Source organism: Gymnoscopelus microlampas, assembly GCF_963454915.1.
Source record: "Gymnoscopelus microlampas genome assembly, chromosome: 14".
NCBI lineage: Eukaryota > Metazoa > Chordata > Actinopteri > Myctophiformes > Myctophidae > Gymnoscopelus > Gymnoscopelus microlampas.
In genome coordinates, this window is record NC_139951.1 from 31,575,516 (window position 1) to 31,646,883 (window position 71,368).

General features: G+C 41.7%; 4 protein-coding genes and 1 pseudogene across 7 annotated transcripts in view; 4 read left to right on the forward strand and 1 right to left on the reverse strand.

Moving 5' to 3' along the window:
- The first annotated feature begins 1,378 nt into the window (after positions 1–1,378).
- Positions 1,379–29,035, forward strand: LOC311060537 (transmembrane protein 150A-like). Of its 2 annotated transcripts, none has more exons than XM_084078773.1 (9): positions 1,379–1,617; positions 2,006–2,106; positions 2,944–3,062; positions 7,850–7,897; positions 10,074–10,160; positions 13,300–13,367; positions 16,384–16,511; positions 25,609–25,786; positions 26,894–29,035. In XM_084078773.1, exons 3-9 carry the CDS (start codon positions 2,992–2,994, stop codon positions 27,139–27,141), a joined length of 828 nt encoding a protein of 275 aa, XP_083934899.1. In that variant the 5' UTR covers positions 1,379–1,617; positions 2,006–2,106; positions 2,944–2,991; the 3' UTR covers positions 27,142–29,035. The 2 variants fall into 2 exon arrangements, with proteins under 2 accessions (XP_083934899.1, XP_083934900.1); XM_084078774.1 differs by having other exon boundaries at positions 26,914–27,027.
- Positions 29,036–30,170: 1,135 nt separating this feature from the next.
- On the reverse strand, positions 30,171–38,848 carry LOC311060383 (S-adenosylmethionine synthase-like; the record flags this gene model as incomplete). 2 transcript variants are annotated; one of them, XM_084078554.1, is made up of 9 exons in its annotated part: positions 38,778–38,848; positions 37,415–37,492; positions 36,379–36,501; positions 34,958–35,070; positions 34,514–34,657; positions 32,638–32,856; positions 31,040–31,222; positions 30,671–30,804; positions 30,171–30,334 (listed from the first exon to the last, which is right to left on the reverse strand). In XM_084078554.1, the coding sequence occupies exons 1-9, from the start codon at positions 38,845–38,847 to the stop codon at positions 30,232–30,234; spliced, it is 1,167 nt and encodes a 388-aa protein (XP_083934680.1). In that variant the 5' UTR covers position 38,848. The 2 variants fall into 2 exon arrangements, with proteins under 2 accessions (XP_083934680.1, XP_083934681.1); XM_084078555.1 differs by lacking the exon at positions 30,171–30,334 and having other exon boundaries at positions 30,667–30,804.
- A 14,037-nt stretch (positions 38,849–52,885) lies between these two features.
- LOC311059982 (peroxiredoxin-like 2A) lies at positions 52,886–55,445 on the forward strand (annotated as a pseudogene). The gene is made up of 5 exons (XR_014602919.1): positions 52,886–53,045; positions 53,546–53,637; positions 53,783–53,923; positions 54,549–54,713; positions 54,908–55,445. The product of XR_014602919.1 is annotated as a peroxiredoxin-like 2A (transcript).
- Positions 55,446–57,086: 1,641 nt separating this feature from the next.
- Positions 57,087–60,368, forward strand: LOC311059772 (peroxiredoxin-like 2A). The gene is made up of 4 exons (XM_084077822.1): positions 57,087–57,171; positions 59,575–59,704; positions 59,896–60,063; positions 60,225–60,368. The coding sequence occupies exons 2-4, from the start codon at positions 59,627–59,629 to the stop codon at positions 60,312–60,314; spliced, it is 336 nt and encodes a 111-aa protein (XP_083933948.1). The 5' UTR covers positions 57,087–57,171; positions 59,575–59,626; the 3' UTR covers positions 60,315–60,368.
- Positions 60,369–62,106: 1,738 nt separating this feature from the next.
- The window catches only part of LOC311060382 (PDZ domain-containing protein 7-like), a 14,214-nt gene continuing 4,952 nt past the window's right edge, over positions 62,107–71,368 (forward strand). The window contains exons 1-13 of the mRNA XM_084078553.1: positions 62,107–62,203; positions 62,349–62,577; positions 62,961–63,098; positions 63,434–63,608; positions 63,860–64,036; positions 64,902–65,049; positions 66,234–66,294; positions 66,789–66,966; positions 67,313–67,485; positions 67,696–67,848; positions 68,604–68,686; positions 69,412–69,503; positions 69,892–69,983. Of these exons, the coding sequence (XP_083934679.1) occupies positions 62,412–62,577; positions 62,961–63,098; positions 63,434–63,608; positions 63,860–64,036; positions 64,902–65,049; positions 66,234–66,294; positions 66,789–66,966; positions 67,313–67,485; positions 67,696–67,848; positions 68,604–68,686; positions 69,412–69,503; positions 69,892–69,983 (1,636 nt within the window). The 5' untranslated portion in view covers positions 62,107–62,203; positions 62,349–62,411. The remainder of the gene's footprint in view (positions 62,204–62,348; positions 62,578–62,960; positions 63,099–63,433; positions 63,609–63,859; positions 64,037–64,901; positions 65,050–66,233; positions 66,295–66,788; positions 66,967–67,312; positions 67,486–67,695; positions 67,849–68,603; positions 68,687–69,411; positions 69,504–69,891; positions 69,984–71,368) is intronic.

Consider the following 71,368-nt stretch of genomic DNA (forward strand, 5'->3'; position numbering starts at 1 on the left):
CCACGTGACGTATGGTGAACTCAGCTCTTTTCTTTTCAGAACAACACTATTGAGAAAGACATGAAACTCGATACCCCTGAGTCCAGAGTAGACTAAACGTTTAGTCACTTTTTTACGATGGAACATCGTTCCTAGAAGTAGCCTACGTTAGTTCCTAGAAGAAGCCCGGCACAGCTGCCCAGCCAGGGAACAAATCGTACCAGAAAACCTAGACAGTTAAGTCTCGTCGTGACAGTTTTTAAGCGGTGCCAATGGTGAATCAGTTGAACACACGCACGCACGCACGCACACACACACACACACACACACACACACACACACACACACACACACACACACACACACACACACACACACACACACACACACACACACACACACACATTTGAAAATAATAATTTGTTTGTGCCAGGGTTGCCAACAGTTATAAAATAGAAGATCTACAATCTTCACAACGCCATAGAGTTATGGCTTGTACAGATCGCTCAAGGTGCCCTTGCTGGGGGTCCCCGGACCCCCACTTTAGAACCACACAAGTTGTTTGAAGCACTGAGCTTGGGAGGAGGGGCTGTAGGTACAAAACTACAGCTGGCTCTCTTTAGGTAGCCTCCATCCCAGATCCCATAGGCCGAATGGCCAGTGGGCCGCGCTGTGATTGGTTATTTGGTTATTTGGGAAGTGGTTAGTTGTTTATTAGGCAACAGCTGGCTTCAAAAAGTCAATTCACTGACCTGTAGTCAGATATGTAAAGTAACTAAGTACATATACTCAAGTACTGTACTTAAGTACAATTTTGAGGTATTGTTTTTTTTACTTTACTGGAGTATTTCCAATTTCCAGTACTTTTACCTCTACTCCACTCCACTACTATGCGTTTTCATATCTCAGAGGCAAATATTGTATATCTACTCTACTACAATTATTTGACAACTTTAGTTAATAGTTACTTTGTTACATATATTAACCACTCAGCCCTTTATACATTTCGGCCATTTGAAAATAGCCGATCTACAAGCTTGTAGAGCTTGTAGATTTTTATATATTTGAAAGTTGTGAAATGGGACATTCTTCTTTCTACTTTTGGTACTTTAAATACATTTTGGAATACGTTTGTACTCTTACTCAAGTCAATTTTGAATTCCGGAGTTTTAACTTGTTATAGAGTATTTCTTCTTTTGCTTAAGTAAAAAATGTGAGTAATTTTTCCACCACTGCTGACCTGTAGTATAGTTTGTTGTTCCTTTTTATAGTTGCTTGACAACGAACTGGCCAATCACAGAGTGAGCGCCCTCCGGGCCATGGGATCTAAGACGCTATCTTTTTTTTTTTTAAGTAAAGAAGACGTCTCCACGTAGGGCCATAACAAACAGGTCTGAGAGGTAGAAAGTGGAAGGGATGAATGAAAAACGGGAATACAATCTCAATGTCGCAATTCAAGAAACGAGAATCGGCGTGAATTTGCTCATGGACGTAAATTACAATGAAAATAACACTTTCCTGATCACCACTGGTCAAAGATCTTGGACTTAAAGGCACTTTTTCAGGAAAACTTTTTCTCGGGGTTGGTTGGGGGAACCTGAGATGAAGAGCGGAGCTGCAGACTTTCACCAGTAAGAGGTATTGTGAAAACACTGACTTATTTACCTTGATAGGACCAAGTCCAACCGAATTAAATAATTTTGATTTCCTCTGTAAAGACATGTCTAGTCTCACACAAATACCGCTATGTTGCGGAAAATAATAATTTTCAATAATCTAAAAGAATAACGCGTTTTATAAAGGATGTAATATAGGGTGTTTAAGTTTATCCCTTATCAATGACATAAACGTCATTATCTTATTGGAATGTTGAATGCAGATGTAGACAGATTATTGTATGCATAATTGTCCGTATGTATGTATACGGTATGGCCTGTTGTTCCAGATGTTTCACGTGTGTTAATGTGTGTCACTCTGTACTACTGTAGGGGAGCACCGGGGCTCTGACTTGTTATGTCTCCAACAGACTCCCAGGGGGCGCTATATCTCAAACAGCTAACATGCGCAACTGGCTGTTCTCCCGAAGTCCATCTACTGTTGCCATGATGCGGACTATGACTTTCTGAGGTGAACCATTATTTTCATATTTTCAAGTTTAAAAATAAACAAACTAAACTGCACGTCTAAAGCAATACAATCTTGATAAGTAATGGTTAAATTAGCCTTTGTTATTTATGCACAGAGAAGATACACGGATTGAGAAGACATGAGAAATGTGTCTTTACATAATTACATTACAGTCCTACAAAGCAAGCTCTGATTGATTGAATACTTTATTAACAGTTTGCAAAAACTGCACAGTGGTACAGATTTATATAAAAGGAAAAAAATGTGTATTTCCATTGAGATCCTGTGTATACAATTCATCGAGACATTTAAAGACAAACAATAATATGCAAAACATCATATGATATATCCGAGCAGTAATAAAAAAGAAAATACGGGGGGGGGGGCGTTTCCGGTCATAAGCTTTGACTTCTTACAGGGGCCAGTTACAATTGTAATAGGCCTACTCGAGTCCATTGATCACATGTGTCAAATTGCCCCAGTATAAATCAAAGCAACTATATGAAAATTAAATAAATAAAACCAGCATTACTTGCTGCAGACACAACTGAGATTAGTAATTCCTGCCATTTTTCTACAATATTTCCTCGTATTTATTATGATTATTTTCCAAATTAATAGTACATGTTGCAGCAACAAAATGTGGGAACTAGCTTGTGCATAATAATCTAGTATTTCATTTGATATGAAAAAGTTACTGAGAAATATTAGTGAGAGCAACAAGTGTGGTGAGATGCCCTGCTCTCCTATGTGAAACATCGGTACGGCTGTGCTTATTGATTGTTCATTATTCTGTGAACAGTATGAATGACTTTTGTTTCTTTAATATTTGTGAAGGTGGAGAAAACATCTGGAGTTGTTTGTAGTGTCCTGGAGAAACAGGTCATGAATATGTCACTGTGGATGATCCTTCCTGCCAGTCTACCTATCGTCACCATTACTGGAATATGGGTTGTGTAAGTATGATAATTGTTGCCCATTTCCATGTGCATGCATTTTTGCTCTTTTTTTGACTAAACAATAATCAGCATTCCATAATGATTTAAGTAAAATAAAAATAAATATGTGTCCATTCATTGAGATGAAACACACTTCAAGTTCAGACTAGCATCAAATGAAGAAAATGCAACATTATATATATGTTTATATTTACCACAGAAAGAAAGTGCAAAAGACAACCACAGCACATTATGGCTTAGTGGCTAACACAGCAACAAGGCACTGGGTTCAAACCTGTTTGGAGCCTTCTATGTAGAGTTTGCATGTTTTGACTCCCAGTGTTCACATGTTAGTTTCCTTTCACACCAAAAGACATGCATGCTAGGGACATAATCCAGCCTTAGAGCTGGAGTTGGTATCCAGGGCTGCCCACTGCTCCTAAATCCTGAGTTATATTTGATTGTGCATCGTGAAAATAGACGATCTACAAGCTCAAAGCGCAATCACAGCGCAACACATTGTGACCTTTGGTGCGTAACAGTGGCACGCAAATAAGTACAATTAGGCATTATACTACTATAACTAAACTAACCATGGCTATAATTCAATAATTTAGACAGATGGTCTCATTGACATAGCCTATAAACCTATAACAGTGAAGATGATGTGCACATTGATACTTTTTAAGGAGAAACAAGTAATGTATTGCTATTCTGTAAAGTTGTGCAGGAGTACAGTCACACAAATTCCTTTTCTTCTTGACTAGCGGTGGCTATGAATGTTTTTTCACACAGCTATTTCCAAGCACTAAGCAACTTTAGCTCGTTAGCATTACAACAACTTGAAATAGAGGGAGCTTTTATTGTGGAAATGAGCAAGAGTGATCACCATACAGCATCTGTTGGTCAGCAGGTGGTGGGTTGTCTCATAGGGGGGATATTTTAACACTGTTTGAAGGCCCCCCACCCCAGTCTTACATGAAATATCTCTGACAGCAGGTAAAGCTGTATGTGAACACCCCACACACAAAATAGGAAAGGGAAAACAAGACTCAGAATATTTATTAACTATGAAGGGGAGGCAATAAGATAGATCGCGGATGTTAAGACAGAGGAAGAGGCACAGAGAGGGCAAGAGACAAGAAGAGATATGTACATGACTGAGTCAAGTTGATGGTTTACTCTCCCACCAGCTGTGAGTTGCTGGTGTTGGACCAAAGGACAATGCCTGCCTGCCTGCCTATGATCAGGTGGAATGCACAGCCTGAAGCTCAAAGACAGACACCTGCACCTTTTAAGTTGACGTTTACCTGACTTCAACTCGCAGAAAAAAAGTCATTTTAAGTCGCTATTTCCACAGTTACTCAGCTATTTTAGTTTTTTTCAGCAAAGGAAGTTTTCCTTTTCCCTAGTGAAACTATTTTGGATAAAAAAAAACAACAACAAAAAACAGGGAGATTTATTTATGCTGCTGCAGTGTCAGTGTCATAAGGTATTATGGATTGTAGATCCATATTATTTCGCTGTTGTACGACATAATGTACATTACACAGCCAGTATTTAAAGCTCAGAGCAGCTGAGGATTACAGTGCGTTGTGTTGGTTCAAAGATTGTTTTCTCCCTCATCTTGGAGGGGATAATGCATGTTTGAACTGCTTTCCTCTCATCTGGTTGTCTCACTGGAGATAGGAGTGTCATCTGCTCACCTGGAAACGTGCTGAGTGAGAGACTGTTTACATAAACCCCCTCTTCCCCATCAAGCTGAGAAAACAGAGGCCTTGTTGGAATGTATTGGGATGTCGAGTCCATTGACCATATTCACACAATGGCCATTTTGCTTTTACGTCTTATTCAGGCTGGGGTGGGGAAGGGTTAGGGTACATTTTTCATTGACCAGTGTCCCCCAGGGGTCTACTTGGTCCCCTCCTTACACCAAATCTCTTAGCCAAAAATAGCCAATTTACAAGCTCACAATGCAACGTGTTGTGTAGATCTGCTATTTTTGCAGAATGTTCAGCCCAGAATAGGGACGCTAGAGTTCATGTTGTTAAGAATATGACATTATTGACATATTATGACAGCTTCAGCCTCAGCCTCAACTACGTACATTTTTGGGGGCATTTCTGCAATGAGCTGGGAGCTTCCAGCTTACTTTGCAGGGACAGTTCTTTCCACTTTGAGACATTGTTTTCCTCCATTCCTTTCACCTGGTTCTTGGTATGCTTGGCTGCATCTCTCTTTCTCTTTTACCCTGATTAGATTTTTTAGGTTTTCAGATGCATGGTATATCTGTGAACTGTTCCCAACAAGTGAAAACACTACCTTTTTTCGTCCATGTGAGGGCAAATCAATAGACTTGACCTGAATGGTTCTGCATTATCATCACCGTGATCAATAGCTATGTTACACTGTCACATGTACTGTATATCTGTGTACTGTTCCCAACTGTTCCAAGTGAAAACACTACCTATTTTCGTCCATGTGAGGGCAAATCAATAGACTTGACCTGAATGGTTCTGCATTATCATCACCGTGATCAATAGCTATGTTACACTGTCACATGTTTGAAGGTCTAGCTTTTGTACATCAGCACATTGTTTGTCCTTATCAATCTGTCTTTGGGTCTTGTGAGGATAGATTGTGTTACAAACCAAACATCAAATATGAGGTAATCCCTGCTTGGCCTGCAGAGATATTGGGCTTATGAGCATAGTACACAGTCTACTTTCAGTCAACACCAGGGATTACATTTCTCAATGGAAGATTGTGGTGGTCACCTCCAACCACTGTAGATGTGCTAGTTATATTTTATTAACATACTCTACCATACAGATTGGTTAAAATAACATTTATTTATTAAAGGACGACTTCACCCATCTTCATAATTGGTCCTCACTAATGTTCATGATAATATGGAACAATTCTTTTAATTGACTTATTCCTGTAGGCTCCTAGGTGGAGCATACGGCTGCAATCACACGCCAACATTTTTGGGCAGTTTTCTTCAGCTGGGCCCATGTTAGTTCAGTCCCCACTTCTATCTTACCCCGTGGATTCCAATCCATTGCTTGCTTCGTGATGTTGTCAACTGGTTTGTATGGTTGTGCTGCAACATATGAGGCTAAAATGTGGGGAGCATTAATAAACGGAGCAGGAGTGCCCACACGTTCACCCTCATCCACAAAACGTGCAAGATTTCATCTTAGAGTCTAGGCTGCTTAGGTTTCAGTCAGGCAAGATGCTGAACTGGCTTACTCATGACTTGCTGTGACTCATTCTGGATGTGAGAATCAGATACATCACTAAGATGTAATTACACATTTCTGGTATAATGAACTATCTTGGGATATTGTCCAGGCTGTGCGTGTGTGCGTGCCTGCGCGCGTGCCTGCGTGGAGGTGATTAGTTTGCGAATGACAGATTTAGCCGTGAGGGAAAGAGGAAGAGGCAGCTCCGTTGGCAGAGTACAGGCTAAAATACAGCCTGTGTGTTTTTCAGAATATTTATGAGATAGACAAGGTAACCGTAACCGTATACTAATCCTTGTGACTCGTATGTGGGATGTGAAAGACTGCGACACAGAGCCTGGCCTGGGATCAATCACATTAACTGCCCTCGTGAAAACCTTAAGTGACAATGCTTTCAAACAGCCCCTTTCAGTGACTGAAACAGCACTACTCTCTCTACCTGCCTGGCTTAGTATATTATAACAATGTTTTGTTGAGCAATGAGCATACAACACTCAGTAAATAAATAGTGTTAGTCTTATATTGGTGGGTGTAACTACAATGTGCTATACTATAGTTATACACATCAAATTGTCACCCCAGTTCTTCTATCTTGCACGTGAGACAACTGTTCAGCTCTTGAATTAATGATTCTATCTCAGTGATGTTGCTAGGTTTTCAATGCAATGGGTCCTGGGATGCAAGGGTGGTCTTTTAGATGGGTCCCAGGGACATTTTATGGGTCCCACAAAAATGCACAGCGTTTAACTCGTGTTTCATCTTATATGGTTATATTCATGTAGAACATGTATCTGAAAGAAAAGTACACAATTCCAAATCCGACAACTAGTACTTGTAGTACTTGTAGTACTTGATTTTTTTTTTACATTAACCACTTGAATCCTAGTATCCCTTTTCTGAGGAGAACTTTAGCCAAAAATAGCAGATCTACAAGCTCACACTTGTGAGCTTGTAGATCGGCTATTTTTGGAGTTATAGGTGTGTAAAGGGAAAAAAGAGCAGCAAAAATGTATCTGAAACACAATTTTATACAATATAGAGGGGGTCCCTGCTTCATCTCTCTCTCAACTAGGGGGTCCTTGGCCTGAAAACACTGAAGACCCCTGCTCTACAGGGAATTATTTGATATCTGGCTGCACGGAAAGACACAAGAATCACAGCTGCCATTAATTAGTGCTGTTCAGAGTTGATTGCCTAGTGGTCAAATTGGGGTCAACGAGCCATCGTTAACTTGCTTTGAAGTTGGGCTGTAAGTTGCGCAGCACTTTCACTCTCTCCCTCTAGCAGCAGCTCGCAATGCCCTGAGACAGAGAGAGAATACTGCTCCATACGGCGGTGTTTTACCGAGATTTTTCTTGTTTTCTGCACTATGCCTTGTAATCCGCGGACGGCTTTGAAATCCACGGATGGCCTTCAAATCCGCGCTAATTTCCGCTAAATTGTAGTGCGTCCCATGGACGCAACGAGGGTGCCATGAATGCGTCCTTTTTCAATATGGTGCGTCAGAGACGCAGGACGCAGGCCTATGAGCATCTCTGCTATCTGTTATCTTGTCAGATACGCCATGGCCCTATACAACCAACATGTCTGCCCTGTGAATAACTGGTATGTATCCTATGCTTTCTGTCAGTAATATTGTTTATTTTGAATCTATAAGTGTTTGTAATTGTTAAATAATGTTTACCATGTTTGTTAGATTCCACTTATTTTTTAGAATGTTTTATGCTGTGTGACGGTCTTCTGACCCAAGGCCACTTCAGTTTTCACTGTACTGACAATATAAACCCCCAGGGCCAAGACTAATCATTGCTGCCATTTAGACAATGTGCAATAATGGAGTACCGTCAATGAATAGGAGGCTGAATGGATGTATGCATATTTAAGTTTTACACCAAAACTTTATTTTCTAGCAGTGAACCAAACTTAATAGTAACATTCCATCCGTAGTCCTGATTTCCCAAGAAGTCTGTTTTCCATATTTGCAGTGCCTTCTGCCTTCTGATTCTAAGGGACCTTAACTTTATTAATGAATACAAATTGAACTGGGAATATGAGAAACATAATCAGTGAATGAAAGTTAAACATAGCAATCACGTTTTACATTTTCATACACTCACTTAATTTCAGAATTGGGAGAGTCATTCATGAAACTTAAAACTGATCAATTACATTGAGAGATAAATCAGGTACATTAAATCTGCTCAGTTTGATGGGGCGAGTGTCAGCCAGATGGATCAAACTCATCAAAAGAATTTAGGATTCTCTCCTGCAGACATGCAACATTTAAATGTAAAACCCACTAACTGATTACGATGAATTATTCATCTATTCACAGCAAAGGGTTGAAAAAAGGCAGAAAAACAACTTTTTCCCATTCGGTATGTTTGTCCAGCACTGATCCAGGGAGAGGGGCAAACTGTGGCAGGGGTATAGTCCATCTTTTCTCAGCCTACAACAACACGGCCCCTCGCTAGACTTCCTGGGTAGCTCCCCAGTCAACACAGTGAGGCACCCGTGAGAGGGAAAGGAGAGGGGGGATGACTGGAGGCAGAGGTTGAAGATTGGGAGTAGGCATTATGAAAATAAAGTGGCATGGACGGAGACATTTTATACTGACATAAAGAGAGAAACGAGCTGACAGAGAAAGAGAGAGCGAGGGAGGGAGGGATGGAGGGAGAGATTTGGAATACTGTAAATTGAGATATTTTAGTGAAGGTAAGGAATGCAAACTGAGTGCGGTTTAAATGAGAGGGGAATGGTAACGTGGCATGCAAGCGCAGCATCTACATTCTGTAAGGGAATGAATTATGTGGTATGTGAAAAGTAAACATGGATTAAAATCACCTGCTAGTCTCATCAATCCAAGTCTCCTCCTATCCACAGACCCACCTCAATAGAGCGCTCAAGTAAGCAGAAGCCAAAACAAATTTATACAAATGTTTTGGCTGTGTCATTGGAAAGGAGGCTCCCTATACGCAGTGTGTCAGAGCTATCAGTTGGGTGCTTATCAGGAGCTTATCAGGAGCTGTCTCCAACACTCAGACACCTGCGCCGAGTTTGACGTCTGTTTTCTGATTTTGACCTCCCTCACATCACATCACTGTTCCATTTCAGCAGCCACAGTCAGGATGTTATAATGTATACTACTTCAAAACAATGGTTATTTATCCATCTGTACTGAAGAATGTGTCTTTCTCATCTTCATAAAAGAAAATCTAAAAAAGCATAGGTGTGCGTCCATACAGTACTAACATAGCTTTAAAAAAAAACTGAAAAGGGATGGGAGAGTTTAATTACATCATTAGACATACAAAAGTGTCTGAGTTGTTGTCCTCATTGGACCTTTCACCCAGGTAAATGTTCTACTGTCCTTTAAGTCAAATAAGAGCCATGATGTGTTAGGTGCAGGATTCTAATGCTGACACATTAACAGAGTTTTACCAAGTGTGTTTGCTTTGGCTGCACTCTGCATGCTGCGATACAGAGGAGGCATTTAGTGCGTAGGGAGTAAAATGTAGCCTCAAATGAGGATAAACATGAGAGTTTTGTAGCACTTTCTAGTACATGGAGAGGTCACAAAATGTGCCAGATGGTCTGTGTAGAGCTCAAAGCAACCAATTTGTCCCCGTAAACCTCATTCCAAAACTGTGTGCGTGTGCGTGTGCGTGTGTGTGTGTGTGTGTGTGTGTGTGTGTGTGTGTGTGTGTGTGTGTGTGTGTGTGTGTGTGTGTGTGTGTGTGTGTGTGTGTGTGTGTGTGTGTGTGTTTGTGTGTCCTTACAGGCATTATAATGAGTCATGTGAGGAGCAGCTTCCATTACAGAGGGGCCCTGTATTGTGCTGTACACTGGACAATGTACCACTCATCAGGTTTGTGTCAAAGTTAAGACTTCATAGTGTGCCATTGCAGTGCTAGACAGTGATTCCTCAGGGTTTTAATGGAGTGTAAAAGTAGGACCCGTAGGGGCTTTTACACTCTCAGAGGTAAATTAACATTGATGTTTTTATTTTTACTTTTATTTATGTTTACTCTGTTGTTACTATTCTGTACAATAGTCACAATGGTTTTACTTGAAGCAATGGGAACAATAGAGTTAGAGTTTCTCTAGAATATCTTTTTGATCTAGAATAATGATGTTTAAAATGTTAGGAAACATAATTCTTTGTACACGCATAATGTGGCCATGCTTAACCCAATCAATGTGGTTTCTGTCATTCATTTTAATCTGTTACACTATTCTTTTGGTTAGGTATAGGCTCTCAGATGCCTGTTTGATTCCCAAACAGGCCCACCTGAGTACCCGACCCGTATTACTTAATATTGCATACCACTAAATGCATCTACAGTAGGTATGCATGTTGGGAAGCTGTTCACAGCTGTGCATGCCGTTCCCCCATGGCTTTCACATTTTTCTGCATCCACCTTGATTGCGGACATCCCATGAAATGATGGATTTCATTTGGACCAAACTGTCGTTTTCAAAGTTTTTAAACATAAAGCATTTTGGGAGCATACACACACACAGACAAAAGGTAATTTTGCCTGCAGTAAGTATTTCATGGTCTATTTCCTATTTCTCTTGAAATTGACAACAGACCTGACTAAGCCTGGAATTTCCTCAATTTAGGGGCAAGGCTACTTGGCCTTTGGTGTTGTCAGTTCTTTTTAGGGCACAAAACCCAAATGCCAGGGCAGCAAGGCAATCAAATAAAACAATGATTTTAAGTCCACCAAAAGAATGAGTGGAACTCGAGGGTAAGGAATGATTACATTTTGACCATGTGGCTGTGCAGGAGTCTATCCATCTAGAAGAGGCTCTGACTGTCTGTTTCTGTGTGTCTTTCTGTATTCGTGACTGACACAGACACATGATGTCCGAGATCCCAGGATCCACATGATTTGTTTTTGAACACATAGTATGAAAATAAATAGATAAAATAAATAGATAAAAAGAGCTGTTTATTTCACAAAACAGGCCACACTGTGGGGGCACAGTGGCTATCGATTTCCTACCCTGGTACATGCTATCTAAATTTTTCACATTATTGAAACAATCTACACAAACCTGTCAGCACAAACCTCATGGTAGTTTGTGTTCTTTTCCCACAATGCCATATTAGTGCTTGTAAAAATAAAAGGCTGTCTAGTTCAGCTTTCTTTTATTTTTTCCGTCATTTTGTAATCATTTATACAACATTTAGCTACAATAGCTTGGCTATTGCTCAGTCTACCTTCTCTTCTGAGAAGTTCACCCAGTCACATATTTGTGGCACTGGCACATCAGGTTTGATTGAAGGGTAAATGGCTGCTGCTGTGCAGACTTATTCTTTTAAACTGTCATTTTGTGTCCAGCACCAGCAACGAACTGGATGTGTGCAACCCACTTGTTTTGAACTAATGTGAGATATGCCCACACTTGACTAGTCCTGACTACTAGACCACTCAGCTGAGGGAGGATATGACCTATCACCCCAACAGGAAGAGGGGCCTTTGTTTTGTTTTTCGAGGATCCTTGAAATGTCTTTGACATGTCACCACCCTGAGGGGCTGTTATGTAAACAACAAATGCCTTCTTCAGTGTGGAAAAATGTCTGCAAAAAAGTGCACGGCAGTTTATCTGAAATGCCATACTTGAGCACGTCGGTGCCATGTAATTATTCCGACAGCCCATTATTCTGACGTCCCGTCAGTCGGACTGGCCCCATTATAACTAAGCCTAACCCTAACCTCACGCTTCTGATGTGACGGAATAATGGTCCGTCGGACTATTGGACAGCCCCGAGCACGTCTACATGATTGTTTGTGTACTGTTAGCTCTATTAAGAACCTCTCACTCCGCTATACAGCTCCGAGATGAGGTTCTATGCCGAGGTCTCCCAGAACCGGTTCAACGGCCGCAAAGGCCCCGCTGTTTACCCTTTTCGGCACATCGTATCCAAAAACTAATGGTAGATTCCAAAGCCCACAGATGTTTAAGGTTTGGTCGGGCACAAAATATTTTAGGTCGGTGACGAAACTACCCACTTAAATCGCTTATTTAGTCAGCCTGTGGCCATGTTTCCCAATGTAGCCAAACCGGGGAGCAGTACTTGCACCGAACGTAGGGGGGTTTTCCGGGTTGAATGGGAAACATGGCCACAGGCTGACTAAATAAGCGATTTAAACGGGTAGTTTTGACTCCGACCAAAAATATGTTGTGCCCGACCAAACCTTAAACATCCGTGCGCTTTGGAATCTACCATTAGTTTTTGGATACGATGTGCCGAAAAGGGTAAACAGCGGAGCCTTTGCGGCCGATCAACCGATTCTGGGAGACGTCGACATAGAACCTCATCTCGGAGCTGTAGCGGAGTGAGAGGTTCTTAATGGGGCTACTGTACTGTATGTGTTAACTAATATGCATGGGGGAATCATTGTATCGTACACTAAATGGGTTCAAATTGCCCATGTTTTGGTTTTCTCAATAGTTTGCATTTGGGATCCAGCTGAGTGGTAAAGTTTTCCTTGGCCTTTCTCAAGAGAAGCTTCCCAGCACTCATCTGTTTAAGGTGGCGTCCCTGCCAAACTCCTCCCCAGGGAAACATTTCCAGGACTTTATTTAGTGCCACAAGAACAACTTACTGTTATTTCCATGAAACATATTTTAAGGCATTTCGGCTGTCTTACATTGTTTACAGTGGAGAGATTTTTCAGGTTTTTTTCTGTTGAGCAACAAGACTTCATGACAAAGTAAATATTAGCCACAACAGTAGCGGGAACTGGGGGGCACACCTATCTCTTCTTCTGGCTGATTATATTATTTCTATATCCACCTATCAGGCTCTTTTCCACTGACGGGAATAGGATAGTACAAGCGCAAATATGCCCACATCCTCAGCTACAGTACCACTGGAAGACATCATGATCACATAAAATAGCGTATTCCCCTAAGTCCATTGAGCTATCAAGATGTTCCACATTAGCTGATTTTCTGATTTTCTGTTCCCTTCTTTCTTGTTTCCATTGCAGTAAGTGTGGAACACTGCCCCCTGAGAGTTGCTTTTTCAGCCTCATATGCAGCACTGGATCCTTTATAGGTAGGTATAAATGCCAGAAATGGCTACATTCTTATTAACCCAACTTAATGCTGCACAGGTTGCAATATGCTTCTTCATGTTATTGTGGAAGTCTCTTAACTCTGTGTATATGTCGAGCAATAGTACAAGACTGCTGTGTTAAAGATAACATGGAATCTTCGAGCTCCAACTTATGAAAAAGGAATTGAACCGCCATCGAACTTGGAATTCTAGTTTGGAAATTCTGGTATAATTTCAGAGCTCCAATTTCCCCAGCCCTGAGCACGACTACCATCACAGAAAGTCTGACATCTTTCGTGATCAGTGGCTGGATCATTATAAAAGTCTTTGTTTACATTTCAACACATGGATGCATCTTTAATCATGCATGTGTTTCTATCATTTGTATTGATTCCTGCAGGCATCCATGTTTTTGTTTTTCCAGATTTGAACATTCCCGGGGGTTGGAAATGTTGTTGTTGTAAAAAGGAGATCCAAGTTGTCTTGAATGCAGAATAATTGCTCTTGTGGGTGCAAAAATGCTACAGCTAGACATTGTGCTCTGTACGTACACCTAGTCCTACAGTGCCATCGTCATGTCTTACCTTATGTACTGTTCCTGGTTGAATGTGTGCATTTGAGACTTCAGCCTTGTTTTTCCAGCTGTGGCTGTGGCTCCAGCCAGGTCTCTGTGTTCCACATAAGCCACTGCCGGGCCCCCTTTCAACTTTTTTTTAATGCACCCTTATGTGTGCCTCCCATGAACTAAAAGCAACAGCCTGCTGACCGCAAGGGCAACTACTGCAGAGCATGCTTTCTCTCAGGAACGGCGCATTTGTGCCAAAGCGACAAAACTACTGTAGTTGTGTTGATCCAGGGTATGTTGGTTAGGTTTATTTATTTGAAATTCACTTTACAAAACTCTGTCAGCATTGCAGGAATTTACTATACTGCACAAATAAATACGGTATGCATTATGTATGTATGCATTAGGTATGGCCCTATGGTTAGGCTATTGAGATTTAACAATGCAATAGAGTATGTGTATGAAAGTGGGTTCTATTACCCTCACATTTTGCACATGTATAAAAAACATATTCTGCCATTTTCAATCGTATGAATTCCCAAAATGATCAGGATTGCAAATCTTTTTTCATTTAAACCTGTTCCTTACCTTGGTCAGAGACACAGAATGGTGAGGTTTCATCAAAGTGATAATTACATAACAGTATTATGGTGCAGTATTCTTAATGCCCCCTATGGATAATGTTTGTTTGAACAGTGCTTTCCGACATTGTCATGTAGCGGTTCAGGGGAATCGGGGGTTAGGGCATGAATTGAGCAGCTGGTGATCACGTAGCCCCAACAGCAACCACCCAACAAACACTGAAACAAAAGAAGCGATCATTGCGGTTTACAATTCATGCATTTAGCAGACTCTTATCCAGAGAAATGATCTGGTGGTGTTTAAAACATTTAACTGTCCACTGCAGAAGTGAGGTTAGCAGTGTGTCTGTGAAGAACAGAGTGACTTACTGTGCACACTGTATCTGTTGTTTGTCATTCATTCCATGTGAGGGCCAAGTACGGTACATCTAACCACGGTACACCTGTTTTTTATAGGTTTTCAGAGAAAGTCCATTAACCTGTCTCTGTTGAGTTGCTTTCTGTGTGCGTCATTTACCTCACAACTTGGCTGTTAACACCCAGTGTGTTCAAACAACCAAGACATTTTTCAAACAGATCCTGGTTATGTTTATAGTGTAATACATAGATATATACACGGTATTCTATTTGAAATATCTATTCATTCCATCCTTTTAAACAGGCCTATTTGTCAGGCCTTATCATGTACTCATCCTTTATCGTTGGGAAGTAATTTGGCAACTTAAAGAAAAGTATGTGAAATGTATTGTTTTGGCCCTGAGCATTTTGACCTGTCAAAATATATCATTGTTGTATGACTTAAAGCAGGATAGGCAAAAATGCAATGTGGCAAACACAGGGAGTGTTGTCATCAATTCCTGGTTAACCTGCTGTTAACTCAGGGATAAAGGTCAGATGTCAAAGCAAGTACAAGGTCACATTTACGCCACATGAATTCTAGACATGAAGCCTCCACATTTGTTTCCAATCAGTGATCTTGTGTGTTGTACTTTCTTGAAGCGTTTGGGGGGTGTGCACACATACTGTAGAAGCCTTGGAAATCTCCCCCATGACTTCAAAGGTCTCCCTCTCTTATTTCCCACCCTCACAAACAATGCTTAGTTTATACAGCACTTGTGATACAGTTTGTTTTACTGCGAGGTGTGGCGCGAGCTGAGACCAAAGGAATGATAATGGTTGGAACCCCGCAGACCACAAAGTAGACCTCTCAGTGAGTCCGAAGCGGCGAATTGCCCATCAAAACTAGGTAGCCTTAACACAATGTATGCTTGATCATAAGATATCGGCCAGTGTTCCTTTTTTGCTGTGTTGACAATGTGAACACCAGAACAGGGATTCTCACTAGATGTGAACAGCTTGTGCATCACTTAAGAGTTGTGGGAGAATGGCATGCTGCTCTTGGAAGTGTTTTGAGAAGCTGCTCCAAAGTTTGATGCGCGTGCTTGGTAAACAGTCATTAGGAATGTGCACGTGCCAGGCTTCTCAGTTCCCTTCAACATCATCCTGCCACGTTTTTGACACAGCCACCTCGTCGATCCGGGGTTTCAAACAAAGGAGTAAATGGGGATGAGGACAGCTGATCTCACTGCTTGCATGACTGATGTTGAGTATGTCCTTTTTGGTGGACTTGTTAGTGATGTCAGTGATTCATCTGTCACAGTAATTGGTCACAATGGGAATCCCTGAATATTTTAGACACATGGCAAAACTGTGAGGAGTACCACTCCATAAACAATTCACTTAAAGCCAGTGGCCAATGTGCTTGACGATGTACCAAACGATTGACAGAATATTGCATTCTCTCTCTCCCTCTCTTTCCCCTCCACCCCCTTCCTTTCTCATTTTCTCCTCCTGTCATCTGTCTATCCAGTGATGTTGATTGGCTTGCTGCGTTATGCCCACGTCATAGAGAAGCACCAGAACTGTGTCCTGAACACGGCAGGCCTCTCCACAGGCTGGATCTGTGCTGCAGGACTCCTCATGGTGGGAAACTTTCAGGTAAGACAGGGAGGCTTTCATTTAATGCTGCATTTGTGGCTATTATGTAGCCTCACCCTGAAGGTGAATTTATATAATCACCCTGAAGGAGCTCATTTCTCAGTATTGACCACCTTGCTGTTCAATATCCCCCTTAGTACACAGTTAAGTAAATGAAGGAATCAACAATTTGACTCAAAATATAACATCATTTATACAACAGTAGAGGTCCGGCCGCCCTATGGGTGGCTGGCCCGCTAGCCGCGCACGGGGCTCTGGTGCGCTTATTTTGGGGTACCAAAATGGTGGGATACAAATTTCCAACAGAAACCCCCAGGGGGTCTGCGGACCCCCTGACGGACCCCCTGGAGAGCCACGCGAAACAGCGCGTACCCCTTCAGACCCCATATAGATCCACCGTGGTGCTCCCTGTGGCTTGTGTTTTTTCATGAACGTCCTTGCTTGTTTCTGTTGCTTGTTTTTGAAAACCTGGCATCCCGACTGGCATCCCGACTGACATCACTGACGTATCCTTGGTATTTGTACTTCCGGGTTGCATAATGATGACATCACTGTCGAATCCTTTGGTGTGATGAACCTACGCTGGTGTGTTTACCAGATGTAGCAGGACAACGTGCTGTAGTGTGCCCGTCGCCGTTTATTTTTGTGTTTGAAATGTACATGGCACGTGAAGGACGGACATATTGTGATCGAGACATGAGTGAAGTGAAAGTAACGGCCTGGGTGGAACAAAAGAGGTACGTAAGAAGGGGGGGGTTGAAGTGAAGGACCTGCTTGTGTGTTGTTGTGGAGATGAGCAGAGTTCAATGGCGGCCCTTCGTGTTGTTTTGGCGAAACCCGTCGCCGTTCGGTGGTGCGCACGGTAAACGGTACGAAACTGTTTCACCTTCCGTTTTGTCCGTAATGTGGTGAGTGGAATAAATTATGTTGCGACGTGGACACTGTGTAGTGAGCAATGATAGGTGGCCTACGCCACCCGTAAATTCTGCGCACACGCCGTGGCTACTGTGTTGGCGAGATGTGGTGTGTCGGCGTTGTGTTTAGTCGCCTACAGAGCTGTGGGTATAGCGTCAGCGGGGGGGCGGAAGTCACTCCTCGATTATATAAGTAGATAATAATGCGTAACATGACTGCAGCACCTGATTGAGGTATTCTGCTTCGTAACTGTCAAAGTCTGTTGACATATTTTGGGCTTATGTCTAAATACTGCCATACCATACCTCCCAAACTGTGTTCTGTTTAGTGTTTGTTTCATGTCTGTCTTCTTCAATTTTGTTGACTTCTCTGTCGTCTTTTAATCTATCTTGATTTTTCTTGTTATAGTTTTATTTTCTTTAAAGGGGATAGTTCAGTCATAAACCATGAAACCAGTTTCATGCTCTCCAAATGTTTTAAAATTGATATTAGAAACATCTTCCATGGAGTCTTCTGATGGAGATTAGTATCGTTGAGTTTGCTATTGAGAAATAATAGATGTGCTGTATCTGGGCTCTTCAGCTTTACAGTCTTTGCTTCTTTTTCCGTCTCTTATTATATTATTACTATTGTATAGTTCAGGCTTGTGTTATTGGTCCATTACATCTGTGATTTCCCTGAGATCAAGATGTTAGTGTTTCCATTGAGCACATTTTCCAAATTACAGCAAGGAAATTGCTAACCATGTTTACCGGCTATGTTAGGTTTCCAAAGTATAACAAATGCTGCAGTGTAAGGCTGTTTGATATACGACTAATTGACCATATTCACATGACAGAATTTTGTTTACACTTTGAGTGAAGGGATGACAATAAGCAAAATGACTGTGAATATGGTCAATATGTCAACTGTTTTCTACTAAACGAGGAAAACCTTGTGCCTTACCAATAACCACCTGCTAACATGCAATGTTTTTGTGTAATCAATTGTGGCTTGGATAAAATAGTATTTTCAAAATACTAATGGAATTAGGAATTTTGAAAATGTGGATCATATAAATCACTATACAGTATATGAAATAGTATTAGACTACAAACATTATCTTACGGTTGACAATTCTCACTGCCATAGTATCATAAATCACAATAACTTTATTGAAGTTGTGCTGCATGTTTGATCTTCACCAGTAGGTTAGAGGCCCCTCTGGTGTGGAAACGCTAAAGGAGGACAAATGTTATTGTTGTGTCGCCATCATAGCATGTGTTCCCTGTTTTTTAAGAAAACTTCTAAAAGTCTGTCAGCAATAACCCCTCCTAAATTCTTTAACTGTAACTGGTTGAATTTAATAGTGGGAAGCAAGTTTTCTTACCTGTACTAGATCTGGATTTGTAGGCACTGCCAAACATATTGCCTTTCTCTAACCAAGAAACGCATAGTTAGACTATCAACTGAGATATTTGGCACAATGCAGAGATGTCATCATTAAATCATAATCTCTGAGTGGAAGAATGCACTGTGTTAGAGGGCAGAAAAAAAGGTTCTCCCTTGTAGATGTACAGAGAGTACATCTCTGCTGCAGTGTAAACATGTACCAGCACTTCAAACCATACTGGGAACAGCAATGCAATCTGTTGCACTTGTTGAAAGTGAATCTTAGATGTCTTTGAAATAAAACAAAAAGTGAACGCAAATCTCTGTTGCAATAAATTGCCTATTGCAATGGATTTTCATGTAGATAATTACTCTAAAAAGTAAAATTGAGTAATCCCATTTGAAAGATGGCACTTTTTAGTGACTGATTACCATTTTAATGAAAACATGATGAAAGCAGCCTTTCAGTCCTACATATGGTCCTGCTGGTGTCACTTCTGGTCATCTTGGATCCAGTTTTCGCCTTTTTTTCTTGTGACTCTTTGTAGGACTTCCAAGCAAATCTTCCTTGATGTTCTGTTTGGAATTGGTCCGACAGCTTCTCCACAGTAACAAGGTCTTGTAAACAAGAGGTTCAGCTTGCCGACCGGGTGTCACTGTGTTCTGGCTCTCAATAACATTTAGAGGAGTGGTTCTCAACCTTTTCAGGCCACGACCTGTGAAAATAAATGTGAAAATAGCCGATCCACAAGCTCACAACGCCTCGCAAGTTGTGAGCTTGTAGATCAGCTATTTTCAAAATGTTTGCCTCTTTCTTATATTATTTGGCAATTTGGCCAATGTTGGACCGGTTTTTATAGTATAGTTTGTTGATTGGGCCTTCTTTTGATGCAGTAATAGACCAATTATTTGTTTACTAACATTGAGACTGGACGCACAGGTGATTGTTTCACGCAATCAATTCCCAACCTGTTGTTTTGGGGTGCGCTGGTTTCAGCACACCCCAACCCCCTCTTGTGTGTTGGCTAGTGACGCGCGTCCTAGCGAGACCTGACAGAATGGGTTTCATTGAGAGCATACTGGTAGGACGCATACTGGTTCTTATCAGTGTGACGTAGTCTGTTAAGGGGTCTATAGTCTTTTTTAATGTACTTTTTTTTTAGGAATTAAAAAGCTCTTAAAAGTCCTTAAATTGTCACCTGGGGACTGCCCCAAAATCATGTGGGCACCCCCCTGGGGGTCCCGACACACAGGTTGAGAACCACTGATTTAGAGGAGGTCACGTTGAGAACCTTTACTCTGGATGGCCGTCTCGTTCTGAACTCCCCCTGGAATGTAATGGAAACACCATACACTAAAAACTACCAAACAAACCCACCAAGGGTTTGTGGGTGTGGATCATGTCCTGAAGGTAAGGGGTACAATGCCCTTGATTGCTTGTAGGCCATCACCAGTGCTTTGAATCGAGTACAGGCAGCAATGCCTGAAGCCAGTTTAGCTGAAGCCACTGAAGAGAATGGAAAAGGGGGGAGATGTGAACATTTTGCAAGGTTGAAGACCAGGCATGTCACAGCATTCTGGATCAGTTGAATGGGTTTGGGTGAACCTGCCGACAGGTCAGGAAAGAGGATGTTGCAATTGTCAAGTCTGGAGATTACTGAAGCTTGGATAAGGAGCTGTCTACGAATTGAATACCAAGGCCCTCATTGGAAACAAGTCCGCAAGGACTTTTATGAACGGACCTGTTAGACAAAGTATTTTAAATGTAAATGTGTTGTTTTACATTTTTGCCTAATAAAATATTCAATCAATATTCAATCAAAAAGCTAATACGGGCCCGGCGCCACGGGGGTGCCTGAGGGGGGCTGGCACCCTCAGTTTCAAATTGTGCCCTCTGAGTTTATGTTTTACTTTTTTTTTTTTTTTGGAAATATATATCCTACTATCCTACTATAATTCTAGTAACCTCTGTGCGTGCGTTTGTAGTGGTGGTGGTGAAGCTACCCGCTTCTCCCCACTGGCTGGACCAATTGCTCTGATTTTGCACACAGCCATTGACCATTACCATCTGAACTTAACTGTGAAGCCCGTTTTTCAATTTCATCAAATCTCAGCTTCTTATTAGCGTTTTTGTGTCAAAGAATGTCGTCCCATAGCTGCGGCTGCCCAGCTATGGGACAAACTGCCTCCCGGGTTGCCAGATCATGTGCGTATATCCCCCCACGGCTGCGCCGACCGGGTATGGTCTAGTCCTACTATAATTCTAGTAACCTCTGTGCGTTTGTAGTGGTGGTGAAGCTACCCGGTTCTCCCCACTGGCTGGACCAATTGCTCTGATTTTGCACACAGCCATTGACCATTACCATCTGAACTTAACTGTGAAGCCCGTTTTTCAATTTCATCAAATCTCAGCTTCTTATTAGCGTTTTTGTGTCAAACACTGTCGCCATGGTTACGGGGCTGCCCAGCTATGGGACGAACTGCCTCCCGGGTTGCCAGATCATGTGCGCATATCCCCCCACGCATGCGTCGACCGGGTATGGTCTAGTATATATATATTTTTATAATACATTTTTTGATAAAAAAAATAGGTTAAATCAGGCAAAAATAAGAATTAAACAATATAAGCCTAACCTAACCCTAGCCCTAACCCTAAAACCGAAATACAGTTACAAAAAAACGGCCCAAAATGGCTCAAATCCATCCAATAACTGCAAATCGGGTCAGGACACATGCACGCGCGCATGCATGCGGCGCAACTGGTGTGCATCCTCACAATTTTCAACTGCACCCTTAGTTATTTAATCCTGGTGCCGGGCCTGAGCTAATAGCAGACTCCTTGGTGAGGAAGTTCTATCTATCTAGTATCTATCTGTCTATGCACATACAGTAGTAGATGTACAGATGTGTTGCGGCCATGCGTTGCGAGTGTGTGTGTGTGTGTGTGTGTGTGTGTGTGTGTGTGTGTGTGTGTGTGTGTGTGCGTGTGTGTGTGTGTGTGTGTGTGTATGTGTGTGTGTGTGTGTGTGTGTGTGTGTGTGTGTGTGTGTGTGTGTGTGTGTGTGTGCATGTGTGCGTGTGCGTGCATGTGGCAGTAATATGTATGTGCTTGCACAATATTGTATGTGCCTGTGTGTAGTGCACATGTGGTCACATGAGCATGTCAAAGGTCATTGTTGCAGGGACGCCCCTTTCCTCTGTGTGTGTGTGTGTGTGTGGGTGTGTGTGTGTGTGTGTGCGCGTGTGTGTGTGCGTGTGTGTGTGTGCGTGTGTGTGTGTGTGTGTGTGTGTGTGTGTGTGTGTGTGTGTGTGTGTGTGTGTGTGTGTGTGTGTGTGTGTGTGTGTGCGCGGGCGCGTGCGTCGCAGTGTGGCGGCTCAGATTCCTCCCAGTCTGTCTGCACACGCCTGGATCTCATCAAGCACGCGAGCCCACAGCTAGACTGTAGGGGGTGGTCTCACAATTTATCTACCCCTTCAACCATGTGTGTGTGCGCACACACACACACACACACACACACACACACACACACACACACACACACACACACACACACACACACACACACACACATTTGTATTATTACTATACTTGTGAGGACATAAACATTTTAGGAAGGCAATTTTATGAATGCCATCTTTTTGTTGTTGCCATTTTAACCCTAAACCTAATGTCGAAAATAACAGATCTACAAGCTCACAACACACACACACACACACACACACACACACACGCACACACACGCACACACGCACACACGCACACACACACACACACACACACACACACACACACACACCCACCACAATTCCAGCCTCTGTCCTCCTCTTCCTGCTTGCTCCTGACTGGTCGATGGGGGCTCCTCCCTGTTTAGCAGGAAGGGGCCTACAGTATGTGGCTCCCTCCTACCTCCTTACATAACGAGACCCTCTGTGTCCGTCTGGAAGTAAACACGGCACAGCCTAATGTATATAAATACACCTTGTCACCGCATCAGCCGAGCAAGTGTTCTGCTGACGCAATAAACGGACACAAACTGAAGGCCTGTTGTCTGTGTCTCAGAATAGAAGTGGGAAGTTGAGTAAAAAGTCTTGAGGAATTCATGAATACAAATTCTGTGTACATTTGTTGTTAAACTTCAAAACTTTTTCGAGTTACCATAACTAATGGGAGCCCTGGCCTGAGATCAGTTCTCACAACAACAGTCACTTAATGCCACACAATGTTTTCAAATACAGTAGCTTGCCATTGTGCGACAAGAGGACTGGTGGTAAAATTGCCTCTAATGTGCAGTATTGTGTCTAGTATTTATTTCACTGCAGTGCTGCAGGATGACTCTGACACTATGCAATAAGTAGCAAAATGCCTGTTGCACAAGGATAGGTTGATCAAAAAGTCAGTATGTTTCTGTCTGTTAAAATTAAGTGAATTACTGATTCATTGATCAATGCCCAAGTGGATGGCTAAATTGTCATTCCATATATTCTGTGGCGTTCTAAGTGGGGTTGTATATATATAATACTTAACTGTTTTGACATGTGGGTCCCCTCTTCCGTATCCTACCTTAAAGCACCCCTTGTCAGCTGAATAGCAGCGGTTATCATTTTGTGTGTGTGTGTGTGTGTGTGTGTGTGTGTGTGTGTGTGTGTGTGTGTGTGTGTTTGTTTCTGGCAAAATAATATCCATATTTTCATATTATTTTCCTGCCACTATAGATGCTGCACTTCTGTAATCTTGCTCCTTCCACAATAAGAATAATACGATTTGGAAACTCTTGCACTAGTAATACAGTCTATAACTTTGAATCATCTGTCTCACAGGTTAGTACTATGCACCTTCATAGAATAGGTTGATGGCTGATATAAGAGGTCATACCTGGCCTGAGTCAAACTAATTGGACTCAGAGCTATGTGTGACTACACACCTGTGCATCAAACTAATCAATGTTTCTCACAGGATAAATCAGCCATCAACACTAAAATTCAGGAGGAGATTGGTCAGAGCCTCTCTCATGACAGGTCTGGTATCTGGCTTTTATGTTGTTTGTTCCCATGTGGCTGTCTACCGCAGCATTGCAACAAAGGCACAGCAAGCATTGTGTGGTTGCATAGAATAAGAGATAGCTTTAACCGTGGTTATCATCAGTCCCACAATTGAGCCTGTCACACTGTACCTCTGAGGCATGCTTATACTGTATCTGTATACTGTATTTACTCGCAAAGATTCATTGTCACTTAAATGACTGTATTTTTTAAACAATTATGGTTGGCTTCACGTTGACTTCTTGAGTCACAAAACTCTCAGTACATTTGATTTCAAGCTTAAAGGAAAACCACCAAAAAGGCCATATGACAACACCAGTTATCCAACTCATCCTGCTGACCGAAGCCAATTTGACATAGTACAATTTTATCTACTAAGATATAGCAGGTGCAATTATTGCCAATCACCATGGCTTTGTGATTTGGTGTCATTACTGTTTGCTGGCACAGTCTACAGATTATTCTGTGTTTACCTATTCTGCCTACACATACGTCATGTCCTAGTATGAGCAAATAGGGGAAGGGAATCAACGTCACGTGATTCCTTGTTTGACCCGGAGAAGGGTCAAACAAAGGTGCTTATTGGTCAAAAACCCGGATGTCTGTCTCAAAGAATAAGACGCAGCCTTTGATAGATAATAGCTTAACACTGATTACCCAGACTGCTATAATAATATTATAATATAATAATAGTAATAATAACAATAATCTTTATTTATATGGCACCTTTCATAAGGTTACAATCTGTTTTACAAAAATAAAAATAGAAAATCAAATGTACAATACAACCAAAATGAGTAAGGGTTACCACTTACCAGACAGCAATAACTCAATTAAACAAGCATCAACAAGATTAGGTGCACCAAACTGCTGCCATTAGAGTGATAAAAAATACTTTTTTGTACAAATGAAAATATTGCATGATAACCCTGTGCGTGTGCATCCATGTACTTCTATTATCTATAATATTGTCAGTGTTTTAATGTCAAAACATCTGTACAAGATCACCTTAATCACATTCAAGAACCGTTTCCTTTTCTTTGTCATGGAGATTAGGATTTTAATTTATAGTTATAATTAAATGTGACCATTCAGTGTGTACTTAAAGTTACACAGTACAATTTGGGGTGTTAAAACAACTTAAACCCTATTTCAAAAATAGAGACAGGACACAGGGAGAGAGAGAGAGTGCATGGACAAGTTTGGACATTACAGATTTTGGAGCCAAGGGAGTGTCAGCGCTTGGCTTCAATTGGTAAAGTTTTGTCTTTGTCTTTGTTTAACCCGTTCAATCCGGGAACGTGTCATTTTAGATTTCTTTGGTTATACAAAAATAGCAGATATGCAAGTTCATTGCGTGGCACCGAGTGCCGCGATATGAGCTTGTAGATCTGCTATTTATTTATTTTTATCGTGAAAATGTGTACAAATCTGTGAATATATACATTTTTAACTCAAATCTTTCTTTCTCAAAATATTTTGAGATGTGGGGGTCCACGGACAAATACATATCATTTTGGATGGTCCTTGACATGAAAAAAGTTTGAGAACCACTGATAATATAGCAACATAAGTCAAAAAACAAAACAAAAAACTGTTCAGTCCCATGAACAGGCCCATGAGGAGATGCTATGCTGAGATTGCTGACATAGTTTTACATAGTGGGCAAATGTACAACAGCCTTTGGTGACAGAAACCTCCTCTGCTGCTTAACTCTGACCAAACTAGGAGTGAATCTGTGCTGTATCTGAAGATATTCTGTGCCCTATAGGTGGATTACGCCAAAGTCCTGCACTACGTTGGAGCCGGAGTGGCCTTCCCCACCAGCGTGCTGTTTGTGTGCCTTCAGTCAGCCCTGACCTACAGACTGGCCAAGACCCAGGAGGAGTACCTCATCGGACACCTTCGTCTGGGGATGTCTCTGCTCGCCCTCATCGCCCTGGTCCTCAGTATCCTTCAAATGGCAAACTGAATTCTTTAATCCATTAGGACCGGGAACGCATCTGTGTAATCTTTTTAGATTTCTTTGGGCTATTCAAAAATAGCAGATATACAAGCTCATAGCTCGGCACCGAGTGCCACACTATGAGCTTCCCTGCTGGGTCTGTGGAACAAAATATTTCCAGATGGGGGTCAGCGAGCCAAATACATATCTAAAAATGTTTTCTAATTCCTAACAGTATGTTGCTATATCATTGGTGCTCCAACTTTTCCATATCAAGGGAATTATATGTATTTGGCCACTGAGCCCCATCTCAAAATATGTTGTTTCAGGGACCCCCAGAAGCACAAAATGTTCGCTTTAAAACATATATATATAAGATTTGCACAAATTTTCCACAATAAAAAAAAAGGCAGATCTACAAGTTCATAGATGAGCTTGTATATCTGCTATTTTTGAATAGCCAAAGAAATCTTAAAATGACAGATGGTCTTAATGGATTAAAGTTGCAATCCACAAGATTGATATTCTCTGCATTTACCCATCCTAAATATGAGGAACAGTGGCTGCCATTAATACAGAGCTTCAGGCAACACTTCCATCCAAACACATGTAGGCTCTAGAAGCAGGGAGACCATCTCTGCAGATGTGCTCGTTATATTGTATTATAATACTTACCATACATAATAATCCAGATTGTCGACCATTATGGTTGCAATGTCTCCTGTTAGTTTCCAACTGGAGCCATGTGTTGCATGTCTCTCCCGTCTACCCCTCTCTGGCCTCAGCTTCCTGTCTCACATTCTACAAAAATAAATAAAGCAATACTTTTTTAATAAAAGAGACCTGGCCAAAAGAGCAGTATCAACAACAAATATTAATCTTGCATTGTGACAGTTGCATTGTGACAGTTCTTTGACCAGCCATTGACAAACGGTCTTCAATTGTGTATTGGTTATTATGTGTTACATTGACCCCTGCTGGAGAAAGTGTTGTGTCAAGTATTTTGTACAGTGTGTACGTGTGTGAGTGTTTGAGTACAGTATGTACTGTATCTCTCGTCTGTGTGTTTAGTTATCATCTCTTGTTGTCCTTAACTCTCCGTCTCCCCCAGGCGGGGTTTTCTTCGTCCAGGATAGCGTTTCGCTGCAGCACGCCTCGGCCATCTTCGAGTGGATCTTCTGCATGCTCATCATGCTCTTCTACGGGACCTTTGTGTTTGAGTTCGGGGACATGTCAGGGGACACCCTGATGGTGTTGTCCAGAGGAGGCGGGGGCCCCATCTTCTCCAGCTCTGACCACAAGGCAGATGTTGGGGGAGGGCCAAACCCCCGTCAGCCAGAGAGTTTGGCTATTCTTTAAGCTAACCTAACTACGAAATGGCACATTGCCTCTGACCAACCATGTGTCCCCTGGAGGGTGATTGATGGACAAAAAGTGATTGATGGACAAAAAAAAGACCAATCACAGGCTATCTGGAGGACAGAGGAGCTGACACCTCATTTGTTGTACAATGGAGTCGCTCGAAAATGGATGAAAATACTGTTGCTGATCTACAAGTTCACAATGCATCACGTTGTGACACGTACTGTAAGTTGCAGATTTGCAACTTTTGCTGTTTTTTGAACGTTTTTATAACATTTCCTGGAATCTTTGGACATTTTTGCTTTAGAATGACATGCCCAAAATAGGGACGCCAGATTGAAAATGGTTAATTACGCTGTTACGCTCCAGAGCAGAGGTGCCCTGTATATTGATGTACTTAGTATTGCACACAACTATGGCAGCAAGGCTGTTTTAAGCCAGCCATAATGACCCAAGAATTCCATGTGATGCTATGTGATTATGCTGTTCTGTAACTACACAGGCCAGCTTGGAAACACATTGCACACGTTGTCGTATGTTACTAGTGCCTTTTGTAAGACAACTAATAATGCCAGTATATGAATGCTAACACACACACACACACACACACACACACACACACACACACACACACACACACACACACACACACACACATACTTTATACTTTGTTGTTCTTTTTCATCAAATTTACACTTCATCAAACGACTGTCAACAAAAGTGACGTTTTTTCAACTGTTCATCGAACTCAATATTTTTTTATGGTGGACTCCACTAGCATTTCAGTATCGTAAGGGTATTTCCTCATACAGCAGACTGTCACAGGTTCAAAGTTGGCATTTGTTCTAAAGTTTGGACTATCAGACACGCATTTGCTTTTTCTCAGGAAATTCCAAATAATGTTATATCACTCTGTGCCTTAAAAAGGGAAAGATTATTCAGACCTACTGACAATATAGTAGTATTTCTGTGCCAAGAGTTATTTGCTTCATATAAAGAGTTTAATTATTCTATTTTCTTAAAAGTTATGTATGTTGCAGTATGCTGCTTTTTTCTTTCTTGTATCTTAGTTTAGTTTTTTCTTCTTTGTTTATTTTTTCCCCCAATTTAGTCAATATGCCAATTCCCCAATTTCCACACACACTTGTGTAATCATGTCACTGCTAACCTCTAGTACAGGCTGGTCTTCAGACTAGTTGGTTGGTCCTATAGATGGTTTTGAACTCACGTGCCTCCTCTGATACACATGGAATCGTCAGCCTCTTCTTTTCACCTGCCAGTTAGGAGCTTCACCGGGAGGACATAGTGTAGCGCATGTAAGAAACACCTCATAGAAACACCCCTGCTGAGAGGTGCACTTGACCAACCTGTAGGAGTCACTAGTGCAGCAACAAGGGACTCCCTCTAGCCTGATTATCAGACTGAAGCTGCTCACTCAGAGAGTGGGCGGGGTCTATGGTCTGGAACCAGGCTAGACTCCCTCCCCATCTGGCCTCCTGCACTCAATACACGGTCAGTTGTGTTTGGTGTTTGTTGGAACACCATGTTCCAACAAAGCCCTAGTTCAAAGCCGTCTCTGTGGTGGGGGCAGGATTCGTTTTTTTGTTGTTGTGTTTTACCCCGGAGCACCCTATGTTGCTTTTTCTGATGAAGAGATGCTATGCTGAGATCGCTGACATAGTTTTACAACCAAGGGCTGATGCTTCAATGTTACAATGTATATTATAATAATTATGTATACAAAGTAAAGATGCCTCTCAATTTGGGACCTACTGTTGCCCAAGTAGTTGTCTCAGCTTTTACTGTATGTTTCACTTCCATTCTTGTGCTAAGAAGTGGACAAAATGTATAACAGCCTTCACGGTGACAGAAATCTCCTCTGCTGCTTAACTCTGACCAAACTAGGAGTGAATCTGTACTGTATCTGATCATATGTTGTACATCACTATGTTCTCCTACGAGGATATACATGTATGCTGCCTGACATAAAAGCAAATTATGTTTAAGACATTTGTTTTCCATTTGTGTTTTCCTGGACCAGGCCACAGTGTTTCAAGAGAATGAAAAGTTGCCTTGTTCTCGTTTCTACAATGTTTTATTGTTCATAAAGGATATTTACATTTTCTTCTAGCTCTGTTGACAAATTGGTGTGTAATGGACTTGATGTCACCAGCTTTTAGGAAAGGAATGATATGACTGCACATGACGCACATTTCACGTTATGAGACAGATGGAGCTAGTTTGAAGTAAATCATATATCCTTGCTAACGTTATACTTAATCTCTCTGTGCAGTCATTCTTGGAAGATCAAACATGAGCCATCCAGGGGTCTCAGCAAGTGATGAACACAACTTTCTTTGTTCTTTTCACACAGTTTCTCCCTTTGATGAATTGCCTTTGAAATAACATGTTATACTGTAGATATCCAGCTGAAATGAAAAAAACATTAAACATAACAGGCCAGATACAGATTTTTGTTATAACTGTTAAGACACTTTAGTGGTAATGGTTCTAATAACGCTGTTAGAAAATACAGGGTTATCCCAATTGCACATTTGGTCATTGGCTTAATAATGTAAGGTAGTGTTTTAACAGGTAAGGAGTAAGCACGGTGGTATCTACCTACAACTTTCTGAACTAATCAGACCTTCTCACTTATTGCTAAAGCTTTTAAAGCCACCTGGGAAAGCTGCACTGGAAAATTAAGATGCATACATACATGTGACACATAATCACATGTAGGCCTGGCTGCCAATGTTGACAGGTCATTAACAAGGCACTATATCGTCCCCGACACACTCCGTCCTTATGACTGTGATTTATCTGGGAGGTTGACCTCCATTGCGATCCGTCATACCTCCCACTTCCACTGTCACCCCCTCACTCTTACTGGGTTACTGCAGCATGAGGATAGCCATCTATGTAGCTTGTTTGACGCTCATCACACACAGACACGCACACGTACATACACAGAAACACACACACACAGAGCACCAAAACAGCTACATGTGTAGCTTTTATCTCGCACTCACCACACACAGTAAGGGACAGCACGTATTCACAGTCAGCACCACATAGACACAAACACTAGAGGTTGAGGTTCTTGGGGATCTCCCAGGGGAAGTCCTTTCTACCAAAATGACCGTAGCAGGCTGTCTTCTGGTAGATTGGCCTCTTCAGATCCAGATCTCTGCAACGTAATCCATCAACAGTTATAACAGGATATAACAAAAATATTAACCACTTAAACCCCAATATAACCCCTCCTTTTTCCCCTCTACACCAAATCTCTTGGCGAAAACGCCTACAAGCATCTCTTGCCGAAAATATCTACATGTTTGCAACGCATCGTGTTGCGAGCTTGCTATTTTTGACGAATGTTCGCCCCCCAGTAAAGGGACGCTAGGGTTCATGTGGTTAATCAACATGTACTGCATTATCTAACAATTTGCATACTACAACAAATGGGAATGTATTTGTATGAAGCCACAACAGAAGAGAGTCATTGTATCCGTGCATTAGTCACCTGACGATGACCCCGGGCCTGAGGTCAAAGTTTTTGTTGACGATGTGGAGCAGCTCCTTTTCACTCATCTGAGAAGAGCCGTAGGTGAACAGAGAGATGGACAGAGGATGGGCCACTCCGATCGCATAAGCCACCTGAACACAGATACAAGGGGCAGGACACGTTACAAATGCCTGCATTTAGCATTTTTGTTGAGCTTGTAAGCTGCTGTGAGGCTCACACAGTATGTATTCATTTGACTAATTCATGTTTTTTTAAATAGATTTATATTACATCTTTCAGTACTACATTATATGGATGAAAAGTGCTGTGTAAATCAAATGTATTGTTACTGTAGCCTACTGAGTAAAGTCATTCTTGTAGGCCTACCTGCACCAGAACTCTCCTGCAAAGGTTGGCCTTGACCAGAGACTTTGCCACCCAGCGGGCAGCATAGGCAGCCGAGCGGTCCACCTTGGTGTAGTCCTTCCCAGAGAAGGCCCCCCCACCGTGTGCCCCCCAGCCCCCATATGTGTCCACGATGATCTTTCTACCAGTCACACCTGCATCCCCCTGCCAGAAAACAACACAGAGTTTCACAAACAAGGAAATACAATTTTCACAGAAGGTACTAGATAAAAGATACTACCTGGATATTATGTATGTACCTGTACATCCAGATCACTAATAAACATTTGTGGCGTTTTTCCATTGCCACTGCTCCCTAACCACCAGTAGAGAGAGCCAAATATCAGAACAGCCTCCCTCTAAAAACAACCAGCAGCTGGAAACAATAATGGTTTTCAGATGTCAGCTCGTGGACACTTGAGGTTACTCAGCTGGCCTGACAGTCAACAATCAGAGGTTGTGTCCCAGTGAAGAGACTCAGAGTGGATAGAAGGAAAGGCAGCTGGCACGGGAAGCCCAGTCTTGATGATGACCCATGTTTAATGCCCAATCAATCAGTTATACAAACAAGGTAAGGGCATGCATCTGGTTTGGAGGACAATTTATTTTTTCCAGAGCAAGAGAGGGCATGGGCAAAGCTGTTTGTTTGTTTGTTTGTTTATAATGGATTGAAAATACAAAAAGCTGAATTTGCTTATCGATAATGAACTTTCTTTGCCTGAGTAGTGAGTAGGAATGTCTTTCATGAATCCTTTGCCATCTTGCTGAAATATACTTGTGTCACACTTCGACACACAGACCGGGTCTGGGGCCTCTTTACCCATTCAGCTATGGCTGCCCTATCCCCACCAGAGGGTGGTGAAAACACCAAAACAAATGGACTGGAACTAACCTCACGTCACCAGTCTTTCCACCTTGGAGGAAAAGACCATAGAGTTATAATATATCGGGCTAGACTGGAACAGCAACGTAGCTCAACAATGCACACCTTGCCTTTTTTTTTTTACCTTGTTAATGTTTGTAAACATTGGAGTAAAACAGACCTGTGGGGTAAGAAATCTCCAAATATAATGTTCTAGCTAAAAATAAAACTCTTTAAGAATGTATGTGAATGTAACCCTTATTTATAAGGTTCAAAAGGACCCCTGAGTGGGCCTTTAAACCTCCTTAATCTCGCTCCCTCCCTGTGTCTCATGACTGAGGTAAATGGAAATTGATGTTCTTCTGCATTTATATAGCGCCTTTCTCCAAAGCACCATTCACTGATGGCGCAGGAAGCCGTCCACACAGCCAGGAGGAGCTGGGGATCGAACCGAGAACCTTGCTCTACCTCTTGAGGTTCACAAAGACCTTCTCTCTTTCCTTTGCTCTGTTTCCCCTTGAATTAAATTGAAGATTTTGTACATAAAAGTCTTGTTGTGTGGTCCTCATGCACACCCGGATCCGAAGTGTCCGGATTACAACACATAGGCCACTGATTATCTCTAACCCTATTCTAGGACTAGATTTTATATAATGTCTGAAAGTTTTGCCCCATTCCGTTTTTGAAAAGACATTCCGTGTGGAGGGAGACCTTTTACCTGGGGTCCGCCGATGACAAAGCGCCCGCTGGGCTGCACGTGGTAGACGGTGTTTTCGTCCAGGTACTTGGACGGAACCACGGCCATGATGACTTTCTCCTTCAGTACCTGCTTCTGCTCTTCCAGACCTATGTACTCATCATGCTGCACTGAGACGACCACAGTGTGTACCCTCTTGGGAATCACAGCACCATCTTCCTGGGTATAATGGACTGTCACCTAATGGAGAATGGCAGAGGAAAGAAGGAGTCAATTAACAAATAAGAGCAGTGGGAGCTGGACAGAGAAATGGATATGGATAGATATGAAGGCAGGGAGACCATTTATTTTTAAGTGAGCTAGGAAGGACCGTGTGGAGAGAGTTTAATGGCACTTTTCCACTGCATTGCACTAGCTCAGCTCAACTATAGACTCCCTTTTGGTACTATACAGTAGGTACTTCAATGTAGCTGGTCATCATAGTCGCTTCCAAGCCTCTGTAAATCTCTATTTCACCTATACAATCCAATACAAACACTTTCAAAAACAAAAAAAAGTGTTGATTTGTGAGAAATTGGTAATGCAGTTGCTCAATATTGATTCATTTTACATAACAGCTAGTTTGAATGCTTGTTAACAATCTTCGGGAGCTTCCATGTAGTTATAGTGGAATCTGTCATGACATGTAAATATTTGGCATTTTATGCTTTATTTGAGATAGATAAGTCAGTGTAGAGAGACCGGAAACCAAGGGCAGAGAGTGAGGAGAGATAAGTGGGACAAGATGGGGGCAAATTCAAACCTGGTCAGGGGCAGACATTAGGGGAAATTTGCCGCTGGCCCGACATTTCAAGATCACTGACCCAGGAATCAAGAGTTGACCCCCGTAATAAAGAATACAAAATAAAATAATGAGCTTTTTTTCTTCTTTTCTTTTTAAGCAATTGATATTATATTGATATTGATATTGATATTGACAACTCCTGCTGGGTCCTCATGTTCACAAGGAGCAGAAGAAGCACTAACTGGCTAGGTCACCAGGCACCCTGCTAGTGACAAGTATGACCAATCAGTAGTCTGCAGTGTTTTCACTTTTGCCTCAGTGTGCTTGGAACCTCGGTGGAGGAGATATCCAAAAAAGAGTACTAGGTACAATTATCACCTAATGGAAAACGGGTACCATGCAGTGGAAAAGCACCTTTATGGGAAAGGACTCTGTTGTGTTTAGACTTTGAAATGTATATACATTTTAAACTGCAAGTCACATGTGGGTTTAGGGACATGGCCTAGACTAAGAGCACTCGTGCCAAGATGAAATGTGTCACGCTTCGACTCGGCCCTCCAAATAGCACTTAGGGGTGTCCGCTTCCATGAAGAGAAATCTGTTTTCAGGTTGTAGCAATGTTGGGACTTGGGAAGTAACAGGACTCAGGGGACCAATACAGCTTGATTATGAGACGGTGGTGGCTGCTCGGTGGAGAGTTTTGAGGAATCCCTAAGAAGGTTCCTCGTCCAAGTCTTTGACCACCATGTTCTGGTTTCTGTCGGTATGCAGGCCTCTCTACATCACCTCGTGGTGGAAAGTAATACTGATGACTACAATGTTCAGTGTAAACACACAGCCCGCAACTGGTAGTTATTCAATTTCACTTGATGTAATGTATCAATGTACAATGTACAAATAAATGTGACTTAACATGTGGCTTCACATAAAAGGCATCATTGCAGGAGAAGGAATAATCAGATATATATACTATATAGAAAGGTCTTCATGGTTTACAGATGATCACATACTGTATGTGATGGTGTGTATTTTATTTCTTTATTCAAAACAAGATTTACGTCTGCTAATATATACAGTCGTTTCAGAGGCAGCACAGGTGTATCATGATCATACCTGTGTCTTGGAGTCTGGGCGGAGCCAGGGGATCGTCCCGTTCCGCCTCAGCTCGGCCATCTTGGCGTTGAGTTTGTGGGCGAGGACAATGGTGAGTGGCATGCACTCCTCTGTCTCATCTGTAGCGTAGCCAAACATCAGGCCCTGTGAATGTGGAGAGATCACAGCTCAGCATTGACATCATTACGTTCTGGACATTGCAGTGCTATTTTCATTGTATGCATATGCCCCCTAGGATGTCACGGCCCTGGTCGCTTAGATATCTAAGTGCAGTATTATTTTTTTCATTGTGATTTTCATGTTCAGAGATGAAAGTTCAGCCTGTTGGTCACTAGCAACTCTTGATATGCCCCTGTGATATTGTCTTGAATAACATCATAACTGCATGACTGTCTGAAATAGGAGGGGCCAGGTGAAAAACTGTGTCTTAGGTTGAGTGACTACCTGGTCGCCAGCACCAATGTCATCTTCATGTCGGTCAACATGAACCCCCTGAGCAATATCAGGGGACTGCTGTTCCAGAGCCACCAGCACATTACAGGTCTTATAATCAAATCCTGGAGAGAGAGACAGACAGAGAGAGGGAGAGACAGTTCATTAAGTATACCTGGTTCTCACCTTAGCACCTCCTCCACCAACTTAGCACCACCCACCTGTCCTAGTCCGTCCTCCTCCTCATGACCTGTTGTGTTATGATAATGAGGGGGAGGGTATGTTTTTACTATGTCACTAAAGCGCTGTTTCTCTATTGGCACGTTTGACCCTCAAGGTTTCTGCCTCCAGGTAGAAACTCAAAATAGTCAGAGAAGACATAAAACACCATAAAAACACCACCAGGGGGCTTAATGAAGTTCTATCAACCTCATAGACACATGCAAAACAGAAAAAGTGCAAAACCATGGCACCACCTCTTTAATGGGTGTGTGTTGCCCTTGCCCTGAAGGTAGTGTGAACACAACTAGTAGCCTATATTGAAAATGCTTTTGAATATTCATCAATGTAATACATTTTAATCTCTTACTTACATTTTTTGTGAAATACTGAAAAGTAACTGCTTCTTATCTTTATATATTTTGTAGTAAAATCCCAAATGCTTTGAAACAGTGCTTCTGAGGTGCTTTGATCACCAACAGCAAGACATGGCTCGTTCATTTGGTCAATTTTGGTTAGATAACACTATTGATGTTGTTTTCATGTATGCGTTGCCTGTCTTGCAGTACCCTGGCGTGCGAGTACTGTAGCACACTGATAACAGGCTAAGCAAGCAATACGATTCCTTCCAAGTGTCAAAAAGGACGATAAAGTACCTTATGCAAAGCACTGTTAGGTTAGCCTTAGCTTAAGAACAGCAGTATGATTGGGTTTGCTGAATCATACTCAATTTAACTCCAGAAACATGAAATACTTAATTAGATTATGTTAATAGTAATACATAAAATGAATATATAATCTCTGGAGGAGTGACTCTTGTTTCAAATTAATTGTCTATTACTTACTGTCATTTAGTACAGGGCCATAAGTATATCTAGTACAGGGGTGCAGAGTGACAAAATGAAAATGCAAGCTCTGACAGCAACTGAAAGAAAGTATAAAAACAATACAAAACAAACTAGAAAAATGTGCTCCTCGGAGTGCAGGTCTCCGCCAGGCCAGGTAGTAGAAGTCAATCTTAGCCAATCAAGATCCAGATCCGTCTTGATCGACTATGACTATAGAGATACTTTTGTGCACTGATTTGCGTGATGTTTGGACATAATCTGTAGGAGTAATATCAAATGTGTTTTGCAAAAATCGTCCACCTGCTGACGCTATTAAAAGGCTGATGTGAAAAATAAGGAGGCAATGAGTTTGGGATTCAAGTGCACCTTTCTCTGAGTTGTCGTAGCCGATGTCACGGATGGTCTCCCTCACCACCGTCTGGTAATCCACATGGGCCCGTGATGTGATCTCACCACACAGCAACACCATGCCTGTCTTACACACCGTCTCTGTTTTGGCACATAATATTCAGTCAATATTATGATCTCACTACGCATTGTGCGTACATGTGAACTATCTTCTGACTACAACAAATACATTTCTAGTGATTGTACTTAGAACATGTTATGAAGTTATTTTATTTTGCAAATATCAAGCATCAGCTTTTATCAGTACCAGTGAAGTTGGTTGGGGGTTATGTTTTTTCCTGACCCATTCCATTTGTAGTTTTTGTTTTTGTTTGTTTTTTTATGGAAAGATTTATCATGGGGCAAGAACCGATTAACGTTTAACATTGATAGGCCAAAATGGAACATGGCTTCTCAAAAAGGAACATACTGTAACTTCAGAAAAGATTAATGTAGAACAGATTAATGTAATCCCATTGCTTTGAGGAAAGGTTTGTAAAGGGGCAAGGAAGAACTGATTAGGTATGTTTTTGTAATGTCTCCAAAGGAGGCCTTGTGAGATGTCATCCCCATATCATGCCCACTTCCAGTTGTATCAGCTTAAATCCTATGATGCTTTGTGAGGCAAAGATTAGCATTAGCATTAGGCAATTAGTAAATAGATTTTCAATGCATTCCTGTGGTGGCCAGATTTTTTTTTTTACAAAGAAATCCTGGCTGCATAGTCCTACCTTTAGCCCCACGTAGACTAACTACAGTACATAGGATAAAATAACTTCCACGGTAGCCGTAGTTGAATAGGTCCCAGGTTCGATTCCTGACCCCGGCAATGTGTCTAGGCGTCCCTGAGCATTACACTTAACCCTTAACTACTCCCCTGACTGAGAAGCACTCAGCTGGATGAAGCTGAAAACTGGATCCCCCCAGTGGGTTGAAATATCTAATTATTATTATAGTATGCAAACTATTTGAACCAAGTCTGATGCTCCACTGCCCTCCACTCGTTGCTACTCACCACAGGCCACCTTGGCATCTGGATCCTGTTTCAGGTGTGCATCCAGCACAGCATCACTGATCTGGTCACATATCTTATCTGGAAAACAGATGTAGTGCTGGCTTTAACAGTGCATTCAAAGGGAACTTAGTTATACGCACATCGATTGTGGGTGCTAGGCTATGAGTTTTACCTGTACATGAACCATGTGCATTTATTTCAATTGATTACTATGTTGTTTCATTGCCTGACCTTTTACTACATATTTCAAATATCTCAATTCGTTGAGCTACTGCTCTGGTTTCAGCCCTTCCATCAGAGTATTACTGAGGGCACATATTAGGAGCTACAGTCCTAAGAATAGCCTTGGTTTGGTGCATGCATACTGTAACTGTAGTGTGGGACTCCACTGTAAGGCAAGTCAATCAAAATACAAAATGTACTAAGTAGCCATGAGGTATCACAACTAGGTTTCATCATTTTCATTCAGATCATGTGTAAATGTTCTCCACTCCATTGAGAATGGCACATCTATACAGTGGAATGCTCTCGGAAACTGGAATGACAAAATGTTTTCCTATCAAATAAATGAAATATAATCAAAGACTACATTTTTGTGTGTGTGTGTGTGTGTGTGTGTGTGTGTGTGTGTGTGTGTGTGTGTGTGTGTGTGTGTGTGTGTGTGTGTGTGTGTGTGTGTGTGTGTGTGTGTGTGTGTGTGTGTGTGTGTGTGTGTGTGTGTGTGTGTGTGCGCGCGCGCGATCCCCTTTATCAATAATATCTATATCAAATCTGCAGACAGTACACAACTCGTTACTGTTGGACAGAAACCTTGTATCTCCATATTTCTTTTGTAAATTAATGCCCTACTTCATCATACAAGAGTGTCACACAAAAGTATTGAAAATAGCAGATCTACAGGCATTTTTTCCCACTATTTTAATTAAAAAACATGAGAATAATAAAAAAGGAACAGTTTTGGACATAAAAGGTTTCCACCCGACAGCGACAATATACTGTACATACTGTAAAGAAATGACAGATAAAAGCGTCAGTGGTATGTGTACTATAACCGCACTTCACTGCCACACGTACCTCCATGATGTGTGTGTGGCCATGTTCACATGCACCCTGTAATCTCCATGCAGGGAACCACACATTTCACAAGTACAATGCAACTGAAATCTAAGAAAAGGGCAGAGTGCAACTGACTGCTTCGACCTATACGGTAAGCCTCAGTTTGTTTGACATTTGACATTCTCTTGTGGTACAGAACATGTCTTCCTTCACATAACATTGCATCTGTTGCAGATGCAACAGACTGGAGATCTGTGTGGATGAAACCCTTCTGAGGAAGCTTCAAAATGCCAGGTTCTCTACTCACCCGGGTGTCCCTCGCCCACAGACTCCGAGGTGAACATGAAGGAGCCGTCATGTCGAAACGGGTCGTACATCCCATTCATCCTGTCAACTACAAGCAGTCCCACAAGAGAAACTAGGTAGACAACGCACGTGGTGACAAGTCCTGGGAGGTGGGTAGCTTGTGTAAGGATGCTGGCCTTGTATCCTTACACCGAGAGAGGGTAGGATAAGAGATGGACCCTGAAGTGAAGGAGACCGTGCCGGCTCGACTCCAGGACAATTTCACAGTCCAGAGGCACATGAGCCTGCCAAACTAGCCTGCACTATATAAGGCTGAAACACACACACACACACACACACACACACACACACACACACACACACACACACACACACACACACACACACACACACACACACACACACACACACACACACACACACACACACACACGCTCTCAAACTTGCAGGGGGAGGGGGCCATGTGAACCGGTGGGTTAGACCATTCAGAACAGAGAAAAAACAGAGGGAGGAATAATTTTGTTTTCCTGGAGAGACTTTTTTTTTTTACTACTTATTCTGAATTGTCTCACTTTGTAGTAGCCATGGCTTTTATCTGACTACATTAAAATCAAATTGTTGTGCAATAATCCATTGTAAATAATGACACTTGTTTCATCAAAGGGTTCCTGTGAGCTTCCCCCACTCACTCATTCTCGCCTCGTCTTGTCTCTTGGCAGCTAAGCTAGGGGCCCCTGAGTTTCCTGGTGGGAAGTCTATTGCCTGTGTACACAGAGCCCTGGAGAGAAGCCATGCGGCTGTGCCCTTTCCACCAATTAGTGTAGCTGCCACTGCACAATTTGTTATCTCCGCCAGGAGATCATGCGATCGGCCCAGTCTGTCTGTGTGTCTGTCCACAGTCAACCTTACCTAGCATACTATAGGCCGATCAGCATCAGTATTTCTTGTGCACACTGACAGCAGGCCAAGGACCTCAATTCTATAATATTTTTCATTGTCTGTTTTGTGTATTAATAATCGCAGATAGATAGATAGATAAACTTGTAGTGGGATATACAGTACATGTATTAACCAATTGCAGACATACCCAAAATGCCCAAATTAAGTCAATCTTTAGGCGCTTTGACAGAGTTTAGAGTGTCAACATTTGGCACTACCATCTTGAATGTACTGTAGAGTTTCCGAACGAGCATGCTGGAATTTGAAATAACATGTTTTGGGTTGGTCTGGCGTTTGGCCGTACTAAATGTAACGTTAATGTCATGTGTGTTTATGGGTTGCTTTTGCTCTCCATCTTATGAGGACTATCACACTCACACACAGGTCTGAGGTCTCTTTCCTGAGACTGCACTAGCATCATCTGTCATCTTTCGGTATACATCTCATCCTACTATTACCTTTTAGTTGTATTCACATTTAATTTTCTACTTGTGTAACTGTAATGTCAATGATATTAGATCTATTACAGAGCTTGCCTCCTCTTGGAAAGGCCTCGCGAAGCCACATTAGGGCAGCAAAAACCCAACATTTCAAATCGCAACCTTTGATTTACTGGGTATGACTAGTACAAAAAGACTCGCACTCCACTAGAACTTTTAGGTCTAATAGGTCTAATGTGAGGTTGGGAGGGTAAAACAGATGGTTGCTAGGGCAAAACGCTGGTTGCTAGGGTCTAATTGGTGGTTGCTAGGGTATAATAGGTGGTTGCTGTGGTCTAATATGTTGTTGCTAGTCTAATAAGCAGTTGCTAGCCTCCACTGTAGCTAAATGGCATTTCCCCATTCAAATGAATGGGATTTTTTTTTGCAATTAAAAGTTAAATATCTCTAAAAGTACTAATTATTTCAAAAAATTCAAATATCCAAGTATCCAACATGCCCTAGGCCGAACATTGTTGGAACAGGGTTTCTAGGTGTCAAAAACTAGGGGTCAAAAACGTTCTGAATAATTATAATAAATAGTGAAGATAACATTAGTGGGATCATTACCCTGCTGAAAAAAAACAGCAAAAAACAGCTTATGATGGTTGCTGGTTTTAGCTGGTCTTAGGCTGGTTTAACCGGTTTACCAGGCTGGTCTTACTGGTTTGTCAGTATAGTTGATCAGTTGGTCACCCAGTCAGGCTAAGCTGGATTCTGCTGGTAAACTGGGCTTTGCTGGTCAGTCCAAAAGAACACTTCAAAAGCACTAGAAGACAACTTCTATACATCAAAGATGTGTTGGACTGAATTATTTCTGTAAAACGTTAGCTGGACAGAGTTCTTTCAGACATAAATCCCCATCTTTACTTCTCAGGAAACAGGTGGAGAGACGCGGTGCCCCAGTACCTTGATGGCATGGGACTTGAACCTGCAAACTGTCTGTAGCAGAGGCAACCGAACAAGCACACCATACCATTGTGCCAAGGCAGCTTTGGGCCCTCAGCAGGTGTCTTCTAATGCTTTTTTGTATTTCAGCCTTGAAAATTCCAAAGTACTCCAACATTGAACTATAGGAGGACAGGGATTTTAACATGGAATCTCTGTGCTGAGAGTCTGACCATTAGACCACTACAATATGACTCAGTCTCTCTCAACATAAAGGATAAAGTGCCACACAGGATAGGGCCCTGGCTATACTACACCAGTCATTCACTTAGTGCTTTTGAAGTGTTTGTTTATATGTTAACATTGAAAAATTCACAGCAATATTGCATTGAACTACAGTCGGTCTGGGAAGTGTTCTTTTGGACTGACCAGCTTACTATCTTGGCTTTGCTGGTCATTCCAGTCAGCCAGCTGGCCGACCAGCTTGACCAGCAGAATCCAGCTCAGTGGGTGACCAGCTGACCAACTATACTGACAAACCAGCAGGACCAGCATGACCAGTTGGATCAGCCTGGTAAACCAGCAAAACCAGCCTAAGTCCAGTTAAGACCAGATAAAACCAGCAGCCATCATAAGCTGTTTTTTGCTGTTTTTTTTCAGCAGGGTAGTGGGATTCCACAATTACACCACAACAAGCAACTGTTTGTAAATACATACGAGTAGTATGGTTGGGGAGTGAGTGAGATGATGAACTGTTAAGGTGTGGCTGCTGGATGTTGGCTCTGCAAGCCGAGTAGTGCCGCTAAGATCTTCTTTCAACTCCAGCAGCTCTGGGGAATGTGGCAGCTGCCTGGTCTGTCGCATTCCAATTTATTTGAGCCAGTCAGCAGATCGAGCAGTGGTGGAAAAAGTACTAAAATGTTTTACTTTAAGTAAAAGTATTAATACTACAATATAGAAATACTCTGTTACAATTAAAAGTTCGGTAATAAAAAAAAAAGAGTGAAAGTACAAAAGTAATGGTATCAAAATGTATAAGTACCAAACGTAGAATGTACTCATTATGCAGAATGTCTATTTCACAAGTTTCTAAATGTATAAAATGTATGAAAATCTTTTGAAAATAGCAGATCTACAAGCTCACAATGCGTTGCATTGCATTTTCAAATGGCCGAAAATGGGGCTGAAGTAGCCTATAATCAAAATCTAAGTAACTACTAACTAAAGTTTTCAAATAATTGTAGTGGAGTAAAAGTATAATAGGCCTATTTGCATCTGAGATGTAGTGGAGTAGAAGAAAATACTCCAGTAAAGTAAAAAATACCTCTTAAGTACAGTACTTGAGTAAATGTACTTCGTTACTTTACACCACTGAAATCGAGGATCTGGTTCTCCCATGAATGACTAAATCTATCCATCAGGGACGAGCATTAGGTTTGTTGTTTATTATAATACGTTTATTAGAACTTGTGACATTTTACAGATGTGTGTGTGTGTGTGTGTGTGTGTGTGTGTGTGTGTGTGTGTGTGTGTGTGTGTGTGTGTGTGTGTGTGTGTGTGTGTATGCAATTACATTTAAAGGCGGAACTATATATTCGTATGAGGGGTAAGTGGAACCTCTAATGAAGTTACACACTGTTGTCATAGAAACACAACACATCAGGCGCTCGACGAAAGACTGGTTTGTAAAAGTCCTTTATTCAAACTGCTGGTCATTATTTCTGTTCTACGCTTTGAAGACAGCACTCATTACACTCACTGTGAGCAATATTTCCAATTAATGAAGACATGTTTTGGTTTTACCTGCTTGTAAAACATTGCATATTACACGTGTGGTGGAAAAAGTACTCATGTTTTAATTAAGTAAAAGTATCAATACTGCAATGTAGAAGTATTGGTATCAAAATGTACTTTAAGTACCAAACATAGAAAGCACTTATGCAGAATGTCCCGTTTCACAGGTTTCCAAATGTATACAAATCTTTTGAAAATAGCAGATCTACAACCTCACAATGCATCACATCTCCAGCATTGTGAGCTTGTAGATCGGCTATTTTCAAATGGCCGAAATGTATATAGGGCTGAAGTGGTTAATGTGTTTTTTGTAATAATAATCAAAATCTACAAAGTAACTTGTGATATATTGTAGCCTACTCTGTGTTCGACTTAATCGACTAAGAGTACTGCACTAATGTTCTATGATCGACTGCTCATGTCTATTAATTCCCCTACGTCAGTGGTCTTCAACAGGGGGTCTGGAACCCCTAGGGGGTCCTCAGAGTTACTACAGTGGGTCCCCCAAATCTTTGTGTGATATGTTTTTTTTTTTACATTAACCACTTGAACCCTTGTATCCCTTTTCTGAGGAGAACTTTAGCCAAAAATAGCAGATCTACAAGCTCACAACGCCTCGTGCTGTGAGCTTGTAGATCGGCTATTTTTGGCAAAGAGTTATAGGTGTGTAGAGGGAAAAAAGAGCAGCAAAAGTTGATCTGAAACACAATTTTATGGGGGTCCCTGCTTCATCTCTCTCTCAGCTAGGGGGTCCTTGGCCTGAAAACGTTGAAGACCCCTGCCCTACGTTCTCAGTAAACTGAAGCTGCTGCTAGTACAAACTACTCGCAAGTGTGTTGTAACATAACTAGTAACTACATTTTCAAATAATTGTAGTGGAGTAAAAGTAGCTACAATATTTGCCTTTGAGATGTAGTGGAGTAGAAGTAAAAGTACTGAAAATTGTTGGAAATACTTCAGTAAAGTAAAAAAAAAATACCTCAACATGTTACTTACAGCTCTTGAGTAAATGTACACCACTACACGTGTGTGCTAATTATTTGCTGTAAAACTTCAGTTACAGAAAATGGACTCAGAGTACTTAAAAAAGCATCTGGGGAGATGTCTCTCTGAAGGACTGGCCGAGGTGGCCGAGCTACGACCCAAAGACCCTGTTGAGTATCTGGCCCACTGGATCCTCAGATACAAGGAAAACATTCAATACCAGACCAAGGTACACTGCTTTCTGTTCTCTTACCACCTGGGGGCAGCATTACACAAACAGTGGTTACACGCACGCACGCACGCACGCACGCACGCACTCACGCACTCACGCACTCACGCACACACGCACACGCACACACACACACACACACACACACACACACACACAGAAAAGAATTAACTAGATAGAATGACCCATTATCACATGGTTTTATCCTGCCTTAACAAAACGATCAGTAATAAAGTGGGGAAATTAAATGAAACCCAGGGTGTTTGCATTTCAGAAAAAGGCCAACTTGGCACTACTGGAGCAAGAACAGGTCAAAGCCAGAGAAGAGGCGTTGCTCCAGCAGAAGCTGCACAATGAGGAGATGCAGATCAGAGAGGCCATGGAGGCAGCCACAAAAGTATGTAAGACCTGAGGCCGATTCTACAAATGCCTTCTAAATCAGTAGTTCTCAAACTTATTGAATGTCAAGGACCCCTGAAATGATATGTATTTGGTGGACCCCCCCCCCCCCCATCTGAACATGTTTAGTGCCGGGGACACTCAGAAGAGAAGATTTGTGTTAAAAAAATCAAAATGATACAACATTTTTCAAACACTTTCAAGATGTTTCCAAAAATGTTCTAAAATAGCAGATGTTCAAGCTCCCAGTGAGCTTGTAGATCTGATATTTTTGAGAACCACTGTCCTAAATGCTAAGAGTTTTCTGTATGTTGTAGCTAAAATCTAAAATGAAATAGATGCTTTCCCGGTTTTAAGTATTGCAGACAGAAAAGATAACTCCTCCATCTTTTCCCAAATGTAAAAGTCCTGTAAATCAGGTAATGCTTACTGCAGTGCTGGGCAGACATGATGTAAGGTTTGTTTAAATGTCCTTAAAAGTTTGGTGACAGTGTTGTTTTGTTTAACAATATTCTGTCTATTAAAGAGCTGAGATAAGTCTAGGAAGATCTTCACAGAGCAGGGCTTTGCTCCCCAGGGCTAAATTACACCTTGTATTGTATGTTGAGCAAACATTGGACTTACTACACACCTCTATAAATCAATACAAATCTGCCCAACAGTATGCTGCTCCATGACATTTATTGTGCAAAACAAACATGTTGTTGTGCTGTTGTACTGTTGTGCAGATTTCACTTTTGATACATCAAGCTGACTATTTATCCAGCACCAGTGCTAAAGGTAGATATACATACTGTAAGTTACTTTATTTCTATAGCACCTATCGCGAGCTGACAACAAAAAGCGCTTCACAGATGAGCATAAACAATGTGTATACAGACATAAAACAAAATTAAAAACAGAACATTTTCTACAGAGTGCACAGATCTTAACTGCAAAGGCAGAGAGAGAGTTCCAAAGTTTAGGAGCCACCACCTCAAAAGCACTCTCCTAACTCTCCAGTATTCCCTAATCAGAGGACCCTAGGGACTTTAGAGACATGCTGGTGGGATGCAGTATTAAGCAGGTGCCTCCCTGGAGCGGATGTTCAATCTGATGTCATTAATCTTGCCCACAAAGAAAGAATTCCTCACTTTAATAAATCCTGTAGCCTTTCTTGAACTGCAACTTATTTAACATCATACCAGACACCCCAGGAGGAGAACATGGGGTCTGATGAGACTACGGAGACAGGAGTTGCCAAGGAAGATGAACCTCTACAATCAGTGGAGCCAATCAGCTCTGATCCAGGAAACCAGAAAGAGGTGGAAGGAATCCAGAACAAAGTCCAGGAAGATAATCCTGAGGTGACGAATCTCAGCATAAATCTGAGCAATCTCTGTAATGAGCTTTTTAACCACTTTAACCCCAGATAAAAGTTCATTGACTGGAGTCCCTCAGGGGTTTGTACTAGGCCCACTCCTTTTTTTCCCTCTACACCAAATGTTTGCTGAAAATATCTATAAGCTCACAATGTATCGCATAGTCATAGTGACACGTGAGCTTGTATATCTGCTATTTTCGCAGAATGTTCACCACAGAATAGGGACACAAAGATATAGGTTTTCCTTTTGTACCAGTGTTGTCCTACAGTATATAGCCTACAGTGTATGTATGGTGTGGGGATGGTAATGGTAATCGAATGACGGATGTCAAATGTTTAAGGATGTGGGTGTATTCTAGGTTAAAGTTACGGATGATGCAACCGCTCCCGGGTCCACTGGGCTGGAACCAGCAGATATTAACAATGCCCCTTCTGAGGTCCTCAACACAGAAGTTAAAGAAGAAATGCGTGGTGAAAAAACAGAAGAGTCAAACACTGAACGAGAGCTAGAGAAAGAGTCTGAATCTGATCAAGATGAGAAGGTGATTTGGGAAAAATATTTGATACAATTTTAGTTAACTTTTAATGTCTTTTTACTACTTATCTTGAAATAATATGCTAAAATCATTCCTAAAAAATATCCCTGTTTACATCAAAGATTCGCAAGGAGACAAAACCATTTTAGAACACTGCAGAGAAAAGTTGCAGCATTGTACTGTAAATTAACCAATTCTATTTCATTACCGTTTTCAATTCCATCACTCTGTCTCAAAGACTATTCAGCAGAAAACTGATAGTGGTGGTGATAGACCTGAAACTGCTGAGCCTGAGCTTGCTGATCCCATACTATTGACTTCCAGTCAAGATGGCGCTGATTCCAAACCAAACGAGCGAGAGGAACAGCAAGAGAAACGCAAAACACCGTCCCCTGACCCTCCAGACCAAGACAAGAAGGTGATGCTGCCGAAACCGATGTGGTGTGCTCTGTGTGTAAAATTGATGCTCTCATGTATTCAGACTGAGGATGATTGTGTTTTTTCATGTACTCAAGATAAGGATTAAAAAACAAAGGCGATTTCAGCTGAAGCAGGTTTGATGGGACTGAAAGAGAGGAGAACAAGCAAACAGCACCCAGTGAGATCAGACTACCATAGACATAGAACATACTGTAGTAGTCTTATCACTGAGTGTACTATTGTGAACATGTACAGTATTTCTTAATAAGTAAAGGAGGAATAATATACACAGTCAAATCAATGAGTGTTAATTTAACTGAGTACATTCTGAGTACATTTTTACACTCAGAGTTTGCACACCTGTTTTCACTGGACAGGAGAGGGACTGCCAACGTTAAAAAACATCTTCATTTACATATCAATTTATTGAAGTGCCACTTTTGGTCAGCTAACCTTAATTGGGCAACTCAGTTTGCCGTGACAGAAAGCCGAGGTCATGTTGACCCATAATTTAACTGATTCACTTTCCCATGTGATGTCTTACTAGATACTTGACAAGCCAGAAACCACTGAACCTGCTGATTCCATCCCAGTGGACTCAACCTCTGGCCCAGAAAGTGAAGGCCTCAAACCAGCTGAGAGCCACTCTGGGGAAGAGGAGACTGGAGAGACGGAGAGAAACACAGGCACGTCAGTATCAGACACACAGGATGCAGAGAAACCAAACTCTCCTCATCACCAGGTGCAAGAAAAGGTGGTTATTTGAATATGGGTGTGATCATGAGAATGATGCATTAGCATACAAAAATGTTTGGTCCAGATAGTTCAAACCAAAAATACCTTCATCCCTTGAGATTTGTATGACACAGCAAAAGCAGGTCCAGAATAAACAGTGTTTGAGCACTTTGAGAAGTAGCAATGAGTAGCCACACAGCACAATACTATAAAGCCTCATTTATTCTTCATCACACGGCCGTCTCAGAGTCTCATTGTCAGCTTGAAAATAGCTTTTTTTTCCAGCGAGAGACACCACACCGTTGTGCAATAAAGTATAAATTAGGCTTAAGGAGACAGAAATGCAGGACACATTGGATTAATGCTTAACAAAAAGTACTTTGATGACTGCATTCTCAGAAAGTAGACATGCCCCAGACAAGCAGGGCCACTGATAATGCTCTACCGGACCAGAATGAGACACTGACAGATGGGACAGCTTCAGCCGAGGGACCACTGATGACTTCTGACAAGGAAGAGGGAAGGGAGGAGGTAGATGACCACAGTACCCTGCACCAACTGTGAACAGTTGAAAAGAACATACAATACTCACGATGAATGACTTCTAACCAGCCCGTGTTTTGTTTTTCCAGAAAGAAGAAAATGAAGGTGTATGAAGATGCAATACTAAAATGTTGTTTTGTTATTTGTACACATTACATAATTCATAATTTATAAAAAATAAGTATAACGAAAAAACATCACATGGATGCACCTGGGACGTATCATCAGTGTTGTAGCCTGGGGTCATAGGATGTTTCGGGTCTCGCAACATACACCCTCGCCCAGGTGACCCAGCCAGGGTTGATCAAGCCCCGACTTACGTCCCAGGTAGCTACCCACGGTCAGTCCTAAATAGGGAAAGACAGGGCCACTCAATACGCTTGTCCGAAACTACTCTGCCAGGAATGGGGGAGAGGAGAGGCTCTGGTACGTGGAGGGGCTAGGCTCTGTGGGTGGCCTCCTGGCCGGGCTCCTCCTCCGTCTCACCAGGTCCAGGACCTGAGCGTTGCACCAGACTCCCCCGCTCCAAACATTTCATTCTGGTGTGATGGTGTCTTGGCCCGTGGTGGTACTGCAGGCTCCCTTTGCGGCTTGCTTGAATGTAGAGCCATATGAAATCCGTTTTATTTTTTTCCCAATTCCGTTTTATTTTTTCCCAAATTCTGTTTTTTCCATTTTAATATTTCTGAATTCTGTATTTTGCGTTTTATGCTCATTTTTACCATAAAAAAAAGTGTCTGGTAAGTGGAAATGAATAAATGTTCAAGATATAACAGTCCATACATGGCCCTTGTTGTGTTATACGCAAAAATGTTCCCAAAATAATTCGGTGACTTCGGTCTGAGCATGCGCAAAATGGCGTCGCGCATGTATTATTGTTTCTATCGTCTTTCTAAGACTATTTCTAGTGGATTTTACTGTTTATAAAGTAGGATGTGGCCATGCAAAATGGTGGTGTCCCGTGGATTTGTAAAAATTCGCGGTAAAAAAAAATATTTTACCGCGATTTTTTTTTTTTCCCAAATTCTGCAATATTCCGTGTTTTATTCCAATTCCATTTTTATTGGTCATTTCCGCGATTCCGTCCGCGATTCCGTTAACACGGATTTCATATGGCTCTACTTGAATGGCCCTCCTACAGGCCTCACCGTGGATTTGTTGGGCTTCTTCCTCACGGAAGACACAGACTGGGGCGCCAACCCAAACTGCTCCCGGATGCCGTCTACATTCCGGCTGTCACCCGTCTCTCCGGTGGTCACCAATCTATTCCTGGTTGTCACGTAGTCTATAAATTCCTATGAGCCACTATAAATAGAATAACTATAACGAAAAAACATCACATGGATGCACCTGGGACGTATCATCAGTGTTGTAGCCTGGGGTCATAGGATGTTTCGGGTCTCGCAACATACACCCTCGCCCAGGTGACCCAGCCAGGGTTGATCAAGCCCCGACTTACGTCCCAGGTAGCTACCCACGGTCAGTCCTAAATAGGGAAAGACAGGGCCACTCAATACGCTTGTCCGAAACTACTCTGCCAGGAATGGGGGAGAGGAGAGGCTCTGGTACGTGGAGGGGCTAGGCTCTGTGGGTGGCCTCCTGGCCGGGCTCCTCCTCCGTCTCACCAGGTCCAGGACCTGAGCGTTGCACCAGACTCCCCCGCTCCAAACATTTCATTCTGGTGTGATGGTGTCTTGGCCCGTGGTGGTACTGCAGGCTCCCTTTGCGGCTTGCTTGAATGGCCCTCCTACAGGCCTCACCGTGGATTTGTTGGGCTTCTTCCTCACGGAAGACACAGACTGGGGCGCCAACCCAAACTGCTCCCGGATGCCGTCTACATTCCGGCTGTCACCCGTCTCTCCGGTGGTCACCAATCTATTCCTGGTTGTCACGTAGTCTATAAATTCCTATGAGCCACTATAAATAGAATAACTATAACGAAAAAACATCACATGGATGCACCTGGGACGTATCATCAGTGTTGTAGCCTGGGGTCATAGGATGTTTCGGGTCTCGCAACATACACCCTCGCCCAGGTGACCCAGCCAGGGTTGATCAAGCCCCGACTTACGTCCCAGGTAGCTACCCACGGTCAGTCCTAAATAGGGAAAGACAGGGCCACTCAATACGCTTGTCCGAAACTACTCTGCCAGGAATGGGGGAGAGGAGAGGCTCTGGTACGTGGAGGGGCTAGGCTCTGTGGGTGGCCTCCTGGCCGGGCTCCTCCTCCGTCTCACCAGGTCCAGGACCTGAGCGTTGCACCAGACTCCCCCGCTCCAAACATTTCATTCTGGTGTGATGGTGTCTTGGCCCGTGGTGGTACTGCAGGCTCCCTTTGCGGCTTGCTTGAATGGCCCTCCTACAGGCCTCACCGTGGATTTGTTGGGCTTCTTCCTCACGGAAGACACAGACTGGGGCGCCAACCCAAACTGCTCCCGGATGCCGTCTACATTCCGGCTGTCACCCGTCTCTCCGGTGGTCACCAATCTATTCCTGGTTGTCACGTAGTCTATAAATTCCTATGAGCCACTATAAATAGAATAACTATAACGAAAAAACATCACATGGATGCACCTGGGACGTATCATCAGTGTTGTAGCCTGGGGTCATAGGATGTTTCGGGTCTCGCAACATACACCCTCGCCCAGGTGACCCAGCCAGGGTTGATCAAGCCCCGACTTACGTCCCAGGTAGCTACCCACGGTCAGTCCTAAATAGGGAAAGACAGGGCCACTCAATACGCTTGTCCGAAACTACTCTGCCAGGAATGGGGGAGAGGAGAGGCTCTGGTACGTGGAGGGGCTAGGCTCTGTGGGTGGCCTCCTGGCCGGGCTCCTCCTCCGTCTCACCAGGTCCAGGACCTGAGCGTTGCACCAGACTCCCCCGCTCCAAACATTTCATTCTGGTGTGATGGTGTCTTGGCCCGTGGTGGTACTGCAGGCTCCCTTTGCGGCTTGCTTGAATGGCCCTCCTACAGGCCTCACCGTGGATTTGTTGGGCTTCTTCCTCACGGAAGACACAGACTGGGGCGCCAACCCAAACTGCTCCCGGATGCCGTCTACATTCCGGCTGTCACCCGTCTCTCCGGTGGTCACCAATCTATTCCTGGTTGTCACGTAGTCTATAAATTCCTATGAGCCACTATAAATAGAATAACTATAACGAAAAAACATCACATGGATGCACCTGGGACGTATCATCAGTGTTGTAGCCTGGGGTCATAGGATGTTTCGGGTCTCGCAACATACACCCTCGCCCAGGTGAAGTAAAGTATTATCTGAAAGGAAATGAGTATGTGACTTTCTTCACGCAATGTATAAAACATGTGTAGGCTACATTTGATGCATTAGCTGGACAAATCAAATTATTTATATATATTTATAGTTTTATTAGGCCTATCTGTTTTTTAACAACAGAACATTATAAAATAAATAAAAAGTGCCTCCTTCAAATCTGGAATAACTACATTACACAATGCACATTGTCTTGTAGGCCTACCTGGACTGGAGCAGCTAAATCAGGCACCTTCAAGAATTATGTTGGGGTGATTGTCAGATCTATGTTTGTATAAATATGTTTGAAATTAATCAATAATGGACTTAATACATTTATTAATTTGGACTTTGGTTTATTATTAGAGGTAGGGTAAGTGCATTTCAAATTAAAATAAGTGTTAAATAGCCCTATATTCTGATAGTACTCATTTTACTATAGTGTTTGTTCAGTAACAGGAGTCTCCATGTCTCTCTGGCTCCTTATTAAACAGAAAATCAATTTTCAGGTCAGGATACCAATTTTATCCAATCAGGATAGAGAACTCTGGCATGACACAGATTAAACAAGTGAAATGGAAGTGACGACACAAAGAAATGAGCAGACAAAATTGGAACTGGAACACTATAAAAATGAAGCTGATAAATGTGTACTCTCTCCTGATTGGCTGAACATGTGTCACCTATACCTGAAAATGTATTTTCTGTTTATCAAAGAGCTGGAGAGATGCTGAAAAAACACTCTATAGTCTATAGCAATGATTACTATCAGACATGGTGTAAAGTAACAAAGTACATTTACTCAAGCACTGTACTTAAGTACAATTTTGAGGTATTTTTACTTTCTTCAGTATTTCCAATTTTCAATACATTTACTTCTACTCCACAACATCTCAGAGGCAAATATTGTACTTTACTCCACTACAATTATTTGACAGCTTTAGTTACTGGTTACTTTGCGGATTTAGATTATTATCACAAACCATACATTAACCACTTCAGCCCTATATACCCAATATATATTTTGACCATTTGAAAATAGCCAATCTTGTGCTTGTAGATGGCTATTTTCAAAAGATTTGTATACATTTTTAACTTTTGAAATGGGACATTCTGCACAATGAGTACTTTTACTTTTGGTAATTTGAGTATATTTTGATGCCAATATTTTTGTAGTTTTACTCAAGTAAATTTAGATTACCGGATTGAAACAGAGTATTTCTACATTGCAGTATTTCTACTTTTACTTAAGTAAAAAATATGAGTACTTTCTTCCACCACTGCTATCAGAATAGACTCTGGTATGAGTCCCTGAAAGAGGGCAAAGGGTAATGCTGTGTAATGCTTCATGTGACTAGTTTCCAGTGATGGCGTCACTCTGATTGACCACAGCTGAGTCTAATCAAGGGGCATGTGTTATTTTTTACCGAGCGATCTGTGTTGTAAATTCAATTGCTTCTCTCAAAGCTGCAACAGAATGTATTCAGCGGGCGAGTTGTGAATTTGTTCGACATCTTGGTGGATTTGACTCATGCGCTAAAAGATGGACATTCTAGTCCGCGCTTTGGGCGCAGTTGGCTCCTTTGTTGCCAGTGTTCTTAATAGTTTAACCAACATGTTTCTGACACCTCCCCTGAAGGCCACTCTACAACATTTAGAAGAGGCCAACCTAAAAACTTTGAAAGGAGGTAAGTGCATTTCTTACAGTAAATCCTGACTGTTCACACTTAGTTACCTTCTGTAGGCATATTCGAATTAAGATGAATGTTCTCTGAAAAAACGTACAGTGATGATGTGTATATATATATATATGTGTGTGTGTGTGTGTGTGTGTGTGTGTGTGTGTAGTTTTGATGGTATGCTTGTCCATTAAATGTTATACCACTTTCAACCTTAGTCTCCTATTTTGGGCGTGTCAACATTTAATTATGTTCTTTTCAAAATGGACCCCCCTCCCCTCTCAATTGTTATGTATGTATGTATGTATGTATGTATGTATGTATGTATGTATGTATGTATGTATGTATGTATGTAAATTACATATGTGTGTGTGTAGATAGTATAACAGATCTGTAAGTATAATAGATCAGTAAGCACTAAGCTCACATGTTCAGATCTTGTAGATTGGCTATTTGTCATACAACTTAAGGCTTATTGGTTAATCCCCTTTCACCTAATTTCTTGTCAGAGGGAAATGCTTTCAAGGCCAAATCTCTGTGGGAGAACTCTGGTGCTGTAATCATGGCTGTAAGGCGGCCAGGATGATTTTTGTGCAGAGAGGCAAGTACACTTTTTATCTACAGTATGTTGAAGCCTATGTATGTATGACCTATTTGTTTTTTTATAGGATGGGGAATTGGGATACTGTCTGGATTTGCCCCACATTTTTTTTAAACGTATCAACTGTTTTGTATTCCTCCTTCAGGAGGCTGCAGAGCTGTCCTCTCTGAAACCTCACTTGGAGCAGCTTGGGGTCCCTCTGTATGCCGTGGTAAAGGAGGATGTTGGCACGGAGGTCCAGAACTTCAGAGCATTCTTCAGGGGGGAGATCTTTTTGGATCAGAAGGTGACTTTATACTCCAATGAAAATGTTTTATAATTATTGTTTGGGCAGCACAGATACAGCAGGCCTGTATTTTATTTGAATGCTTTTTGTACAGTTCACCATCTTGCCTAGTCATAGACATGCTTAGATGGATACTTTAGTGATGTAATTTCCTCTGGAGGATTACCGATTCTGTCTAGTCATGGCCAGAGCCAGATGAGATAGAAGAGTTGCATCAATGACAGGTCAAGCACTACAGGTAGCATAGTTCATGTGTCACGCATGCTTCATCAACACTCGTATGAGGATTAAATGTTTGGAACTATACAGGAGTAGCGTTTGGAACTATTGGTTGCCCGATGGCAAGCGTTACTTCTGCATTCTCATCTCTCAGTGCACCAAAACAAATTCCAAATAAACTTGTTTTTGGCAATACATTATTGAATATTGCATACACATGATCCGTCATTGCTGTGAAACTTGAGGCCCAATGGATTCAACGGAAATGACACTCGATGGCTCTGGTCATGGCCATTGTCTGGGCCCAATCCGAATCCCAACACTATTGCTTGGTAAAATAACTTACTTTGATTCAATACGTTTGGGAATACATTTTTAACTCCCTTGTTTGTCTGCTCTCTTGTAGAGGTGTTTTTATGGGCCCCGTGAGCGGAAGATGGGTCTGCTGGCGTTACTCCGTGTGGGAGTGTGGCTGAATGGCCTGAGAGCTTTCAAGAATGGCTTCATGGGAAATGTGTTTGGGGAGGGCTTTGTTCTGGGTGGGGTGTTCGTCATTGGGCCGGGACTGCAGGTAAGCCATCTGAACAGTTAGTTCTGTGAATTATTAATTGGTTATATAATGACAAAAGTGTTGTTTACTAATTGCTAATAGTCAATACAGTGTTATTGATGACATTCAGGCTTTACTTGACTGTGACTTGCCCCAGCACCCCACATTGATGTGGAAGTAATTCAAGTTTTCGTTTCCACTCTATTCTCATCCAGGGCATTCTGCTGGAACATCGGGAAATTGAGTTTGGGGATAAGGTCAACATTCAGGATGTCTTCAGAGCTGTTGGGAGAATGCAACAGGAGCTTGTGCCTATAGAGGGAAAATAATTTGTTCCTGCAAATAACCGCCATCAGATTGAAAATTACCTAGCCTTAATAATCCCCTCATGAGGACTGATAATGGTGCATCTTCAAAAAACAGAACCATACAAAGCATATTTGAAAACAAAAAGTTAATCTAAGGAGCAACTGTGTACTTGAATCTGCAGTGTACAGAAGACACTCGACTTGTTTTCTAGGGCATTGCTATCATTGGAATTCTGGGATTCGTATTCTGCTGATGGGTGAATGTGTTGTAAGGGGCTTTTCTGGATGTGTTAATGAAGGTCTGTCTCTAAACTTGGAGGGGTCAGGCCTGACGCCCAACATCCGTTTTTTTCTTATTTCTGTGAACTCATTTCAGTTATGCTCTCTCAGGAGCCAAGAGGCCTTGGCTATTGAACAATAAAGATGTCTTTTTTGTAAGTTATTACTCTGCTTTGTCGCCTCTTAAGAAATGGCGGAATTTCATGTTTTGTTACTTGTTCCAAAACAAACTAGGCAATCTTGTGAGTCATCTAGCTTGTGGGAGTTTTCTTAAAGTTTCTCCTAAGTGCCCTCCTGCTCTACATGACATTGCACTTGAGCCTGTCGGCACAGGCTCAGACCCTAACGGCAATAAAGTGAAGATTATTGAGGAATAAACCGCATATCTGTGTCAACCTGTTTTAGTCTTGTACAAAGTTTCTTTGGGACATAGCAAATGCCAAGGCAATATGTGTGCTGTAATGTTATGCATTGGGTAAATTAAATGTTAGGAAAAGTTGAATAGGAGAGCTTGTCAGTACTAACACATTTTCACAGCTTTGTAACAAGTCTGTTAAATAGATTTTATTCGTGCTCTCACTCAATTTTAAGTATAGTGTATTTATGTACACTTTTCCTACTTTTAAAGACGATACGACCAGTTTTGTTTTGTGCAAGTGTAGTGTAACTGTAGCTGATAATTGCTCATGTTGAGGGTGTAGTCATTTCCTACAGTGTATCTGCAACTGCCCTTAGAGGAAAGTTTTGATAAAATTGCAGAAGTCATCCAAAAGTGACACCACTCTAGTGATGCCTTATCAAGGATTCTGGTGACATTTTCTAAGAAACATAAGCTAGTGTGAAAGATTTTCTGAGTCACTCTGTTCTGCTTGGTAACGGCTTGATCTTGGGTCGTTATGTGTAAAAGCTTTGCTATGAGATGAACGCCATGGCTTAAGCTAGTGAAAAAACAAATAATGATGTACTGACTGATATTTCCTCTGTTTTTTATAGTACTGCCTTCCTTCCTGGAGGTGGAGCTGTTTAACTTGTGGTCTCTGGGTCTGGGGGCTTTGGTTACTGTGGCGGTTACCCTTGTCCTAGCCAACACTGACTTGTTCTTGACGAAGGAGGTCCCAGCTTCTCTGGAAGATCTTGAGAATTCAGACCTCACCACAACAGGAGGTTATTCATTCCAAACACAATCTGAATAATAAGGTTTACTCCACTTACTGTATGTCCAATAGAAGGTTTTAGTTTTAAGTAAAATGAATGGTCTATGAATCTATATGACCTTTTTACAGCATATGTCTGCAGAAGTCTAGTCGTCATTAGTGTGTGTGTGTGTGTGTGTGTGTGTCTGTATGCACCTAATCTCACAAACCACTGAACCGACCAGCACCACATTTCTTGGGCACACTGCCAGTAGGCCACAGAAGTATAAAATGAATATTCACACAGGTTTTATGCTTTTTGAAATATTTAACTTTAATTCTATTATGAAACTATGGAAGTCATTGGGACTGATCGGTCTGAAATCTTGCCCAAATCTAGAGTCATATTTCATAGACATGTCATTGATGAGATCACAGGCTGACCACATGAAGTCCTAGATGCACATTGGAGCCACGCCGTTCCCATGTTGACCCCGACCGAGATCCACATGATTCCATTATTTTAAACCTAATCTATCCATGATAAGAGCTTATTCTGAGCAGGATGTCATGACTCATGAGGAATTGATGCAATCTGCTGTTGATGAGTACTATTGATGTAAATACCTGATGTATGATTTGTTGTGTGACTCTAGATGGGAAGACGGTGAAAGGTCGCACTCTGTGGGAAAGGAATGGAGCCGTCATCTTGGCAGTGAGGCGCCCTGGATGATCCTTGTGCAGAGAGGTAATCTGAGTGTGTGCACTGCACATAGATGCACTTTAATGTGCGTGTCAGAGATGATGCTGCCCTGGCTGATACCATTCCAAAACTCAGCCTGCCAGCATAACATTGTGACTTCATAACCTCATCATGTTTCCTGTATGCCATTGTCTTTCACTCAACAGCAGACAGTGTGCCATTGAACAAAATAACATCTACAGCTTGACTACACAGTGGTTAGAATGAGTCACTGGCCTTCTGGATTTGAGATTAGTTTGGTAGTTTCATCATAGCATATCTTTGTTCTACAATGTCCTGTTCTACAATGAAAACACCCACATTGATAACCTGTGCGATAGACTGACTGCAGAAGAAACTTTACTTTCCATGGTGATAGAGGCTGTATGGAGTGAGCATCCAGGTCATGGTGATGTTCTACCCGGCAATCCTTGAGAACATTAGATAGAATTACAGCATGGTTTGCCAACAGTGCAATTGAAAATCTATGAAGGTAATAGGGAAGGAAGACTATGAGCCCATGCAGAGCCTGTACAAATAGGCGGTTATGAAACAAGCAGAAAATCTAATTTTAATTTTGGCATTTAGCAGATGCTCTTAATCCAAATAATTTTACATTAAGCAAGGACAACACAAGATAATACATCAGATGCATAGAAATAATCTTTGCAGACCCTCAACCCATGTGCAAAATCTTAGTGCAATAGAGCAGTGTGCAATAAATACACAAGCACTTTAGTTCTATGCACTTTTGCATTTTCGTTTTTTTTAAAAAAACGTCATGTTTGTGTGTGTGTGCATGCATACAAATCAGGTGTTGGTATTTGAGGTATAATGTTCAATGTTAAATGAAAATAAGGACTGACTGAAGAATACTGTATGGAGAGCTTTGGTCCTATTATTGCTCATGCTGTCCGAATATGTACACATACAGAACATTTTTTTAAATGGGAGAACCCTTGGCACAAGAATACACCAATATTCAGAAATAATCTGTTACTTATAGGTCATAGACCCATAACGTTTCATCAATGGCAAAGGTGGGGCATTAACATCCTTCCAGACATGATGAGCAATGATGGACTTATGTCATTCCAAGAACTCAAATCAAAGTTTAATTTGCCTGGCTCGTCATTTTTCTTTTATTTACAGTTACTCACTGCAATGCGTACATATGGAGTGCCTTGGAAGGATAACCTTCCTAAGCATCCAGTAGTCGAAATAGTTACTTCCAATATCACCAATGGTTTTGTCTCATGTTTATGGAGAATTACAAAGTGTTGAATACTTTCATGGGGATTACAACAATATGGAATATAGATTTGAAAGACCATGGACGTAGATTGGAGGAGAGTGTGGAATAACATTGCCATAACGTCCCGCAATTATAACCATCAGATGATTCACTATAAATTGATACACAGATTGTATTTAACTCCAAGAAAATGTCAACTTCAAATGGTACCAAGCCCCTTATGCACTTTGTGTTCATTGAAAACCGTGGGCACATATATGCACATGTTCTGGGAATGTCCCAGAATCAAAATATTCTGGTCTAAGGTGGCCAGTAGTATCAGAATTGTTTGAGGTTGAGGTTCCATGTTTGCCTCAGATTCTGTTGTTAAATGATGATTCTGCACTCTCCTTACCAGTCACTCAAAAAAATGATTCTTTGCTGGAGTTACTGCTGCAAAAAAACTCCTTGTGTCTAGGTGGAAACCCCCACATTCCCTTTCTGTTAAAAAATGGAAACTATCTTTTCTGATTGGTTCTGGTTGGAAGTGTCAATTGCAAGAGCAAATGGGGCCAAAAGGCAATCTATCGATGCACTCATGCATGCTGTAGAAAAGGTCAAAGCGCACTTATAATTTGCTTGCATTTTTATGTTGTCATCACAAGCCTGTATATGTAGTCATTGTATTTTGTGGAATGTCTTTTCAGTTGTAGTCATGATGGAACCAATAGGAGGTGGGATTAGGGAGGGTAGCCCTGTGTACAAAAAAATGGAAATAAGTTACAGGACGTGTAGGTGGGTGATTGTGGATGTATACGTGCATGTGTTCTGCACACATGCAGGCAACAAATATGTATTGTCCTACTGTCCGTGCACTGTAAATCAAATTGCTGAGAAAAATGGGTTGCTCTTGTAAAATGAACAATAAAAATATGGTCACAATTTCTTTTTAAATAAGGACTGAGTACTGAGTGCTGATTTGGATTGGTCCTTGCTCAGTCTTTGAGTGTATTCCGTGAATAATAGCTACACACTAATTTCTCCATGACATTTTCCCCCCTTTTCTTTAAATAAAAAAAAAGATAAAATAAAAAAACTATATTAGATAACAACTTGCTGTCCCCATCCCCTTGTTGATTCAAAAAGATCATCCACTTTTTGTGTCCATTCCCTGTCTTTCCAGGAGGCTGTCTTCTTTGAAACCTCAGCTGGAGCAGGTTGGGGTCCCTCTGTATGCCATGGTGAAGGAGGACATCGGCACGGAGGTCCAGAACTTCAGAGCCTACTTCAAGGGGGAGATATTTTTGGATCAGAAGGTACAGGGGTTAACTAGCACACACAGTAGAGGGCCTATCTCTCCTTTTTTTCTTTGCAACTTTTCACCCTTTTCAGTTTGACCTTCTTTACATCCTTCCCTATAATTCCTCTGTCTGTTTGTCCACCCACAAATGTTGTTATAATTATTCTTCTTTCTGTCAGATTGTCATTTTCATTTTCTAATTTACAGGGATGCTTCTACGGGCCTAAACTGAGGCGGATGGGTCTGGTTCTCGGCCTGGCTCGTCTAGGAGTGCTGCAATACTTGGTCCGTGCCCAGAAGAAAGGTTACCACGGCAACAAAAGGGGAGAAGGTTTCATTCTTGGTGGGCTGTATGTGATTGGAGCAGGAAAACGGGTAATCCAGTTTACATCTTGTTCCTGCTCATTTTCCAAAAAGGTTTATCCGGTATACAATTGAATTCACTTTTTTGGGGATTTTATGTTTGAAGGGAGGCCTGCTGTATTGTCTGTTATTATCCCAACTAGCTTTGGTAATGGTTTTCTTTTCTCACTCAGGGTATTCTGCTGGAACACATGGAGAAGGAGTTTGGTGACAAAACTGTGCCTTCTACTATTCTGGAGGCTTTGAGACAAATTCAGCTGTAACAGCGATCAGAGTTACTGTAGAATGTGCGTTGTTGGTTGCTGGGTTACTGGTGGTGTGTTGTTCTGAGTTGATGTATTCATGATGGTCTGTGACTAAACAACTGAGGGAGCAGACCTGATGCTTAACACCTCACACAATGGCACAAAGAAAGAAACAAGCATGTACAAGAAATGATGCATTATAGTGACATACACTGTGGAAACCTGATTACTGGCATGGAAATATCACAGACTGATAGAGGGTGTAATGGGCAAATTATCTGTGTCTGTCTGTCTGTCTGTCTGTCTGTCTGTCTGTGTGTCTGTATGTCTGTGTGTCTGTCTGCCTGCCTGCCTGCCTGTCTGTCTGTCTGTCTGTCTGTCTGTCTGTCTGCCTGCCTGCCTGCCTGCTTGCCTGCCTGCCTGTCTGTCTGTCTGTCTGTCTGTCTGGGTATGCATATTGAGCAATGATCATCACAAAACAATCGTGAAATAATTCAAATAACTGCTGCCAATAAAGTATGTGTTGCTTTCCTGCAAAACCTTCTTTTGAAATGTAAAGTTTTAGGCTGCATATAAACTACAAAATGTTTCCTTCCATGAACATGGTGAACGTCACGCAAAATGACTGGCACATGTGCCATCCACTTAAACGGTAGGAAACAATCCACCATTCAGCAGAGCTGAAAGGCGGACCTTTGGCAGTATCAGAAATGTCTCAGGTGCACCAGGTCATTTTACACAACATGGACATGGGTAAGTTTATTATTCACTTTCTTCTCGTATTCCTATTTCCTCTGACTTTTCAATATAGGCTGTTGTTGTAGCCTACAACTCTTTGCATACTCTATTTCCTTTAATCGTTTAGCATGAAACAAGTTAACGGCACACTGAAATAATGATCCAATATGGTATATTTGTATGTGAAAGTGAAGGGTATTTTCTAATTGGTCTCTATAAATGTTACATATGAAATGTTTTAAGTGCTGTTAAACAATGTCAGATAGACATGCATTGTGATGTAGGCTATTGTGTGACGCTACGCATGCAAAGTTATGTGAAAAGGGGTTAAGCATGAATTACCTTTGAAAATGTGATCAAAAGTTACATCGGCCAGGTCATGATAATTGTTGTAAATCTTAAAATGTTGTACAATATTAAAATTAAAGAATATCGCAAGCTTTCAGCGTCGCTGTCCTCGGTGCTGAAAGTTAAAGACTTACTGTAAGTCCCATAGCCGGCGGGGACGTTCGCGGTATGATTGGGGCTTGGGTTGTCAAGGAGACAACGTCCCATCCAGCATCTGTTCTATAACAGAGCTAGTATGAAGTACATTTGAGTTTGTTGAGGCTTCAGCGGAAACTATTAACCTATTTATCTACACAACCCCAGTCATTTTGACATGAAGATAGGCTAAATTGATCTCAGCTGTCCTTCTGGCCATGGGGTTCAGACTGCCGAAAAGCCATGGGGGGAAGCCCTACGTGACGTCACGAGGGCACGCCGTTATCACGCATCGGGTTAAGTTTAGTGGCAGGTATCCATGGTTTCGAAAACCATGTGACATCCTGACGTGATGAAGTGGGTCAGGCTGTGGAACGTGTGCATTAAGGGAAAAAATATATACATTTCCATCTCTGGATTGCCAGTGTGAACCTTCTTGCAAAAATAGATAGTTCTACTCATGCTGTAGAAAGTGTTACACGCTAAAACATGCTTGAAATGCCTCACGTCACGTGTACACACAGGTAAAAATAAACATATCAAGTTCTACTAGAACTTGATATGTTTATTTTTTTTTATCTGGGACGTAGACAGGTGAGTGAGATGCAACATGGACAGGAATGGACCAAAGTGTCACTCCAAGGAGGCAGAGAGTCAGCCATCATGTTACAAAGCAAGCTGCACTGGTGAGTGGGGGTCACTCTGCCATTCCCTCTCAGAAAAGGCAAAGAACATCTTCAATGTACCCTGTTCATTTTTTTTCCTATCTAGTATTGATGTTTCATTGTTAATGAAGCACTTCATTATGTAAGAGTAACTTCTGTCTGCTAGTCCCCTCCATCCAGCGCTGAGCACCTGGAGGAGTGCGTGTGAAAGGGGACCCCATCGGCCGCCATGGCTCACTCATCAGACCCGTCCCGCAGGGAGACAACCCCCGGGACACAGGGGTCACACACAGCTACACGCAACCTCTTACGGAAGAAGGAGCAGCGGCGGCGGCATGGAATCCGATCCTGCTCGCCTATGGGCAGGGTCATCCTTATCAACTCTCCCGTGGATGGTAGTGTGGGGCCTGTTCCTACAGTTTATGATGTTATTGAATAGCTCAATATCTACTCTGATATCTACAAGGGCCCAGGCATTCTCACTATTAACCCGCTATCATTAACTGTTAAATGTATTAACTGTTTAATGTAACAGAATATATTCATTCAGAATGTATAGTATTGTATAGTAAGGAGCAATTGGTACTGTACTTTAATACAAATGAATAGGATTGCAAATAGCAGATGCTAATTCATTGTTTATTGGTTTGTCACATGAATTTCACCCATGTTCAGGGGCATCGGATATTTGCTTGATTACTTGACAATATAAACAACATTGTGTTAGATTTATTTGAGCACAGTGGCATTACATTGACTGTACATTGTGCCCATCCAGGCGGAGACGACTGTGAGGACATGCATACGATCACAGTGGATAAGAGTGTGGATGGAAGGCTGGGCTTCAGTGTGCGTGGAGGCTGTGAACACGGCCTCAGTATCTTTGTCAGCAAGGTGGAGGACGACAGCACAGCAGGTAAAAAGAAATGAGAGGAAACATCGTTGTGGCATCATCATGGTCATTACCTCTATATCATACAGTAATTAACCATTCATTTATTTTGTCACACAGCATTACCATCCTTTTCCTTTGATTAATATATTGAATCAAATACACAAGACATTTCTTAAGTCTTACTTGATGAATATTTGATTTGACGTGTGTTCCTGCAATTTTGTGCATTTCTCTGGTTGAGAGTATATATCTGTGTATGTTTCCAAATGTGTGTGTGTGTGTGTGTGGGTGTGTGTGTGTGTGTGTGTGTGTGTGTGTGTGTGTGTGCGCGCGTGCGTGTGTGTGTTTGTCTACAGAGCAGGCTGGCCTTTGTGTGGGGGACAAGCTGGTGGAGGTGAATGGTGTCAGCCTGGAGAGCATCACCATGAGCAGCGCTGTCAAGGTGCTGACGGGCAACGACAGGCTGAGGATGGTGGTGAGACGAGTGGGGAAGGTGCCCGGGATCCGCTACTCCAAGGAGAAGACAACCTGGTGAGAGAGAGAGAGAAGTAATGAAATGTTTGGTCTGTGTTTCCTCGTTCAGCATCGTTCAAAAATGATGCTTGTGCAGAGGTGGAAGCATTCGATTGTACAGACAAATAGAAGACATTGTTATAATCTTTTCTTTTAGGGGCAAAGTCATTCAAAAGTTACCACGCGTAGTGCGTTATGCTGATCCAGTGTTGTATTAGTCATGGCAGCATTCAGAAGATAATGAGTAATCTTGATACATCTTTTTCCAGGGTGGATCTGATCCAGAGACGCATGGTGGTGGAGGAGAGTGGCCGAACACCGTCAGATGCCAGCTCAGGCAGTGCTCTGCGAAGGATTGTCCATCTCTACACCTCCTCTGAAGACTACTGTCTGGGATTCAATATCCGCGGAGGCAAGGAGTTTGGTCTGGGCATCTATGTCTCCAAGTAGGTAACTCCAAACATACAACAACTTGAGCCAACCGTATGTTATTCTGTTCATAATTGTATACATTTTGTATCTGTTACCAAAAAACAAAAAGCATAGTTTTTATTCCATCTATCTACAAAATATATATTTTGATATCGCCCCAGATTGTGCAGAGTAAAGCTAAAACTTGAATGGAAGTCCTCCACCCCCCAGTGTGAAACACTTTGTGACTCTCTTATTATAAGAATTTCTCTCCCCTGAATCTTACGTTGATATCACTGTACTTGTCTAACATGACAAGCACATACTTTATAGTTCAGTCAGAGAGTAGAAAGGAACAGAATTAAACTGACCTGAATTTGTGCAACAGCACCACTCATACTGTATAAGGCGCCACCATTTTGTTTCTGTGTAATGAATGATTTCACACAGGTTGGTTGAAGTGGTTGATTCATTCCACCAAGATAATTATTATATTGGGTGCCCCAGTGGCTCACCCGGTAAGAGCGCATATTCTGCATAACATAGTCCTGTTAGTCCATAACATAGGACCGGTTTTGAATTGACCATAGGCAACCCCCCTGATCCCCGTCTCTCTGTTCACTGTCTCTATTGAAATAAAGCAGAGATCCCGAAACGTTGTCTTTATGTGATTCTATTATGTTTACTTTTTACTTGTAGAAAGGCTTTGGTTGAGTTTGACAATGTAAAGTTTAATGATGTATGACTCATTATACACATGCAATATGGCACCACTTTACACAGTTGGGAAATGAAAGCTGTTTCTCTGTTCATTTTTACACATGGAACAGTCTCTAAATTACTTTTTCAGGCTACAGTATTGCCTCATTAGGTTAATCGTTTTCTGCTTCACGCTGTCAGACTGGACCCAGGTGGCCTGGGTGAGCTGAACGGGATCAAGATGGGCGACCAGATCCTGGCTGCCAACGGAGTGAGCTTTGAGGACATCAGCCACAGCAACGCCGTGGAGGTGCTGAAGAGTCACACACACGTCATGCTGACCATCAAGGTGAGGGCAATGACATGCAACAATCAACTCTCCACCTGTAATGTTTGTAGCCTGTACAATCTGGTATTAGTCATTTCCGAGACACTTACAAATAATGGGTACCTTCTTTATTCTTAAAAATCACATACTATTAATAGTTGAGTTTTCTTTGATAGATTGCTTTCATAGGAAGCACTTCAAGAAATCCCATTAAATGTTAAGAACTACAGTGTAGAATGTAGAATGCTTAGCTTTTTCTTGTTTCTTAGTGTGTGGTCACACCTTTAAGCCTTCATCATAAACATTGTTCGTGTCACAGTTGAGTGAGTATAGTGTGGGGCTGCTTGGTGTTAATGACCGGCTGAAGAGGGCGTATCACATTCCATAATGACCCTTTGTGTTTGGCGCACTCTGTTACACACTGTTATTAGAAAGCATGTGTGTGAATCTATCAAAGGTTTCAGTTAAGTGAGCTTACATAGATTAGCGTGCAGGCCTATTCTCTATGTCTTTCTTTTCTTGTCTCACGCACGCAAACACAGACATATATATTTATATGTATATATTCCACTGCCGTGTGTTACTGCATACCTGGGAGAGTGGCGGCTATGTGGCTGGGCAGACAGCTGGCATGCAGTTGTAATATTCCTGGGCCACTTTAGTTGTTGGAGCTTGGGTTTCGCCCTGTGAGAAACAGCCAAGCCGTGTGCATTATTCACCAGGCTGCTGGGATCAGGTGGTGATCAAAGCATAGGCCCGTCGTTTTGTGCAAGTTTAGTGCTTCGATCCTTCCCGTTGCCCTGCCCCACATGGAAAGGGAAATGTTGTAAGTGAGACCTGCAGTGGAACTAGAAAGCAGCCCAAAGTGATCAAAGCTACCCCGTGAACTCTTCTGTGTTAATTTAACTCTGAGAGCGTACTAATGGAACCACATGGACCCATAAGGCTCCATGTGTTTCGAGTCCACGTGTTTCCATTTGTAGGCTCTCAGAGTTAAATGAACACTCAGGTTCTTACAGTGTAAGAAATGCTGCGCACACAGTCATGAAGATGAACTGCTCTCCTGAGGTAAGACGAGGAACAGTAACATGGCTTTAGGTCTCTGTGTGCTTCTAGGGTTACTCTTTATCAAATATAGCCATCCCATAAAAGTTTTAAGGTCTCTACTGTATCTCATTTACATATCTCTGGTCATATCTTCACAGGAGGCAGGACGATACCCTGCCTATAAGGAGATGGTTGCAGAATACCGGTGGCTCAACAAGTGTATGTATCTGCATTTTGGTCTCAAGTGTCATTACCTGTGTTACATTATCTGGAAATCTCCAAGACTCTAGCTTCACTATTAGTAGTGTGTGTCCGTGTACATGTATGAGTGTTTGACCAACCACTTGTGTATGTGTGTTCTGGTGAGTGACCTCGTTTGTGTATGCCTGTGTGCATTTTTGGACACATTCTAGACATGCCATTTGATTTGGGATGCATACTGAGTTTCAAAAGCAACGTCTGTGTGTGTTTTTAGAATGTTTCAGAATTCATAATATAAACTATACCATTATATAAACAATGCCTGCCCTGAACACTCCAAAATAAAATGACATAAACGTATGCATAATGTAGCACACTAAAAACAATGCGTTGTGAGCTTGAGGGACACCGGCACGCAACTAAGTATAAATCAGGCATTAGACAAACAGCTCTCATTTAGCTTGCGAACTAAGCTACAGAAAATGTCCATAAGATTTTCTCTTTTTCTTCAGTGGCCAACGGTGCTCAGAAGTCTTCCTCTCAGGGTTCGGACACCAACTCGTCAGCCTCCTCTCTGTCTTCCGAAACGCCGGTCAGCTCTCTGAGTGGTCTCTCCCAGGTCATGTTCCCCCCGCACCTGCCCTTTGGCTCCGAGATGGTGGACGTCTGCATCTCCACCGAGGACCAGGGGTCAGGGTTCACTTTTATGGAAACCACGGCACATTTCAAAAGCCATTGTATAATCTTTTTAAGGTTTTGTAAACGTGAAAAAAGAAAATGTCCCGCACACTGTCTTCACTTAACACAAATCACTCCAACTGACCTTCATCAGGTATTTGGACCGAAACCTTGATCCTCAATAGATAAACTTTTGAAAGTGTGTGTGAAGTGAAGTGTGCAGGACCTTTCCGTTTTTCACGCTGGCTATTCTCTCCTACACACCTGTCCATGTAAGCAATTTGCAAAAGGACTTTTTCTACAGGAACAGTTAGCAAAAATTCTGAATGTCTTTCTTTACACATCTGATTTTGTGCAGGTCTGATGCCATCAACCAGAGTGACACCAGCCGCAGCTTGGGGCCCACCACCCTGCTTAAGGACACTGTGATCGGCAGAGAGGGGAAGGAGAACCCCAAGACAGCTGTGCTGATGGCACTCAGCAAGCCCAGTCGGCCCATTAGCAGATCACAGAGCCAAGTAACTGTGGCAGGTGAGGAGGGGGTCTGTATCACTGGGTCTTGGTTTAACCTCACAGGGGTTACCGTCTCGAGTTTTGCTTCACAGAAAAGTGGAGCCAAATTGATTCTCCTGTGTTCGCCTAAAATGTCTGGCTTTCATTGTGTTAAACTTTAATGTCAAACTTCATAAATATGGAACCTAACCCCCCTCCCCCCCATCGTCACTGCTTGTCCCACCGCAGAGGTGAAGCAGAAGAAGGAAAAGAAACAGAAAGGGAAGGATCCTGCAGAAAAAAGTAAAACCCTTCAGCGCTCCAAGACCTTTGTCAACCTGTTATTCAGGGGACGCAAGAGAGACACCTCCAGAGGGCGCTCCAAGCCCTTCTACAACAGTGGTAGGCCTACTGCTTTGGTTTTCAGACAAAAGATTGCATTAACAAAGCAGGAGTTAGAGACCCAATGGCTTTCCCCACATTATTATTCTACAAATTAACTTAAGCATGGAATTAATTCCAGTGCTGATCGAACAGACATAATAGACCAATACCCTTGTAATGTATTTTCCTCACAAAAATCACTTACAATATAATGATTGAAATTCAACCACCAACCATATCGCCATCCTATTCAAAACTATCAGTGAAAACAATCAGTGTGCGATTAGGTCCCTCTAGTGTGACATAAAAATGCAGTACTTTAACATTTGTCAGGTTCATTCAGCTTTTAGTACAGCAGCTTTTGTGAAAATAAATCGCACCGTAGTTTTCACAAGGTTGTTCAAGCCAAGCAGATGGGAATGTTTTCCTACACTTTTTTGTATATGGGGGTAAGGACCAAATAAAACACAATAAAAAAAAGAAAGCCATTAACAGAATAATGGTCTACAGTTACAGTATGTGGCCAAAGTTGTGAATAGACAATGAATGACATTTAGTGACGTTGGTATGGGTCTTTAACAGTTTGATTAATTGACTGAGAAGATGTAGCCCTGTTGCTGCTGATTATGCAACAGACATTATAGCTACAATACATGCAAATGTAATGTATTAAATTAATACATGTGCTGAGAGATAGTCATGGTCCAGTATACACACATCATATGAATCTAACTTCATAATCTTCATGACCTTGTGTGTGATGCCAAACCCAGAGATGATGGGTGTTGTGGAGGACATGGCCCGCCGGCTACTGACTGAGGAGGAGGTGATCCATGTGATGAAGACCTGCCGCAGGGTAAATATTCTGGCACACACCTATACATAGACTGAGTAACACTAGGAAACTACAATGTTGGCTCCACGTCCTGATATTAGTATTATTCTTTGTCATGCCGAGTTTAGTTCAAAATAGTTCACTGGATGGCGAGCAGTGGTGTAAAGTAACTAAGTACATTTACTCAACTGTACTTAAGTACAATTTTGAGGTATTCTTTACTTTACTGGAGTATTTCCAACAATTTTCAGTACTTTTACTTCTACTCCACTACATCTCAGAGGCAAATATTGTACTTTTACTCCACTGCAATTACTTGAAAACTTTAGTTACTTTGTAGATTTTGATTATTATCGCTATATTAGCCCTATATTATTTTGGCCATTTTAAAATAGCTGATCTACGATGAGCTTGTAGATCTGCTATTTTCAAATGATTAGTCTACCTTTTATACATTTGAAAATTTGTGAAATTGGACATTCTGCTGCATGATGAGTACTTTCCACTTTTGGTACTTTAAGTACATTTTTAAACCAATACTTTTGTATTTACTCAAGTAAATTTTGAATTTACTTTTAACTGAGTATTTTTACATTGCAGTATTGATACTTTTACTTAATTAACAAATGTGAACACTTTTTCCACCACTGATGGCGAGTGAAATCCAAATGTACCTTATTGTTGTAATAGTGTATATGTATGTTATTTTACCTGCTAAATAGTTGAAGTTGTCCTTGTTCCTGCAGTACATTGCACAACGTTCAGTAGAGGTGTTTGTGCACAACCTTCTGGCTGTGCTGGACAGGCCTGAGAAGCTGCTGCTAATGAGGGAGGTCAGGTAAGACCCAGGTGGGAAGGAGGAGAGGACATCCACACAAAGGGACTTTGCAAGGCCATGACACATTAATTATACAAGTCCTTACCATCACCAGCAAAAATAACTTGGTATAATTATACAAGTCCTTACCATCACCAGCAAAAATAACTTGGTATAATAAGTGTTTTGTTAGCCTTGGGTTGAACCCTGGACCTTGTGCGTGTCAAACATGAATTATTCTTGTTGTGTACAACCTGTGCCCCTCAGTCTGAATATTGGTGTTAAAATGGTCAGGGGGGGCTTGTGGAGTTTTCACCATAATTATCGCTTCATATTGATTAATTAGCTACTGTAAGACAAGTTTTACATTGTAAGAGAACTGACTGATTTAGTGTTTTTTGTTCCTCAGAATGGTGGTCCATCCTGATGACCTGGGTGCTTTCAATGACGTTGTGGCTCCGTTTGAAGTAGAGGCTTATGATATCCTCAAATATCGTTCACGTAAGTATGATAGACTCTACAAGCATAATATCTCCAAGCCTAGTTGTGTGATCGCTAAGTAATAATGATAATAATAATAATAAACTTTTGTATAGCACCTTTCATGACATGACATGCAGCTCAAAGTGCTTTACAGAGCAAGAATACAATTACAGGCGATCACACTAATGTTATCTTCACTATTTCTTCATTATATACTATATTCCGCCCGTTTTTGACCCCTAACTAGTCCTTCATACTTGCTACAAACTCCGTTCCAACTCTACAACGTCCTAGTTAGGACATATCGGCTACCATTTGAAATAATTATTACTTTTAGAGTTGCTTAAAGGAGAATGTTGGACTAAGTTTTTCTTACCTTTTCTATGATGTTAGTTAGTTAGTTAGTTTATTTATTTCGGTCATGATTTCTTTTTACAACAAAAAATTTGAACATACAGTTCAGCGTTAGATCACATATTTTAATAGCTTTTTTTTGGGGGGGGGGGGGGGTGAGATCTGATGTTCATAGTGACAGAACACTGTAAAAAAACAAAAAAAACAGAAGTCCCCTTAAAAAAAAATCCCATTAATTTCAATGGGGAAATACAGTGGAGCCTAGCAACCGCATATTAGACCACAGCAATCACTGTTTTACCCAACCCCTACTTGCGCCATACTGCACTAAAGGTATCATATTTGCATATAGTAGTTTCCATAAATATTGCATGTAGTTGTTTCCATATCTTCTATTATATTGCATGTAGTAATTTCCATTTATATTGCATGTATGTAGTACAGTAGTTTCCATATCTTATATTATATTGAATGCATGTTGTAGTTACAGTGGCACTCACTTAATCAAAGTGCCATTGCTGAGTGGTTAGTGGGCCTGCCTTTAGAACCTTAAAGCTTTAAAACCTTTACAAAAGCTTTAAAACCTTAGACCTTTAAAACCTTAAACCTTTAACACTACTAATACTTAAAAACCTTTAACACTTATAAAACTATCAATACTCAATATTATGAACATTCTTAGCGATCCCACACAGTTTTTTCAGGAACAGTACTTTCTAGTTAAAGTACTTAATTACTTAGTAATTACCATAGATTAGAATTGGTATTAGAGTTTTTCGAGATAGAAGCATAGCAAATTCAGGACACACATGAAAGATTTAAAGCTGCAATCCAGAACTTATTTTAATGAATAAAACGTTACTTTAGACGTATTTCTATGGTAGGGTATGTTAATAGAATATGAACTAGCACATCTGCAGTAGTCTCCCCACTCTTCCATTGAGAAATGTAGACACTGGTTTAGGTAGGACACCTACTGGTTTGGGTAGGACACCTACTGGTTGACATGTAGTACTGCATTAAGCTCGAGTGCAATATCTCCCCTGGAC

Excerpts from the sequence above, each read along its gene's own strand:
- LOC311060537 (XM_084078773.1), top strand. The coding sequence starts at position 2,992 with ATGAATATGTCACTGTGGATGATCCTTCCTGCCAGTCTACCTATCGTC. Across the intron at positions 13,368-16,383 it reads CAGCACTGGATCCTTTATAG|TGATGTTGATTGGCTTGCTG; the intron begins GTAGGTATAAAT and ends CTGTCTATCCAG. Across the intron at positions 25,787-26,893 it reads CCTCATCGCCCTGGTCCTCA|GCGGGGTTTTCTTCGTCCAG; the intron begins GTATCCTTCAAA and ends CGTCTCCCCCAG.
- LOC311059772 (XM_084077822.1), top strand. The coding sequence starts at position 59,627 with ATGGTGAAGGAGGACATCGGCACGGAGGTCCAGAACTTCAGAGCCTAC. Across the intron at positions 59,705-59,895 it reads AGATATTTTTGGATCAGAAG|GGATGCTTCTACGGGCCTAA; the intron begins GTACAGGGGTTA and ends TCTAATTTACAG. Across the intron at positions 60,064-60,224 it reads TGATTGGAGCAGGAAAACGG|GGTATTCTGCTGGAACACAT; the intron begins GTAATCCAGTTT and ends TTTCTCACTCAG.